At 42.0% G+C, this 72,089-nt stretch overlaps 2 protein-coding genes across 5 annotated transcripts; both read right to left on the reverse strand.

The window, feature by feature from the left end:
- Window positions 1-19,650: 19,650 nt before the first annotated feature.
- Window positions 19,651-23,221, reverse strand: LOC109238804 (probable flavin-containing monooxygenase 1). Its single transcript, XM_019405284.1, has 5 exons — window positions 22,657-23,221; window positions 21,698-21,935; window positions 21,422-21,597; window positions 20,291-20,649; window positions 19,651-20,173 (listed from the first exon to the last, which is right to left on the reverse strand). Exons 1-5 carry the CDS (start codon window positions 23,110-23,112, stop codon window positions 19,831-19,833), a joined length of 1,572 nt encoding a protein of 523 aa, XP_019260829.1. The 5' UTR covers window positions 23,113-23,221; the 3' UTR covers window positions 19,651-19,830.
- Window positions 23,222-23,386: 165 nt separating this feature from the next.
- On the reverse strand, window positions 23,387-27,704 carry LOC109238805 (isocitrate dehydrogenase [NAD] regulatory subunit 1, mitochondrial-like). 4 transcript variants are annotated; one of them, XM_019405286.1, is made up of 5 exons: window positions 27,098-27,704; window positions 26,867-27,030; window positions 26,080-26,319; window positions 25,446-25,524; window positions 23,387-25,230 (listed from the first exon to the last, which is right to left on the reverse strand). In XM_019405286.1, exons 3-5 carry the CDS (start codon window positions 26,215-26,217, stop codon window positions 25,139-25,141), a joined length of 309 nt encoding a protein of 102 aa, XP_019260831.1. In that variant the 5' UTR covers window positions 26,218-26,319; window positions 26,867-27,030; window positions 27,098-27,704; the 3' UTR covers window positions 23,387-25,138. The 4 variants fall into 4 exon arrangements, with proteins under 4 accessions (XP_019260831.1, XP_019260830.1, XP_019260832.1 ...); XM_019405285.1 differs by having other exon boundaries at window positions 26,867-27,704; XM_019405288.1 differs by having other exon boundaries at window positions 25,141-25,304; window positions 26,867-27,704.
- Window positions 27,705-72,089: the final 44,385 nt, after the last annotated feature.

Below are 72,089 nucleotides of genomic sequence, written 5' to 3' on the forward strand. Positions count from 1 at the left end.
GTCATTTGGCTAAAGATAGAAATTTGAAGGTTTTCGAGAAGTTTGACCGGAAGTGGACTTTTTGGATATCGGGGTCGGAATCCGATTTCGGAGGTTGTAGTAGGTCCGTAATGTCAAATATGACTTGTGTGCAAAATTTGGAGTCAATCGGACGTGATTTGATAGGTTTAAATATCGAGAGTAGAAGTTTGAAGTTCTAAAGTTCATAAAGCTTGGATTGGAGGTCGATTCATGGTTTTAGCGTTGTTTGATATGATTTGAGGCCTCGAGCAAGTCCGTAATGTGTTTTGGGATCGGTTGGTATGATTGGTTGGGGTCCCGGGGGCCTCGGGTGGATTCCGGGTGGTTAACAGATTGAAAATGGAATTTTTGGAAGGTTGAAGTTGCTGGTTGCTGTCATAACCGCACCTGCGAGAATTGGGCCGCAGAAGCGGCCAGAGGAGCCCCAGATGCGGTATTTGGCGGAAGAGAGCTGGACCGCAGATGCGGTCGTTTTGTCGCAGATGCGGGACCGCATCTGCGGAAGAGAGGGTGCAGAAGCGTAGAAGGGGAGCCTGGAGGAAACCGCAGAAGCGGTAGTGTGGCTCGCACCTGCGGAACCGCAGAAGCGGTCAAGGGACCGCAGGTGCGGAAAGTGCTGGGGGCAGAAGGGTGTTTTAAAAATCGGGTTTTGGCCATTTCTCTCATATTTTCTTGGCTTGGGCGATTTTTGGGAGAGCTTCAAGTGGGATTTTTCATCATCAACGATAAGGTAAGCTAATCGCATCCATCTTAAGTTAAATGCATCGATTATGTATAGATTTTGGCATATAAATTGGTAGAAATTTGGGGTTTTGGTAGAAAGACCTAGAAATTCATATTCTTGGAATTTGACCACGATTTTGGGTATGGAATTAAGAGGAAATTATATATTTGAGTTCGTGAGGCTATGGGTAAACTTATTCTTCGAAAATTTTGGAAATTCGGGCACGTGGGCCCGAGGGAATTTTTGTCAACCTTTCGATCGGGGTTAGGAATTGTTATAAATTGGATTAATATGAGTAGTTTATCGTATATTAACGAATTTGCATAATCATTGGCTAGTTTTGGGAGTATTTATCATCGATTCAAGTCTTCGGAAGGGCGTGGAATGCCGGTTATGGATCTTCGGAGCGAGGTGAGTCTCCTTTCTATCCTTGTAAGGGGGAATTGTCCCCATAGGTGAGTTAATTTGTTATGTGCTCCTATTTGTGGGGGCTATGTACGCACGAGGTGATGAGAGTCCGTGCGTAGCTACTATTATGTTATTGTCCGGGTAGTTAGGACCCAAAAGCATGCTGTACTTGGAATAATTGTAATGTGGGTTACAGTTGAATTGCTTAAATCCTGTCGAACTGGTAAATGAATATCTAAAAGGATTGAACTTCATTTTCTGAAATCGTTAAAAGAGAATTGGCTTTTATTTGGATAAATGTTCCTCGATAAATTCTTAATCTGCTGTTTGAGCATGTATTTCTATGTGTACCTGCGCCGCCTGTAAGGTTCGCGAGCAGGATGATTGCTTATTTAAATATGACCGCGTACATGTATGGTTCGCGAGCGGGGTAATAGATGCATCTATGGTTCGTGCCGTTCGACCCTCGGCAGTGCACACTTTAAATATTGTTGGATCGGGCCGTACGTCCTCGGCATGAGTTGCGCATGCTTGTATTGCTTGCTGTGAAAGTTGTAGATACTAATACCTGCTTTCCTCGACTTGAGATAATTGTCAATTAATGGATTATGAATCCAGAGATTTTAATTAAAAAGGATCTTTCACTTGTTTAGTGACTCATTTGAATTTTACTGTTGTTGCATTAATAATATTATTACTGGACCTTTAGTAAGTGTCGAAGTTGCCATCTCGTCTCTACTTCTTCGAGATTAGGCGGGATACTTACTGAGTACACGTTGTTTATGTACTCATACTACACTTCTGTGCATTTTTGTTGTACAGGCACTTGTAAGACTAGTGGCCTACTGGGCGTAGCAGCATGGATGATACTAGGACTAGGTGAGTTGCATTACTCGAGGCGGCCCGCAGCTAGTATAGTCTCTTCCAGTATATTGTATTTACTTTCTGTCCATTTGTATTCCGGACGGTTGTTGTATTGTATTGTTTCGTAGAAATAGATCATGCACTTGTGACACCGGGTTCTGGGGATGTCTGTGGGTTTATTCAGAAATGTAAATTTTTTAAATGTTTCATCATTTATTCAGTGGAATTTATCACGTATTGTTTAAAGAAGTGATTTCAGAAAATATTTAAACGAGAAGTTACTAGTTATTTGTTGTTAGCTTGCCTGACAGTGGAGTCCGGCGCCATCACGACCCTTAGTGGATTTGGGGTCGTGACACACGGTCAACGTATAAATAGGAATTTTTGAGACTATTCACACTTTACACATTCTAACCTCTCAAGCTAGAGTAAAGCACAATGCACTTTATTATTTTCAATCTCGTCCCATATTCATCAAGTGTTGATTCCTTACTACATTTCACTACTGGTATGTTGATTTCAATGAATTAATTTCACCTTTTTCTTTTCTTTTCTATTTGTTTTAGTTTTCTTTTTATATAGGGTTAGATTCATGCCAAAATGTCGGATTGATGCTTAATTCTTGCTTGAAAGCATGTGGGTAGTGTTTGAATGCATAATGGGGGCTGGGGTTAGTAGCTTTTATTGTTTAATTGCCACAGATCATTACTAATTAGTGAAAACCCTAGTATTAGTCGTACTTCAGTGCCGCTTTGATTTGAATTTCGCGGCCGCACACATTTTTGTGCGATCCACGTTAGGGTATGCGGCCGCATACAAAATTGTGCGGTCCGCGATGCCCTAGATTGAAGGCACTTTTGGTTGCTCAGATTGTGCGGCCGCACTCAATTTGTGCGGTCCGCGGTTGGTTTTCTCGGCCGCACTCAATTTTGTGCGCTCCACATAGTTGAACTTCAGATACCCTATAAAATGATTATGCGGCCACACTCAAAATTGTGAGGTCCGCGATGGGTGTTGCGCGACTACACTCAATTTCGTGCGGTCTGCGGTTGGGTAACTTCAGAGAACCAGTAGTCTGAACCTGGGATCCCCGCGACCGCACTCATAATTGTACGGTCTGTGATGGGCAGTCCGCGGTCGCACTCACTTTTGTGCGGTCCACGCTACCCTGTTCTGAGAAGCAGTTTCTTTCTTTTCAACTATAATTTAATAACGCATGTTGAACCCCAATTCTAACCGACTTTCACTACTTGTGTGTTACAAAAAATGGTATGTGCACGTGGTCGAGGTGATACTTCCAAAGGGAGGGCAGAACCCTCCTGAGGCCGAGTCGAGGCAAACCCAACCTACCATGGTCAGTTCAAAAGATCCTAAACAAGAAAGCCACAGCCAATAGGGCCCCCGAGTCCTCAGACACCAGTGAATATCTCCCATCCCGGGAGACTTCTGAGGGGGATTTTGTACAACCACAATCGGGGGCACAATCACAACAATTCCCCGATGGGCTCCGTTTAGTCAATTGTATATGGTAAAAATTAGAGGGCTCGATTTTGTGATCACTAGGGCGCCTAAAAAAACCACCCCCGGGAGGCTCGAAGTCTAGCTCGGAGTTCGCCCCCGAGGGTTCGTGATGATCGACCTCGAGGCAGTGCAAACCAACGGCTGCGACGCACCGGCGGGAAGTTCCCAAGGCATATGATCAAAACTGACAAAGCCTGCAAGGGAAACGCTAGTTTGTACCAGACTAGTAAGTAGCTGTTCCAGCTATGTTTCTTTGTAATAATTACTCATGTACTATGATGGGATTTCCCTCCTTATATAAAGGGGATCCTTGTCATTTTGTAAAGAGATCTGATACACAAGATAGAATACACTACATTCAATACAAGAACATTCTCTGCTCTCTAGCTTGAACATATTCTCTTGGTTTCATTATTTACATTTATTGCTTATATTCATTGTGTTCTATTAATTGTTCATCATTTGTTGCTCATTATTGATCATAGAGAGCCGCCATCGCAGCTCTCATAACTGTTAGTCCTTCATCGAATACCCTTAACCGGGTATCAGATTCAACCTCGAGGCCCCGTATATGCAAGCTCGAGTATTTGATTCCTAGCCGTTTCGGTTCGTTTATTAAGCTATCTACAAGCTATCATCTTAATTTCCAATCCTTCACTTAGCATCCATTGCCTAACAACTAGCATAAAAATAGATCACATTTTTTTAGAACCACTAAATCAAATCTAATTATTATTACCATTTTCAAGGTAAACAGTGTGGCGCCCACCGTGGGGCTAAAAATAATAGTGATTATTTTCTTGCTGGTTCACTACATAACGCAGGTTATCTTTCACACTTTTTCTTGTCCAAGATCTTTGATTTCAGGTCAAAATGTCTAGCTCAGTAAACGCATGCGGAAATAACGGTCTTGAGGAACATGGAGAAAATGGTGTGGTTGCTCCAGGTGTTGGTGTACCACCATGAAACCCTGAGAGGCACAAGAACCAATTCCCGTGGATGCGGTATCGCACGACGCTCAGCATGTCGAGACAAGTTCCCACACCAACATAAGTATACACTAAGAAAACCAAGAGGAGGCTCAAAAAACCCCGGCTGAGGAGGAACAAGGGGTTAGCCTTCATGCCATTTTCGAGATGTTACGAGCACAACAACTGGCAATTGCTCAGCTGCAAAGCCACCAGAAAACTCCAAGCATAGTAGCACCAGAAACGGCTTCCCAAGCCAAGTAGGTACCGGAAAGGTCGAGCAACAACAGGTCGACAACCGACCTCGCCATCATAAAGATGCTCGAGGACCTCACAAAGAGGATCGAGTTAGGAGAAAAGAAGATAGAAGCCAACGACAAGAAGGTAGAGACCTACAACTCGAGGGTCGATCAAATTCCGGGTGCACCCCCGATCCTGAAGGGTGTCAATTCCAAGAAGTTCGTGCAAAAGCCGTTCTCACAGGAAGCGTCTCCAAAACCCATCCCAAAGAAGTTTAGAATGCTTGACCTTCTGAAGTACAACGGAACCTCAGACCCCAACGAGCACGTCACTGCTTACACATGTGCAGTGAAAGGCAACGACCTAAGAGACGACGAGATCGAGTCCGTCCTACTAAAGAAGTTTAGAGAGACACTCTCAAAAGGGGCGATGATGTGGTATCACAACTTGGCTCCACAATCTATAGATTCGTTTGCCATGCTGGCAGACTCCTTTATAAAGGCACATGCTGGTGCCATCAAGGTAGCTACAAGAAAATTCGACGTCTTCAAAATCAAGCAAAGAGACAACGAGATGTTGCGGGAATTCGTATCTCGCTTCCAAATGGAACGAATGGAACTACCACCAGTGTCCGATGACTGGGCAATGCAGGCCTTCACTTAAGGCTTGAACGAGCGAAGCTCAATAAGTTCGAGGCAGCTAAAGGAGAACTTAGTCGAATATCCCGCCATAACTTGGTCGGATGTCCATAACCGATATCAATCAAAGATCATGGTCGAGGATGACCAACTAGGATCCCCCAGAGGTGTGCATTCATATCGGTTTATCGATAAATCGAATCGATTATTTGTTATCGGTTTATTGATATCGGTTTATCGATTTATCAATTTCGATTTCGATTTCAAAATTTTCCTTATCGAGTTATCGATTTCGATTTCGATTTTGTCCTCTTCGGTTTATCGTTTTATCGATAAACCGATAAGAAATACAAAAAAAAAATTAATTTTTTTTAATTTTTTTTTACCCTTATTCTTTAATATCCTTTCCTTTACCCTAAGTCCCTAACCCTATTATTTCATCTACCACATTTAAGGAATGATCATACTTAAAGCTCAAGGGTATGAAGTTCAANTTGACTGCATCTGCGGTCCCGCTTCTGCGGTCCAAGAACCGCAGATGCGGTTATGACAGAAGCAGCAAATCTCAAGCCTTCCCAAATTCTATTTTTGATCCGTTAACCACCCGGAATCCACCCGAGGCCCCCGGGACCCCGACCAATCATACCAACCAATCCCAAAACACATTACGGACTTGCTCGAGGCCTCAAATCACATCAAACAACGCTAAAATCATGAATCAACCGCCAATCCAAGCTTTATGAACTTTAGAACTTCCAACTTCTACTTTTGATGCTTAAACCTGTCAAATCACGTCCGATTGACCTCAAATTTTGCACGTAAGTCATATTTGACATTACGGACCTACTGCAACTTCCGGAATCGGATTCCGACCCCGATATCAAAAAGTCAACCTCCGGTCAAACTTCTCAAAAGCCTTCAAATTTCTATATTTAGCCAAATGGCTCCAAAATGACCTACCGACCTCCGAATTCACTTCCGATCGCGCTTCCAACTCCAGAATCACCATACGGAGCTATACGCAGTCTCGGAATCCCAAACGGACATTGATGACATTAAAATGCACTTCAAACCAAACATATGAAATTTCTTCTAAAATGCTAACTTCCACAATAGGCGCCAAAAAGCTCCCGGGTTATCCAAAACCTGAACCGGGCATATGCCCAAGCCCGGAATCATCATACGAACCTGCTGGAACCTTCAGATCCTGATTCCAAGGTCGTTTACTCAAAAATCCAATCCTAGTCCATTCTTTCAACTGCAAGCTTCCCAAATGACAATTCTCTTTCTAAATCAACTCTGAACTTCCCGGAACTTAATTCCGACCACGCGTACAAGTCATAATACTCGAAATGAAGCTGTTCATGGCCTCCGACTGCTGAACGGAGCGCTAGGACTCAAAACGACCGGTCGGGTCGTTACATTCTCTCCCACTTAAACGAACGTTCGCCCTCGAACGTGCTGAGAACTATGCTGGAGTAGTCTGAAATCACTGGTTAACTTCTCATGCACCTTCCCGTGCTACCACAACTCAGTTGAGCACATCAGCTCGATCAATTCTGAAGATATTCCCTCTTATCAAGGTAAATAAGCCTTAGGGCCTAATTCCAACATCCGGAATTCTATGCCTGGCCTGTTTCCAACATACGAACACCATATCAACCACCACACGTTGTACCCAATCATGATTGCACAACTTTGCTGAATTCACACTTTTTCATCATTTTACTCACCGGATCACGATAACATTTCCTGTTCCACTTAATTGGAATTCCACGAATCTGGTGCCCCCATTGCACCCCATAACATACATAGGTCTTACTCCAACTCTTACAACACGTTTTACCTAAGACACAGTATCTGGCAGAGTGTGCCTTTAATTGTTCTTCTCATTAGCGACAACGATGATGAGAAGGCAAGAACATGTATTTCAAATAGTTATGGTGTAGGTAGGAGTTTAACATTTCCTAAGTAGATAAAAGAAGAGGTAATAGAGGAATTCTATACTTCAATTTCCAAGAGGAAAAGGAGTTTAATTGGGAGTGACAAGGTTGATGGTGATGGAATGTTTTCGATTGGTCATGGCAGTTCCCATAAAACGGGGATCATAAGACTCTATGATGACAGAGATTGTAGGAAGTTTTGTTCTTAACTTTCTTCCAAGTCTGATCCGTACAATCTTAGTGGGATATTGGTGATATATTCTTTGGATTCAGAAGAATATATTACCAATATCCCATTAAGCTTGTACGGATAACACTTGGAAGAAAGTTGAGAACAAAACTTCCTATAATTTTTGTCATCATAGAGTCTTATGATCCCCGTTTTATGGGAACTGCCATGACCAACAGAAAACATTCCATCACCATCACCCTTGTCACTCTCAATTAAACTTCCTTTCTCCTTGGAAAATGAAGTAGAGAATTCCTCTATAATCTTTCTTTTATCTACTTAGGAAATGTTAAAATTCCTGCCTATACCATCTCTAGTTGAAACACATGTCATTGCAGTCTCAACATCATTGTCGCTAACGAGAACAACAATTGATCAAAAGACACACCCTGTCAGCTACTGTATCCAAGTTATTCTATGTATCCAAGTTCATCCCGAGTAATAGTACCATGAGGATAATCACCAAAGCCACCGGACAGCTTTATGATGCCAATGAAGCAAGATGAGCTATTCAATGTAACTCGTATTGTAAAGAAGAAGAAAGAGACTAATTCAGAAAGGTGGGTCGAGGGTCGAGCCTCGACTATACATGTAAGTTTTTTACTTATCATTAAGTATTTTGATTTACTTTTATATAAATTTTGAAATATTAATTCAATATAATTTTTCTTATAGGTTCGCTTCAGAGCTGATGTGGGGGAATTCATACGAAGTCAGCCACCTAACGAGTCGGCCGAGGCAATCCAACTTTCGAACGAGGATGCTAAAAGAACACTCCTTGAGTACTTTATATACTTTGAACTAGACAATAGAACTAGTTTTCGAATGAGCTTGTAATAAACGTTAACTTAGTTTTGTTAGCTTACTGTTTTAGTTCTATTGATCTTTATATTTTGTTGCGTTTTAGTGTTGTTGTTGTTGCTGGCATAAAATGCCTGTTTAGGATATTTGGTATAAGCTGCCAGGTGGTGTAGCAGCCAAAACAGGCAGTTTCTACCAAAAATATACCAAAAAAGCGACCAACTTTGGTGTCCAGTTGGTCGCTATTCACTTAAAAAAAAATCTGGTAATTTTGCGACCAAGGTTGGTCGCTTATAGGTTAAAAAAAATTAATTCTTTCCATTGGCGACCAATATTGGTTGCCCAATAAATAAAAAATTATAACATTTATTAATATAGCGACCAAAGTTGGTCGCTTAATATGATTAAAAATAAATAAAAACAAAACGTTATTTACATCTGGAGACCAACTTTGGTCGCCAAATATATAATATTAAAATATTTGAGCGACCAAAGTTGGTCGCTATATGCTTTACCCGGAAAATTTGGTCCTTTTACCTGGGAGACCAACGTCGGTCGCTATTTAGCGACCAACTTTGGTCCCTAAGGTAAAGGGACCAGCTTAATATCGACCAGGCGTGGTTGGTCGCTTTTTGGTCGCTTTTTGGCCGATAAGCGACCAACGTTGGTCGCTTTTGCTGGTTGCTTTTTTCCGGAATTCTAGTAGTGATATATATATACACGCTTTGGAAAGGAAAACTCAGAATCTTATATAATCATATCAACTTCAGATTACCTGTATTGGACGGTTGACCTGTTGAAGATTGATAATTGGCTTAAAGTATGTATATTTTGATATATATCGCCTCGTATTTTGCTCTTGTTTCGATGATTTGAGATGTTTAATATGATGATTTGTGCTAAATTATGGTGTTTCTATGTGTAGGAATCATTGGATGCAATTTGGGACGAAAGGGCGCGAATTGGAGCGAAATCGGAGCAAAAAGGCAAAAAGTCAATTTTGAGGGCCACAGCCAGCGTGGGGCGCTCGCTGTGGCCCAGTTTCTAGTAGTCAATTATTTTGAGCGCCAGGGCCAGTGCCCCACACTGCCCTGGATGCTCGGATCTCTAGAGTGTCCTATTCCGACTTGGACTCGGTTGTTTTCACCCCAAGACGCCTCCAATTGATATAAAAGCCATCCTAAAACCTATTTTAAGGGGGGAACGTGATTTTGGAGAGAAAACAAAGGCACAAAACACTTGGAAGCACGGATTTGAGCAATTCTTCCATCCCTTTTCTAGTACTCATTGATTTTATGCTTGAAAATATTATTTTTGATGATTGTATGAACATGAGTGGCTAAGAACCCTATTGCTCTAGGGTCATGGGTAAAACATGAATGTTGTTGTTCGTAGTTTAATTTGACGAAGTTGATTTTATCATATTGGGTTGTTTATCTAATTCTGTTTTTAGTTATTTTGCTGAGCAGCTAACAGTGAAAAACTATCCACGAATCTATAGTTGAACTCGAATGTGGGAACTCTAGATTGCATATATAATTAAATAGAGCAAGTTCTTGAACCTGGGCATCGGGGAACGGATTCGCAATTAGGATAGACATATACCTAATTGTCTTGCTTGGTAGAAATACAGGAATTATAAATGCATTCTTGTTAATCTTAATTCCATAGACATATAGGCATTAAGTTAACTTGAATAGGCGAGTAAGGACTCGACAGATTCTTAGGAGTAATATCAACCCTGTCAATCAACAATCTAGATAAATCAATTAGTTATTTTAAGCCAAGAACGCAACACGATTGTTATCTAGCCCGTGACCCTGGAATATTCTCTCCTACTGATTATTATTCGAAATTGCTATTTGTTTGGTTAATTATTCTAGTTATTTCATTAATTGATATTTTTAGGTAGTAAATTAGTGACGACTATATTTTGTGAAAAATCTCTTGGATCGATAAGTTAATTGAGTTTGAATCAGTCAATAGTTAATCACAAGTCTTCGTGGGAACGATACTCTACTCACTACTTTATTACTTGACGATCACGTGCACTTGCGTGAGTGTTTTTGGTCGCAGCAAGTTTTTTGCGCCGTTGCCGGGGACTTAGAAATTAGCTACTTGACTGATTTAAGCTTTTATTAGTTATTTGTTCAAGCTTTAATTTTTAGTTTACCTTGTTTGTGTTAACACAAGCTCTTCTCTTGAATGCGGAGGAGTAGAAGCGCAAACAATCTCCTTCCTCTTGATCCTGAAATTGAACGAACACTTCACAAAGTGAGGAGGGAAGTCGAAGTTAGAGAGAGTTGGACATCGTAGTTCAACCACAACCAATAGAGATGGTAGGTAATGAAGAGCGCGCGGTGATTGAAGCCGCAAGGCCCAGTCTTGCTAATATGACTCAGGATATTGTGAAGCCTGATATCACGGGGCATTTTAAACTCAAACAATACATGGTGCAGCTGATCCAGTCCACAGGGCAATATGTGAGTCTATCTCATGAAGACCCGCAGAGGCACATTCAAAATTTCTTGGAAATTACGGACACTTACAATTATCCGAACGTTTCCAAGGACTATGTCAGGCTGACACTTTTCCCCTTTTCACTACTCGGGGAAGCTAAGAAATGGTTGCAGAAGGAGCCCGCGAACTCAATCCGCACTTGGGATGATCTAGCAAGGAAATTCTTAATCAAGTTTTTCCCCACTAAGAAGACAAAGTCATTGAGGAGTCAGATTCTTGGGTTCGAACAACCGGATGACGAGACACTTCGTCAAGCATGGGAAAGATACAAGAGGCTACTTAGAGACTGTCCACATCATTGTCAGACTGATGAGGTATTGGGTCACACTTTTGTTGATGGGCTAGATGATGCATCAAAGATGAATCTTGATTCAGCTTGTGGGGTAGTTGCATGGCTAGACCGTATAGTGAAATCCAACTCTTGCTAAATAACTTCACTGCTAATTATCATAATTGGCAAAGTAATGGTGATTCACGAAGGTCAATTAAACAGAAAGCAGCCGGATTGATTGAGCTTGATGACTTTTCAGCCATGAGAGCCGATATAGCAAAATTGGCAAATCAGATGAATAGAATGACAATGCAGCAACCTCAACCGATGCAACATGTACAACAAATGTCTATTTGCTACAAATTATGTGGCGACAATCATACGAGTGACATGTGCCCCACGAATCCTGAATCCATATACTATGTGGGGCAACAGAGTAGAGGTCCAATGAATCAGCATGCACAATATGGGAACACTTACAATCCAAATTGGAAGAATCATACCAACTTCTCATGGGGTGGAAATCAGCCGAATCAGAATCATTATAGACCCCAAGGAAATTTCAATCAACCTAGAAGCCACCCCAACAAATGGAAGAGAGTACAAATGAATTGTTAAAGAAGTTGTTGCTTGACAATCAACAGCTCAGGACCGATTTCAGAAATCTTGAGAGGCAAATGGGGCAATTAGCAACAAATCAAAATACTAGACCTGCAGGCGCTCTCCCCAGTGATACAGAGAAGAACCCTCAAGTGAATGCAGTTACACTCAGAAACGGGAGGGAACTAGAGGAAGTGCCAAAGAAATAAAAAGACAAGCCCATACCTGAGGGGGAGTTGATTCCTAAGGTGACACACGAATCAAAGAATAAGGATGCAATTCCAAAGCCAGTGGAGGCTACAAGGCCAACACCACCTTTCCCCCAGAGATTGCACAAAAAGAATGATGATCGCATGTTCAGCAAATTTCTCTCTATGTTGAGCCAGATTCAATTAAATATTGCACTTGTTGATGTACTTCGTGAAATTCCAAAGTATGCTTAGTACATAGAATATATAGTGGCTCATAAAAGAAGATTGACTAAATTTGAGACGGTTGCACTTACTGAGGAGTGCACTTTAAGGGTCCAAAACAAGCTCCCTCAAAAGCTTAAGGATCCTGGTAGCTTCACCATCCCGGTGTGAATTGGTAATATTGATGTGGGTCGTGCTCTTTGTGATTTGGGGGCGAGCATAAATCTGATGCCCTTATCCTTGTTCAAGCAATTGGGTCTGGGAGCTCCAAGACCAACTACTGTGATGTTGCAGCTGGCTAATAGGTCGATAGCACACCTTGAGGGGGTGATTGAAGATGTGTTGCTGCAAATTGGGAAATTTATCTTCCCTGCAGACTTCATTATCCTAGATTATGAGGCTGATGAACTAGTTCCAATCATATTGGGGCGACCTTAGCTATTGGTGATGCAATTATTAAAGTGAGAGAGGGAAAAATGATTTTGAGGGTGGATGATGAGGAATCAGTCTTTAATGTCTATAAAGCAATCCAACTTCCCCGCCACTATGAGGAGCTCTCAATGATATCTGTTGTTGAGGCGGATGAGCAAATTCTTGACACGAGTGTATATCTAGATGATTCTCTAGAGAAAGCACTTATGTTGTTCGATAGCATGGGGATTGATGATGAGGTTGAGGAGATGATGCATATCCTAGATATATCTTGTGCTTACATGCAGGGGATACACCCCTTTGAGCCCCTGAATAGGCCAGATGGACCTCCTCCAAAGCCATCAATTGAGGAGGCTCCAAAATTGGAGCTTAAACCCCTGCCCCCTCACCTTCAATATGCTTATTTAGGTGATGCTGACACTTTACCTGTTATTGTTTCTTCTGACTTGTCTAAATTGCAGGAAGAGAAGCTGTTGAGAGTGTTACGTGAGCACAAGCGAGCACTTGGGTGGACAATGTCTGACATTAAGGGTATTAGTCCAGCTTTTTGCATGCATAAAATCCTCATGGAGGACGGACACAAGCCAAGTGTAGAGCAACAACGCCGACTAAATCCAATCATGAAAGAGGTGGTAAGAAAAGAAGTGATTAAGTGGCTTGATGCAGGTATTGTATTTCCAATCTCGGATAGCAAATGGGTAAGCCCCGTTCAATGTGTACCTAAGAAAGGGGGGGATGACTGTAGTGGTTAATGAAAATAATGACTTGATTCCCACAAGAACTATCACTGGGTGGAGGATTTGCATAGATTATAGAAAATTGAACAATGCCGCCCGAAAGGACCACTTCCTCCTCCCCTTTATTGACCAAATGCTTGATAGATTAGCTGGCCAGGAGTACTATTGTTTCTTAGATGGTTACTCGGGGTATAATCAGATTGCTATAGCCCTAGAGGACCAAGAGAAAACCACATTTACGTGTCTTTATGGCACGTATGCATTCAAGAGAATGCCCTTTGGTCTCTGTAATGCACCTGCGACTTTTCAAAGGTGTATGATGGCTATTTTTACTGACATGGTTGAAAGATTTGTAGAAGTTTTCATGGAAGATTTTTCCGTGTTTGGGTGCTCTTTTGATAACTGTTTAATGAATCTTGATAAAGTGCTTGCTAGATGTGAAGAGACGAACCTGCTGCTAAATTGGGAAAAGTGCCATTCATGGTACGTGAAGGTATAGTCTTGGGGCATAAGGTGTCCAAAAATGGTTTGCAGGTGGACAAAGCGAAGATGGAGGCGATTGAAAAATTGCCCCCTCCGACATCAGTCGAAGGCATTCGCAGTTTCTTGGGCCATGCAGGTTTTATCGACGTTTCATTAAAGATTTTTCGAAAATTTCTTCTCCTTTGTGCAGGCTTCTTGAGAAAGATGTCCCCTTCAAGTTTGATGATGCCTGTCTGAAAGCATTTGAGGAGCTGAAGGGAAGGTTAGTGACTGCACCAATTATCATTGCTCCGGATTGGGAGCAACCATTTGAGTTGAGGTGCGATGCGAGTGACATAGCTATTGGAGCTGTTTTGGGACAAAGGAGGAATAAAATCTTTCACTCCATCTACTATGCGAGCAAAACTCTGAATCCAACCCAGATGAAATACACAGTTACTGAAAAAGAGTTGCTTGCAGTGGTGTGGGCGTTTGACAAGTTCAGATCCTATCTAGTGGGGACCAAAGTCATCATCTACACAGATCATTCAGCTATCAGATATTTGTTTGAAAAGAAATATGCCAAGCCGAGGCTGATTCATTGGGTCCTCCTCCTGCAAGAGTTTGACTTAGAGATCCGAGATCGAAAAGGGACAGAAAATCAAGTGGCTGATCACTTGTCCAGATTAGAAAATCGGAGCCATATAGCTGAAGGGGGGTCAATCAAAGAAACATTTCCTGATGAGCAGTTATTGGCAATCACCTCAAGTGAAGCTCCATGGTATGCAGATTATGTGAACTTTATTGCAAGTGGGGTGACACCACCAGAATTGACACCCGATAATAGAAGAAGGTTCTTACATGATGTGAGGCTCTACATGTGGGATGAGCCGTTCTTATACAGGCTATGTGCAGATCAGTTGGTGCGAAGATGTGTTCCTGAGGAAGAGATGAATGTCGTACTGCATGACTGTCACGCTTCGCCATATGGAGGTCATCATGGTGGGGATAGAACCACCCAAAAAGTTCTACAATCAGGTTTCTATTGGCCAAATTTATTTAAGGATGCACATGCCTTTGTTAAAAAGTGTGACAGATGCCAAAGAACCGGAACAATCACAAAGAAGCACGAGATGCCGCTGCAAAATATTCTGGTTTTGGAGCTTTTTGATGTTTGGGGGATTGATTTCATGGGACCGTTCCCATACTCTAATGGTCATAGGTACATCTTGGTGGCGATCGACTATGTTTCTAAGTGGGTGGAGGCCATTGCTCTTCCCACTAATGATGCAAAGGTTGTGGTAACCTTTGTCAAGAAGCACATCTTCACACGCTTTGGAACTCCAAGAGTGTTGATAAGTGACGGAGGAACGCACTTCTGCAACAAATTGCTGAATAATGTCCTTGCAAAATATGGAGTTAAGCACAAGGTTTCCACGGCCTATCCCCCCCAAACGAGTGGTCAAGTGGAAGTTGCAAACAGAGAGGTAAAGCAGATTCTGGAGAAAACAGTCAGTGGAAATAGAAAGGACTGGGCCGGGAAGCTAGACGACGCATTATGGGCATATCAAACTGCATACAAGACTCCCATAGGTACTTCTCCGTATAAATTAGTTTATGAGAATGCGTGTCACTTGCCCGTCGAGCTTGAACACAAAGCCTATTGGGCAATTAAAAAGCTGAACATGGATATGGACTCAGCTGGAGAGAAGAGGTTGCTGCAACTCAACGAGCTTGATGAGTTTCGATTGCACGCATATGAAAATGCCAAATTGTATAAGGAAAAGACTAAGAGGTGGCATGACAAACTCATCCAACACCGAGAGTTTGAGCCGGGGCAAGAAGTTCTTTTGTTCAATTCGCGGTTGAAACTTTTCCCCGGAAAGCTTAAGTCTCGTTGGGCAGGTCCTTTTGTTGTGGTAAGTGTGAGGCCTCATGGAGCTGTGGTATTGCATGATACGAGCTCGAGTGGTACCTTCTTGGTTAATGGCCAGAGAATAAAATATTATTGGGGTGGTGACATTGCACGTCACAAGACCTCGGTGGACTTGGCCGATGCTTAAAAAGGTATTGAGTCGTGCCGCGACGTTAAATCAGGCGCTCGTTGGGAGGCAACCTAATTTTTACTGTTTTCGTAGCATAGTTTTTTTGTTTTCTCTTAGTTAAAGTAGACTAACATTTTTGTTTTGTTGTAGTTGTATAAAATATTAGGTGGGGATGGTGGAGTTTGTGTGAATTATGTATTGAGGGCTCGGGTAGTATGTCTATAAAAAAAAAATAGCAAACTGAGCGCCCAGCCCAGCGCCCCACGCTGGCTGGGGCGCAATTTACAGTAGCCAAAAAGTTTCATCGCCAGCCCCAGCGTGGGGCGCTGGGCTGGCCGGTCCAGGTGAGTATTAAATGTTTTTTTTCTTTTTCCTCCCTTATTTGATTAAATCCCAAACCCAATTAACCCAACCCAATTACCCATATACACTCACAACCTAACCCATACCCAATACCCAAATCCTTCTCCAAACTAAATTAAGACAACAAAAACTCAAAAATACATCACCTCTCTCAAACGACTCCCTCTGTTGAACTGCCCGTTTTCTCTCTCTCTCTCTCTCTCAATCAAATTCTTCAACCTTTCTTGCTCAACTTAATCTCAAGACTCAAAGGTATGTTCTTTTTATTCTCTTTTCTTGTATTTTGAATTTTTTTAGTGTAAGTTTAGTCTTCTTCCTCAAACAACCCCAAAATCTCATGGTTTGCATTGATATATCTTGTTGAATATGGTGGTCTTAAGATACACGAAAATTTGGTGCAAGAATTTGGTTGTGATTGTGCTTGAAGTAGTAAACTATAATTCCCTCTACTTCATGTAAATTTGGGAGGTCCACCTTGTTCCACCATTGTTGAAATAAGAGAGCAAAATTGATGCGTACAAGGTGTTTGCTAAAATGCCTAAAAGAGTAAATTTGAACACCGGTGAAGTCTAAGTAGCCGAGTGTAGTTGTACTTGAGTTTGGGCGAAGTGTGGGGTCTTTGGAGGTATTGTATGTTGTTGTAAACGTTTGTAAGTCATAGTTGGTGTATTAAATTGGTGTAGTAATTTAGATTTTAGTTCTCTTATGCCTGCACCATAGTTAAGTTACGGGCATATTAAACCACTTGAATTGTATGTCATAGGGAAGTCTTGAGTACCTATAGCCTTGTGATGACACATAGATGCATGTTGAGTCAATATTGTGATTCGATTATGCATAGCCTTCGGTTTTAAGTGTGAGGTCCTACTTGCCCCTCACAATGACCTTAGGCGAAAATTTCTTGATTCACTCTCATCTTTGTGTTTGTCTTGTGTAGGTTGCTATGGCTCGTGACAGTGCCTCTAAAGGAAAAGGGGTGGGGAAGTCCTCCACTACCGCTCCACCACCAAAGAAACCCAAGAAATGTGAAAGCTCTTCCCGACAAGCCAAGGGAAAGCAAGTGGCTAGCGGGTCTACTAAGCAATCACGACCTCGGTTGGAATTTTTACATGATGACGGCAAGAAATGGCATGATACTTTTGTTCTATACGGGAGATATGTGTCTGAGATGGGGATACCCTGATGTACTTGCTACATTGATCGACACGAAGATGGGTAAGTTCCTTGAATGTCTGGGTCCTCCGGCAAATCTCAGCATGGTCCAAGAACTATATGCAAACTGGAGCACGAGAGCTAATGAGTCGTGCGTCAGAGGAAAGACCATTCCAATGCATAGGGAGGCTTTGTGTCGTTTTTTGGGAGTTGATAACCCAAACCCGCGAAGGCTTATAAAGTTTGTCAAAAGCCCACGCTACCAAGCAATACGTCACACACTTTGTGGCGTTGATTCCAATGCCACATGGATGCGAACTAGGGGGGATATTCACCTTGAAATGCTCAGATTTGACTTCAACAAGACGGCTAAAGTTTGGCAGAACTTTGTGCAAGCTAGACTAATGCCTGTGGAGCATAATAGTGAGTGTATTCGAGCTCGAGTGTGCTTGATATACTTTTTGATCACCGGGCGCCCCATAAATGTAGGTGAGCTCATGCTTGGGGAGATGGCTCAAACCCATTTTGGAGGGAGGATCAAGAGGTTCTTCTATGGCAACATCCTAACACAGTACATGCTATCCTTTGAAGTACCGGAATACCCAGGTTATGATGAGGTGGTGGAGGCATCCACGACATTACTAGACATCACATCCTTGATAGAGTCCACATCCAAGCTCACCCAAGCCGCAAGGAATGAGAGGGACGAAAATTTTAACAGGTATCTCTACAAAACTGTCAATGTGATTATGAGCAGGCTAGGGGTGTCAGAGGAGGAGCGCACACAATTGCGCAATGAGCTCTCCAGTTCGTCCAAGGAGATGTTGGGCATAGCACCGGGTAGTCCTATTCATCCCTCTGAGGATGAAAACACTCAGATTAATTATCGGGTAACGGGACATTACCTAATTAATTAAGGATATATTTGGATAAGATTATACCCCCACCCCCGCCCCACGTAGCAGCAGATGAAGGAACACTTAAGTGACTTGTCTTTAGACAAGTCAACTAGTGGGCACATGGACAACAAATCTTAAGGAATTTTACACGTAAGAAGTGATTATCTTAGCTATCTTTATCTTGTCTTTCAAGACTATTCAATTCATTTTATAACAAGAAAATATAATGAAAGGAACAACAAGGAACAAAGGGAGGGAATTCATGAAGTTAATCTGACACTTTTCATTACATTTCTGACGGCAATTCTTGAATTTAAAACAAAATTCATACCAAGTTCATACAATCAGAACAATAGCCGTGAAATGACAATTACAAAGCACTACAAAGCAGAACGCCATTCTTCATGTTTTCAACAGAAATGTCTTGCAACAAAGTGATTCCATCGAAAGTTATTAGAACTTAGCAACGTAAAANGAGAATACTCTTTGAGCTGTAGTTGTATTATTTTTTTTAGTTAGTTCAAGATTAACATAGCTTAATTTAGCTAGATTATAAAAGGAAAAAAAATCAAAAAAAGCTTGGACTTTTCCCGACGATGGATCTGTTGGACAATTTTCTTGAGGGATTAAAGTCCGATTAAAAATACCAAAAAGATTTTCTTTTTTTTAGGTAGTTAGGTAGCATCCCTTGGTTTTTCTTTTGACACCGGTTCTTTTCCAAGGGTGTAGCTCGAACCAGGTATTCTAGTTTAGATTTTTTATTTTTTATTTTTTTATTTTTATTTTTTCTTTCTTAGGAGTAGGAAAAGGGAAATTGAGGTGCTTTGAGATACCTATTGACATGGTTGGTGTTGGCAATTTAAAGTTATGGCATGCGCTCTGTCTTTCTGCATATATTATTTAAATTGTAATGCCCAAGTAAAGTAAGTAGCCTACTCTTTGATGCCTTTTTCTCAGTTGATTGATTTGTATGCTACCTAGTGCATTGTTGCTTAAAAATTCTCAACTTGCTAGCTTGCTTGACTTGAGAGTTGCACAGAACCATCTTGAGTGAGTCAAGTGCCATGTGTGTGTAAGGATTTTTGATACTCTGTGCTATCCTGTGTAGTCTAGAACTTGCCCCGTGTGTTAATCAACGCGAAATCATTAAGTTATGCTAGTCTAGGAGATGATGTAGGTGTTTCTTACTTGACCATGAAGGTGCTTGTCACTTATAAATAAAATTTTCCCATTGCTAGCCCTTTGAGCCTATAGACCGTTTCCTTGGCACCCAAGGAAGCGCAAGATGAGAGAAAAAAATAAGGTAACGATGCGACCACCATACCAAATCGGTCGTTCCATAATGTGGTGTTTTTCGTTGTTATGTAACGACGGATTTAACGATACGATAGAAAAAAAATTAAGTAACAATCAAAACAAACATTGGATTTAAAGTAACAGTCTCATACAATAGAGCAGGTAACAACCATCCAAACAAGCTGTAAAGTACCCGACCATCAACACGAAAGAAAATAAGAAAAGTACAGCAGGATTTTAAAAACAAGCGAGACACAGATGAAAGAGACTCTTATACTATATGTTAGCCGGCGTAATCCATTGGTCCATAAGGATCGAACCACTCAGCCAAAAGACCCTTTTTCCTCTTAGGATTCCAGCCCATGTCCCTGCACAGTTGGTCATTGTACCAAATATGCAACGCAGCGATGCATGATCTCCTGTAGTTCTTCGAATATGAATATCTCTTCTTGTATTTATCCCATTCTGCTATGTCTTTCTCCATGACCTTGATATTAGGTAGCTTAAATTTTCCATCAAGAAGTTCTGCCAGCCATCGGCATCTTATTTCCGAGGTGTATAGATTTGCTACACTTTCTGAGAATCCAATTATTGCCAGTTGTGGAATTTGGGGATGAATGCATTCCCTGAAAATCATCCGGAATGACATTACTTTCACACAAGATGAGGTTATATACATTCGGATAAATCTGATAAACGTATGCAAAAGAATTCTCACCGCTACATAAGGATTTAATACTCACCTATAGAGAGGAACTGCATAATCATCTTTCCCTGCAATGAAGCCTTGGAATTTTGGTGATTCAAAAATGTGTTTGAGCTTATCAATTCCCTTGAAGCCAGTAGCGAGTATGACTAAGTCGGATTTTATTGGTTCAGCCTGACCCTCGAGCACGATGCCTTCTTTTGAGAATCCAAAGCTCTTTGTTTTCTTGAGCTTGATACTTCCTTCCTCAACTCTGTCATAAAAGCCCTCAGGCACTATAGAAATTAAACATGAACTCAATTCCTTTAAGAAACTATGATCTGGCACCATTCCATGTTTTGCAAGCCCGAGTTTGTGTTGTAAATAACTTTCTACAAATTTTGAGAAGGCCCACCTCTGTAAAATAGGAGTGAAATCAATTTAGTACTTCATGTTAGTTTTGTGAGAGAAAAAGTAGAAATCATATTGTTGTAACTTTGAACTTATGAGTAGTAACTTTAAGGCGACATCTAATAACTTGAGAAGGAAGAGTGGTAACTTTGTCGACACATGTTGCTGAGTTGTTTCAGCAGCAATTGTATTTATTTTTCTTGTTTCCTCACTTAACTTGTTGCATGTATATGTGTTACATATCAGTCATATAGTTTGATTCTTCTGACTTATATCGTTGACATGTAACCTTAATATTGTAACTATCCAGTTAAACTCCACTTTCTTAGTTCATTTATCCTTTTGGGTGCCTAGTGGTGTCATGTAAAGAATCTTTTCTTTGCTTTTTACATGCCATTAACCTCCCTATCAGTTATTATTTTTTGTGAGTTTGGACGATCAGTGGTTGGTTGCTTGTGCAACAAGTGAATTTTACGCGCTAGAGGAGTTCAATAACCTTCCTTTCCATATTCAAGGTCTTTCCAATTTAGAAAGCTACTCAGATTCTCAGTCCTTTGTTATTGAGCCAGAAATATGGCTACAGTCCACGGCCAGAAACGAACAGTACTTGTTTCTTAATATGTTCATCTCAGATCAAGAAACCTCTAGTCAATCTCATGGTGTATGGCTTTGTCTTCAGATGCATTATTAATGTGAACGAGAAAGCATGACTAATCGTTGCTGCACATATAAGTTGAGTCTTTATATGAGTTAAATTAGTCAAGAAGAAAATAATTACCAATGGTGAAAGAGTTGTGGCGAGGAGACTTAGAAGAAGGCCTTCGCCGGGTTTATGCACCATAAGTTCGGAGAATCGATTTAGGTAGAGATATGCCAAAGGGAATCCCCATGGAAAATAATCGGGAATGTTCCAATGTGGTGTCCTGGTTATTACTGTGCATGGACGTTCAATCCCTGCAAAAATAGTGCAACCAGAGTGAAGCTGATATTTATAAACAAACAATAAAGGGGTAGAGGGAATGAAAGTATATAGAAGATTATTAGCAGTAGTTACCATTAACTATGGAGCATTCCATGGCAATGTCCATTCCTGATTTCTGGGACCCAATGACGGCTACATGTTTTCCTTTGACGAAGTTGGTTGCAGTTGTGGAGTCCATTTTGGAATAATCCATTGAATGGATAACTTTACCCTCAAATACTTCGGGACCTTTATTTAGAGGAAATTCAGGGATGTTTGGAACTTGGCTGAATCTTCCCACGCAAACCACTACAAAATCAACTTGGTATACCTGCAGCCACGAGAGATATGGTCAAACCACAAACTAATATTTGCGTTGTATGAATCTTCTTTTTTTCCCCCAAACATATCTTCAGCTTAGTAAATTCTTATGGCTTAATTGTAACAACTTGTGATCTGCTTATCAAGAAAGCTTTAGTCATTGTAACTGATATACCAATAACATGGCTAGCCAGCACAGATTACAGTGTTATGGAGATACATATCAAGCAGGAGACAACTCGGATAATAAACCCAACAATAAACATTGAATTGAACTTGTAAAATAATTTGTGGAAGTTTTTGAAATGGCACTCTGTCGTACAGTTACAGAGAACCGCTATGCAGCTCTGCTTGGTTACAAACAATCATTATACACACTCCTCTTCTTTTTAAATGGAGCTTCTATAGGGACTAGTTGTCGGTCCTCGAAGAAGAGAAATTTCAATATTGCTTATGTTTGAATCACGAGTTTTGCATTAGATTATTAGCTATTCCAGTAATTACTGGGGAATTATATTAAAACAGTGTTAGTAATGTAATACTAGCTTGTCTGCTCCACTACTCTTACTAATGTATTCCACTACGTAAATACTACTGTACTAATTGACCCAAATTATATGGCAAACAAACTAAGGGAATAGGAGATAAAGAAAGAGTAACAGCCGGCGGCATAGCAATTTTTTTTTAATGGATTTGCTATATATATAAGGGGTGGTTAATTATCTAATTACCTGCGGGGAGGGGTTTTGAGTGTCCTGTACAGTGACATTCCACTTCCCTTTACTGCTTAAAGGCTCCCCGGCGCCGCCCCACAAATTCCATTGATCTCCGTCAGAGCCGCCACCAGATTCATAACTGAGGCTCAACACTTTGCTATTGAACTGAATGTGTCGGAGCAAGTCGAAGTGACGAGCATACGATTCAATGTACTCCATTACAGCTTGTTGGCCGGGGAACATATCGGTTACAGAATCAGGCCATGGAAAATCAGAGAACTGGTAAAAAGGTCTTGGTGTCTGCAACTTGGTACTCTCAATGGTCTTAGTCCACACACCCCCAATGCTGTCCTCGGATTCAAACACTATGGGATCGAAACCTTTTGAAAGGCTGTATTTGCAGGCCAAGAGACCACTTATTCCAGCTCCTATTATTGCTATCACCTGCTTCTTTCTGTGATTAGTTGCCATTGTTACTGCGATAGGATGAATAACTTGATTTCTGTACTTCACCAAGTCCACACAAACTTTGATAGTCCTATAAGTATTAATTTATTGGTAGTTGATCTACCTTTCCTCTTGTATGATTTATATAAAAATCTTAATTACCCTAGCATTATATCATTTAATTAATATCTAAACCATAAAAATATCTGAGTTATGCAATAGACAGCACGACAACAAGTATTATATTCCTAGTGAGCATAACTAACATTATTAAGAAATTGTTGGCGCCTAAAATGGTAATGTCGCTTTCCAGTATTACCAGATTTGGATGCTAATCAGGATTAGGTACTTAAACAGATTGCATTACTTGATCAGAACACGCAATCCTCTATCAGTGGCTTTTCCCAAGTCCCTCCCTGATTTTTTTACATCTCTTCGTCTCCACGTGATTGATTTTTTGTTGAAAATATCAGTGTCAATATCTTAATAGTGGCATCAAAGTTAGAAACGTTTGTAATATATAGTACTGATAGCTACATTTGTCTTGACAATCATATGTCCTAAGACGACATGGGCCATACAATTGAATAATGTTGCCCAATAATATGCAGGTCTTAATACCCATCTACACTGGGGCCCGCAATTGAGCTTCCAAATGCATCATCCTTTAGCCTATACATTTTGGCCAATTTTTTGGAGCTATCTTTGCCAAACTTAATATAAGGCTAAAAATTGCAAATGAGGATAATCTTTTTCCAAAAAATCAATATACTTTAAATAAAAGAAGAATCGTATTTGTTTTGTTATTACATCCACTAAAATGGATATTACTCGAGACATCTGCGAGTTCTCACTACAAACTGGACAATGTAAGGGTTTAAGACTTAAATTAGAATGATATTCATAGATCTCGTTGGGTTCGTTATGAATCTTCTTGACCTTTTCCTTCGTTGCTAGCATAGTAGCAACGAAGACGAAGGTTCATAAATTGCTTAAGCTACTTGTTTGAATGCAAGCTTCTTCAAGGAGTACTAAATGGACATCCAAATACAGTGTATTCATAACAGAAATGTTGATTCAACAAACACTTGGTAGGAGGATTAGCCAACAGCAAGGCCAAATGTGCTTAGCTTGCTTTAATAATTACACTTCTTTCATTCCATATCAACTGCTTTAGGTTGACTTGACATGACTATTCAGACGAGTTAAAAATGTGAATTGTTAGTACTTGTGCAGTGAACATTTGCGCATACATTGACTACTATTTTTAGAGAATAGAATAGTGAAAAAGTTGTACTGAGAAGAAAAGAGAGGATCAAGCATACCTTCTTGCTCCTGTATACATTGTATTGGAACTGTCTTAATATGGGGAAAAAACACTGCATAGATTAACCAAAAAGGGAAGGAAAAAATTCTTTTTGGAACGAAGAGTAGCGAACTTAAAATGCTAGCCTTATTGTTCAAGGTCCAAATAAATGAACTAGAATATAACGCCCAGCTTAGAAAATCCATCTGATATGCTTGTGCAAGTGAAACTAGTTTGTGGAGATTATACCTCAAAGACCTATCTCGAGAGCTTGCGGTGTGGGGTAATACTGGGATGTTGTTGTTGTTGTTACCTGTCTCGAGGGCTTCTAAACTTCACCGGTTGCTATAATCAAATTTTTAATTTTCCTCCTGAGACGAGAATCTTTGTGCTGCACAGAAACGAGTTATACGCAATATTTATTAAGCAGCTACTATAATTATGAAATTCCGATTCATATTGTGATATTTCTATCGAGGAACCGATCACTTTGACCAAATATGACATCTCTGAAGTTAACAGCGACACCAAAAGTACTGAACAACCAAAATCAGCACAAGAATAATGGTGTAGGAGAACATCTGGCGTGAATAAACACTTCATCTTGAACACACGGGGAGATCACTTTCGAAATTCAGTCCAGATTTGCTATTACGGCATCCACAACTTCTTGGGTGGTACTATCTCCGCCAACATCCTTGGTCCTGTATTTACCTTCTGCAATTACATGCTTCACTGCAGTCTCTAGTCAGGATTTGCCTTTTTTTGTTCCACTATCTTCTCATTTCCTGCTGAAGCACCTTGCTCAAAAACGGCATGGTCCGCCCCAACATTACCTGGCACACGAAGTCCAATCTTCATTCATGTAATAAACACATGAATCATCTTAGGCATACTCCAATCGTTAAAGCTGCTCGGAAGATGAATGGCACTTTAAATGACACAAACCAAATTAGCAAGGAGGGAGATGAAAGAGGATATATGCAGAAAACCAACTTTTGAAAAGTATCCAAGTTAACTAGGAAGAAAACTGGCTGCTAATTATACACACCTCCTGACATTACACCTGTGCCTCCAGCAATACCAGCTGCTGTATTTGCCACCAGATTTCCATAGAGATTAGGGGTGACCTGTGACATACAATTTCAAAGCAACATCCACACGGGAAGATAGAGTGACAATGAAATTCAGAAGAAGAATGAAAGGACACAGAGGTAAGCGCACACATGATATAACAGACACACATCATACATGCATATTATCATAACACATGTCGCATATAATATGCGTGCCTCTGTGTGTGTATTCATCTGACCAAACAAATAATTCACGAGTTATTGATTAGACACACCACTGTTACAAACTCCAACAAAATGAAAGCATCATCTCTATTTCTCATGTCAGCAACCTCAAGTTCAAACTTCATCTTTTCAGTTTACTTACCATCACCCATCACCTCTTCCCCACCCTCCATTGTTTGAAAAAGAGAATATAAAGTATTCCTAAAATGTAACCTCGGCAAACTATTACCGTAGCTCATTCAACTACTGTATAAGGAGAGAAAATGCTTCAAATGATGATGAAAGTGAACATAGAGTGAACATCATGCAGCAAGGTAATAATTTCCGTAACCAAAAAGTAATCGTTGATCAAAATTAACTAAGACTAGTGCACTAAATCTTTACCATAACGTCAAATTGCTCTGGCTTCGATACAAGTTGCATGCAGCAGTTATCCACAATGATCTCGTCGTACTTGATACCAGGGTACTTGCTAGCAATCTCGCGACAAGACTCCAGAAACAAACCATCAGCGAGTTTCATGATGTTTGCTTTGTGCACAGCGGTCACTTTCTTGCGATTGTTGAGGTACGCATATTCAAAGGCATATTTTGCAATGCGCTCAGAGCAAAACTTTGTGATCACCTAGCAGTTAGATTATAAAAATAACAATTATAAGACTCAGACTCCCTCCAGGAGAAGCCATTACAAAATTCTTGAAGTTGAAATGGAAGTGCTGAACAGAAAGTATAAAGCAACACGCGAAGCATTCATGCCTCCTAACCAGAGTGGACAAAATCCAAAAAGAAAATGGAACACGGACACATTTCCTAGGGCCAAAAGACCAAGGAAAACAGAACACAGAAGAAATTCCCCAAGCACACACAACAACAAGCACATAGGAATCATTATAAGCATACAAATCAATAAGTTTTTGACTTCCAAAAAATCGAAAATAACTAAAAAAAGACAGCAGGTTATCCCAGCATAGAAATTGCAAATCCAGCTAGAAATACAAGAATCTACAGAAAGAATGTGACATGCAGTCAAAGGATTGAAGATAAGTGTGACCTCAGAAAGCCGAAGAACAGGGCAACATCCAATACAGCGAGAATGCTACTCAAGCTAGAAAGATATATACAATCCACTTTAAAGAGATCTTTTTTCTCTTTCCCTTTCTTTCAAGTAATACCTTGAAGTCAAATTGAAAGGGTAAAAGTGAAGGCCAAACAAGGAATGCAAGTCTGATTCATCTCATCTGATTTTCATCAATATTGCTTCTTGAAACTTGTGGATGGTGTATAAATTCATAGATCTCGGCCCCTCAAACTAATTCCTGCCCAGATGTAGTGCTGACTGCAAATTTATCAGTATTTTGGCCATGTTTCTAATCTTTTAACACTTGAAATCATTTTTAGCTCACCTTTCTCACTTAACCAGCATCACACAGGAAGATGTTGAATATTAAAGCTAGATGCCATGAAGATGTATTAGTACGAGATTTGTCCTATGAATGTGCATACATCAAAGATCTGATAGAATTTCCATGAGAAATTATGAAGTGGAAATTATAAATCTACGGAGGTCCCTATAGATTAGGTCACAAATTACAACTTGCTGACATGTTCTTCCCCCAGTGTTCTTCTATAGGATGGATAAACAATAGTTTGCATAAGTTCTTTTTCTATTTGATTGGTATAGTCTGCACATGTTCTATCAACTATCAAGGTGCTATGTATGAGATGCTAAAACTTTGATGACTATGAAGGGAATCCTGCTAAAGATAAAGAAATAGTCACTAAAGGGCAAATTTCCAAGAACTAAAAAAAAAAATTATGACTACTCTTGCATATACACAACTTTTTTTATCACCTCATTCTTCAACCATGGGTTCAACGTGGCTAGCTGGTATATGTGATCTTCTTATTTTAGACTTATGTTCTTCCTAATAGAATTGGTTCATGAGAGCATCCCTCTTTCACAGTACACACCATCTTGCACCATCTTGTTTATGCGGTTGCTGAGCTATTGTTGCTCCCAAACACACACGCAAGTATACGTGGTCGACAAGTAATATAATGATAAGTTAAGTGTCGAACCCACAGAGACTTGCTTAAACTACTCACTAAATCACTAAAATTGTTATTCAGTCCAGCTAAAATCAAAGTCCGATAATATGATTATATGATACTACGATTCTAAATAATAACTAAATTATCAAGTAACGAGTTGATTGTTGTGTATTCAGTAGAGACAAGTATTCCAGGGTTGTGATCGATTCACCAATCATATTGTGTTCTAATTAACTCTCCCCTTCATATAATTCACTCATGGTTGCTAATTAATCGATAAATGCTCTCATAGCCTTCTCCCGAAGTACTACTCACCTATTCTCAATAAATTAACGCCTATATTCCTATGAAATTAATCTATTAAGAACGCATTAAGATCACGATATTTAATTAAGCACGGTAACTAGGTATATTCCTATGCTAACCACAAATCCGCTCCCCCTAAGGGTTAAGATCATGCTCTCTTCAATTCTTCTCTAATCTAAAGACGGCTTTCCCAAGCATAGCATAGATAGTAAATAGAACCTAACTGCTGGCCAGACAACTAAGCAATTAAACACAGAATTGAAGAAACAACCATATGTTGGTGAATTATAATCAAGGTTAAGTTTATATCAAACAACAATATTCATGGCTAAATCACAACCCCAGAACAATGGGTGTTTAGCCACTCATGATGTAATCAACACAATTGCATAATTGTTGAATCAATTGAAAATACTAGAAAAAGATGAAGAAACTGAGAATTCTCCGCTTCCTCACGATCCCGTGTGTGTTTTTACTCCAAAGTGGCGTCTCTCCCCTTAAAAAATAGGTTTAGTCTTGCTTTTATACGTGTTGGTAGGTCTAGGGCCGAAATACCTGTCCCAGGCGAAATAGGACACATTTCACGTCACCGGCGCCCAGCTCGGCGCCAGGCGCCCTCCATAGAGCCCAAATATTTGTGCATACTGTTTTTGGCGCCACAGGTGGCGCCAGGCGCTGCCTGTGGCGCCCAACTGGCCCTTTTTTCCCGGTTTCGTTCGTTTTGGCTCAAATCTTGCACGTTTCGCCCCGTTCCGTTTGGAATTTGGAAAAACGTAAAATATGAAAGTTGTATCCCTTTGAGTTAGCTTTCCAATTATATATTGTGGAGACCAAATGGAGTTCTGAGAAGAAGATTACATATTAGATTACAAATAGAAAAGAAGAAGATAATTCTAATGGCCCTCAACATTTAGTTGAGTTAAAGTAGTAGTTTATAATTCACCGGACTTGGCTTATCACCGCACCAAAAGTTTTAGATTTACATTTGAATGCTACTGCTTGACATTTAATACCAAAAACGGTAGTCAAAATTGACATATCAAACAAAAATAGATCAAGCCCAAGAATTCTCCTTCAGGATGAGTTGTATTCTTCTTTTTCTTTGGAACTTCTTCTAATGCTCTTCCATTTCTCAAGGTAACCGCATTGACTTGAGCTTTAGGATTGGGCTCAGTATCACTAGGAAGAGCCCCTACTGGTCTGGTATTTTGGGCTCTAGCAAGTTGGCCCACATGGTGCTCCAAATTTCTCAGTGCTGTGGCTTGAGCCTGCTGATCAGCCATTATTTTCTGTTTGAAAGTTTGTTGATCTGCTATTAATTTCTGATTGAAGACTTGCTGATTTGCTATTAATTTCTAATTGAGGGCTTGCTGGTCGGCCATCAATTTCTTCATCATCTCCTCAAGGCTAGCTTGTTGTTCATCCTGAGGTGGTCTGGATTGTTGTTGAGGTGCTTGAGGCCGGTATTGATTCTGATTGCCTTGGTTTCCACCCCAGGAGAAGTTTGGGTGATTCCTCCAGTTGGGGTTGTAAGTGTCCCCCTACTGATTTGTTTGGCCTCGATTTGCATTACCCACAAAATATACAAACTTTGGATTTGTTGGGCATAGATTGCTTATGTGACCCTCTCCACATACTTCACAAAATATTTGAACTTGTTGCACTGGTTGGGCTTGTTGCTTGTTAATGATCATGGTCATCTGATTGACTTGGTTGGTCAGCGTAGAGACCTGTGCTTACAATGCTGAGACAACATCTAATTCGAGAACCCCTGGTGATTTTTGTACCATGTTCCTACCTATCTCTCCTTGCCAATCCGGATTGCTTTTGGAGAATTTGTTCAATAGTGCATAAATTTCATCAAAGCTTTTCTCCAATACTTGACCTCCAGCTGCAGCATCTACTACAATTTTTGTTTGGGGATGGAGCCCTTCTATGAAAGTGTGAACTAACACTTCATTCGTCTGATTGTGATGAGGACAGTCTCTGAGTAGCCCCTTGAACCTTTCCCAAGCTGAGTATAACGGTTCTCCTGCTTTCTGTTTGAAGGCAACTATCTCACTTCTGATCTTTGCAGTTTTGCCTGAAGGAAAAAACCTTGCCAGAAATTTTCTTGCCAAATCATTCAATGATGTAATGGAATTAGCTGGTTCTGCCTTTAGCCATCGCTTAGCCTCGCCCAACAGAGAGAATGGAAAAAGTGTGAGCCTCACATAATCTGGAGTGACACCGTTAGTGATATAAGTATCACTAATCTCCAAGAAGTTCAAAATATGCTGCTGTGGATCCTCGTGTGGAAGACCCATAAGTTGCCCGTTTGCATGAAGTAACTGGATCATGCTCTGTTTCAGCTCAAGTGCTCAGTGATCCTGGGCTTCACTATACTGGAGGTGACATTAGCAATGCTGGGCATCGCCACCTCCTGAACAGCCATGGGTTGCTCCGCTGCCATGTCCACAGGAAATTGAACAAGTGCCTGAATATTATTCGTGTCCCTTGCTTCCCTCAACCTCCTGTGAAATGTTCTCTCAGGTTCAGGATCAAAGCCTTGAAGTCGGTCCTGGCTTCTGACCCTACGCATTCAATCAGAGTTCCTGAGATCTGAGCAACAATCAAGTAACGTTAGACTAGACGAAATAAACAATTAAAGCAAAAACTAGCAAGTAGTTAATCCCCGGCAACGACGCCAAAAAGTTGTTGTTCCCAAACGCACACGCAAATATACGTGGTCGACAAGTAATATAATGATAAGTTGAGTGTCGAACCCACAGAGACTTGTGTAAACTACTCACTAAATCACTAAAATTGTTATTCAATCCAGCTAAAATCAAAGTCCAATAATATGATTATATTATACTACGATTCTAAATACTAACTAAATTATCAAGTAACGAGTTGATTGTTGTGTATTTAGTAGAGACAAGTATTCCAGGGTTGTGATCGATTCACCATTCGTATTGTGTTCTAATTAACTCTCCCTTTCATATAATTCACTCATGATTGCTAATTAATCGATAAATGCTCTCATAGCCTTCTGCCGAAGTACTACTCACCTATTCTCAATAGATTAACGCCTATATTCCTATGAAATCAATCTATTAAGGACGCATTAAGATCACGATATTTAATTAAGCACGGTGACTAGGTATATTCCTATCCTAACCACAAATCCGCTCCCCATAAAGGTTAAGATCATGCTCTCTTCAATTCTCCTCTAATCTAAACACGACTTTCCCAAGCATAGCATAGATAGTAAATAGAACCTAACTGCTGGCCAGACAATTAAGCAATTAAACACAGAATTGAAGAAACAACCATATGTTGGTGAATTATAATCAAGGTTAAGTTAATATCAAACAACAATACTCATGGCTAAATCACAACCCCAGAACAATGGGTGTTTTAGCCACTCATGATGTAATCAAACAATTGTATAATTGTTGAATCAATTGAAAATACTAGAAAAAGATGAAGAAAACTGAGAATTCTCCGCTTCCTAATGATCCCGTGTGTATCTTTCCTCCAAAGTGGCGTCTCCCCTCAAAGTTGTGTTTTTAGGATGTATTTATATGACCTAGGGTTGATGAGGGGCAGAATTCTTCAATCCAACTTCGGATGGGAGAGCTGGAATCCGCGTCTGCCTTCGTGTCTAGACGCGGACCTTCGCGTCTAGACGCGGACTTTGATGCGGATCTAGCTTTTGAGATTGTTCCATTTCACGAAGCGCTCCGTGCCTTTGCTTCGCTTCGCTGTTTTGTGCCTTAAATTTTCTCCTTTTTTGCGTCCGACTTCGTGCCACGCACGAGAATAGACGAGCTCCCACTCCTTTAATTTCTTCTTTTTGTGTCGAATTGTCATCTTTTGATCATTTATCATCCAAAATCGTTCCTACACATAAGAAACACATAATGAGTATATTTCACTTCAAAAATCATGTAATCTCCCGCGACACACACAAGAATTAATATACAAATACATTCAAAAATATGCACTTTTCATCATTTATCAGGACATTTTAAGCTCTTACCATAACGAACTTGTTTTGTGAATTAGTCTTAAGCAGGCTTATTTCTGTTAACACATGCGCACCCTTTCCCTTTCCAGCTTTATTTGGATTTAATTGCTTATTTCTCAAGAATTTACGATTTCCTTTATTGCCCGAAACTGACTTATCTCCTTGTTTTCTTTTTTGTAACTGTCTTTCAATTATTTAAATACTGCATTTATCATTTTTAAACGTGCAAATACTTGACAACATGCTATTTATTGTTGCATAAAACATGTTCAACATCATTCCACTCATGCAAAATTAATCCTATAGCAATGCTTAATGAGTGTTTGCGCTCTTCCTATATATCACCCTTTTAAATTCGGGAAGGCGTATTTGCGGTAAAACTAGTCGATCAGCGGTGCATTCGACGGTTCCGTGCCTTTCCCCCTCAAGTTGTGCGCTTGAGGGTCCCAGTCTAGACCTCTATAGCAACCTTACTCTGATCAATTGTGCACGCATCATGGTCAAACCTAGCCGGGTTAATATGTTGTCCACATAATAACCCTTTAAGAGAAGCCTCGCCCAAAAGTCCATCGGGTTTTCCATAATCCCAACGACGCAACCATAATTGTGTGCATTAATTTTTGGAGAAATAAGTGCCAATATGCTAATCATTGTTGTATAAATAGACGAACCTGGAGGGGGAAAGGGCCTAACCTATATTTTGTTTTGCAGAAAATGAGGCACGAGGTCCCCAGGTTCGGCATGGTCGTTAACATACCCTCACTATTTCTAGATTGGTGGACAGATCTTCCCTCAAGTGACCAAAATCATATGAAATGAGTCTTAGGAAATTTGCCTTCTTTGTTGGATCTTCAGCCAAATAAAATGTTGATCGAGGCTGCCACCATGTTCTGGGACAAAGAAAGGGCTGTGTTCCGCTTTGGAAATATAGAAATGATCCCTCTCTTGGAAGAAATAGGGGGATTTGCTGAGCTACCTTGGGATAGCCCTGGTTTATTGGCACCTAAAAATCGCACCACTAGGGCATTTCTGAAGAAGATGGGGTTAAAGAAGAATGATGACTTGGAGTGCCTGAAAAACTCCTACATACCTTTCGACTTCCTCTATGAACGATACGGTCACAACAGCTCTTACCGTATTTTTGATGATGAATTCTCCATCACCTCCTTGGGTTGGATTCATCGTAGGGTCTTTGTGTTCATTGTGTGTTTCTTGGGCATGCTAGTGTTCACAATCCAAGGGGACAGAATCCACACCAGGCTGGCCATGGTGGCCAAAACTTTGATGGACGGGATCGAGGGGCAGACATATACCATTATCCCTATGATCATTGCAGATATGTACCGGGCCTTGGAACGCTGTCAGAAGGGGTTCAGATTTTTCGAGGGTTGCAATTTGCTGGTGCAAGTTTGGCTGCTAGAACATCTCCAAAAGGGTCAATACCGTCAGGAATTTCCATGAAGGTCGTGGAATGATCACATAGCCTTCCATCATCCCAAGAGAATGACCTATATTCTAGACATGTTTGCTAAACCAGAGGATGCTATAGGATGGGTGCAGTTTTTCAATAATTTGACTGAGGACCAGGTTCAATGGATGTTCGAGTGGTTCCTTACCGACGAGTTCATCATCAGATCCAGGGATGTTCCCCACTTGGTACTGATTAGGTTAAGGGGCATATACCCTTATACTTCCCTCAGGGTTATGAGACAGGCAGGCAGGAGACAGGTCATACTGCGAGTCGCTAAAATAAGTCACTTCATAGCCGATTTTCAGGGTGACGCCATCCCATATAAGAATGAAGCACAACACATGTGGCACTTGAAGATTATCGTGGAAAAGGATACCATCGAGCCGGATCGATATCATGCGGGTCATACATACTTCTACCCCTCATGGTTGGATGGTAACATAGCAGGGATCTTCGAGCCAAGGGTTGGTCCAGGAAACAGGGTCATAGACGAAGTTGCCGAAGCACAGGTGAAATATAACAAATTGCGCAAAAGAATTCGCGAGTCTGAAACTGAGCAAATGGAGTAGCATAAGGTCGACATGGAAATTATCAATGAGTGGAAAGAGAGGGCTATTAAATCCAGTGAAAGGCTGGAATATTTGGAGTACAGTCTGACGGAATTGGAAGGGAAAATAAGAAAGAGAGTCACCGATTGCCAGAACGCTGAGGGAAATGAAGGAGGACATTTGGCAAGGGCATTCTTACTGCTGAACCTGCACGAACTGGGGGAATTGATCGACAAGAGCATCCAGTCTGGAAAGGTTCCTTCTGGGACCAAATAGATTAGGTTTACTTGCTTTCTAAATGTAATAAGGCCAAGTGCCATTAGTGAAATTATCTTATTTAGAATCGTTTTGGGTTGTCTATTTATTTTTTACATTAATGAAATGAGACAATTATTGGCACTAAATTTCTCCAAATCTATTTGTCGCTAGGCCTACCTCGGGCACAACGGGGCTCCCAAATTAGGACGCGAATTTACAATCCCGCAATATGTGTTTAAATATTGCAAACTTTTCAGAATTGTTACTGACTTGGCTACCTTTTGTTTTTCTTTCTTTCTTTTGATTATTCCCATTCCTTAAAGGTTGGTTCGTGCATACTGGCATCATCAGCTTATCACACAAGATCCAGGGGCCCTCCACCTTATCCTCCTCCTAGTCCACCAAAAGGCAAGGAAAAAGCAAAAATGGAAGATTTGAACGGCACCAAAAAGGAAAACAGCACACAGGTTGGACATGCAGAAACTTCTGATGGTCGGGGTACTCAGGCCCCAAATGATGCAGTTTCACGGCTCGAACAGAAAATACTTGAACTCCAAGGTGAGCTTCATCATGTCCGGAATGTGGCAAACCTATCCTTCTCACTTAGCATCCCAGACATCAGTCATCCAAACACTCAGAACCCCGCACCACCTCAAAACACACCCAACAAGCTCCCACAAAATCCTCCCGTACCTCACCATTATACAACACAACAAAATCAAACTATCCCACCACAGTACCAGCCAAACACCTACCATACTCCACAAAATACTCCACCAGTCATTCCTGAACCTCAGAATTCCACCAATGATCACCACTATACTCAAACTCCAGGTCACTAAAACAACCCTATATATGTGGAGACCCTACCTTACTCCACTCAACCCATTTCCTTGATCACGCCCAACTATGCCTTATAAAAGACAAAGCGGTCGTTGTAAATATAATCTGATTTTTCAAGTCCGAGGTCGAATCGTCAGGGAACTAACCTATTTATTACAACTATTCGTGATACTAATACAAGTTCAACCAATTTCCAGATGCAAGATTTTTATCAATAAACATGGAGATTTATTTAACTAATATAAAAGTATATTAAAATTACAATATTCTAAATTAAAGATAAATCAATGGTAAAAAGATCTAGGGTATTGATTTCCCCAATTGCTAGCTTAATTCTTAACTCTTTTGCTATAATCTCGCCGTGATACTCTATGAGAATTATGAGCTATGGGTTACCGCAATTATCTCTCGATCAACTACGATAATTTAGTAGAGCATTCTCTCGAACTACTCTAGCTGATAATTTATGCAGCTCGAAATTATCCCACAAAAGTTTCGTTATCTCTAACCCCACTTTTAAATTCAAGTAATGAATCTCTTCAATTACCCAAAAGTGGTGTTGTTCAACAACAATCTAACCTATATTCTTTCTCAAGCAACACAAGGTACTTAGACACGATTAATCAAGAGCCCATTCAATTAATCACCATACAAAGCATAGCTGAACAATCATATAATAAACCCGGCTCGATTGCAACGAAATTGAGTCAAAACTTCATCTAACAATTGGTTCCATCAACCCTAGATTAAATGTTTAGCTACTCATAGTAAAGCAAGATAAAACCATAAAATTATTCATAATTCACAAATAATGATAACAAGAAGAAGATTGAAAAACTCTAATGGTGTCTTGATCTTCTCACACTTGTTCTTGCCTCCAATTTAGTCTAAAAACCAGCTTAACCTTGACTTGGGCGAGTTTGTTGAGTTTATATAGGGTTAGGATAAGTTTTCCACGATTTACACTTTGGCCCTTAAACTTCTTGGCTGTCTCCAGATCCACCGCGGTCGCGGCACGACCGCGGCATTTCGCAAACATTCTGTTTTTCACCTTCTTTCACCGCATTCCAGCCACGATCCCACGGCGGTCGTGGTGAGCTGTTGCCCTATTTTTTCTTCACCTTTTCTTGCTCGTTTTCATCCGGGCTCTTCTCGATTGGCCTTGTATCTACATATTTGACCCCAAAATACTCTATATTTTTCTCCTGACTCGAGGTAGTTCCTGCAAAGCATAAAAACCTCAATTAGACCATTTTGTTATCATTTAGCACTTAAAACATCAATAAAGTATGGTTACCTTAGGGCATAAATAGCATCTACACCATCTAATATAGGCTACTATCAACACCCCACACTTAAATCGTTGCTAGTCCTCTAGCAACAAAACCACACTCTATAGGCCTAATCGTCATTGGGTCACTTCCCTACTCCTTATACCAAGAATAATTCACATGGATAGACTACCTTAGTGTAACCTCCTAACCTCAAGAGTGGACTCTCTTTCTAGCCACGTAATGTCCCTAACCGGCTTTCATACATTCAGTCAAAGGTCCAGACTTACCTTTCCTTCATGAAGCATGTGCCTACTCACCACAAAAGAGACTTGTGTCATGTCATTATTATTCACACACTGAGGAATTCAAACACGTAAGATTTCACTCACCCTCAGAAATAAATTCTTATGACACAAACAACGCACCATAGGCTTGCCCGTAGTGTAATACTCGACTAATCGAGCCCATTTGCTCTAGAATCAAGTAGGACTTTATTTAATTGTAATGTTGGCTGCGGGACAGGTAGGATACATATGGGTATAGGGACTACACCTCCCTGCACTTCAATACACTTTCCACTTTTAAGCCCATACCTTATCAAACCTTCATTCCACCTTTACATCATTAAGCTAAACCCCCTACTTCTTTAAGCACACTTTCTCTTTTGAAGACCACCACCATTTTGAGACTTATTCTTGTAAAAATTATTCAGCTCAGTTTCTTCTTTCTCTTTTTTTTTTGGTGGTTTCTAATATTGTTTAACACACAGTGCACCCCTTTTGTTTTTAAGTCTTTTTGGTTCCACTCAAAAGCCCAACCAACCACCCCACACTTTAACTCTTCCATATTCATTACAATTCAAGTGCTTCTAAGAGGTGATAGGGTTCAAAGAGATTGGTACTTCAAAACTTGGTAAGGCTTGTAATGTGGTTGCCAAGGAAACAGGATTACAAGCTCAAAGGGGTTAACTAGGATATATACACTCCGGTGGGTAAAAACATATATAGATAGGTTCAACAAGGAAATGCCTATATCATTTTCTAGACCAATTAAGACTACCATTTCGCTTTGTACACAAACAGGGCGAGTTCTAGGCATTGAGTGTTAGCATAGAATACACAAAGCCTCACTCACACATGGCACATGACTCAATTCGGTTAGGACCATCCGACACTCTGCTCAAAGTGTTTAAGCCAACTCAAGAACACACAATTTAATGCTTTATTGCTAGAGTCAACTAATGAGCATACGTGTCACACTAAAGCAATCTCTATTCAAGGTGCCATGGAGTGAAGGGATCCTATTCTAATATTTTCTCGCCCAAAAGTTCCTAAACTACAAAAGAAAAACTAACTACACCCGGTTCAAATGGAAACCCTTGGAAAAGATCCATGGTTTAAAGAAAAACCAAGGGGGAGTTGATACACTACCTAACAGAAGAAAATCTTTTTTTTTGTTCGACTTAAGTCTCTCAAGAGACCCGTCGAGAGGTGTCCGTCTTCGGGCCACGTCGAATTTAATTAAAAACAACCAAAAACACCAAACAACAACAACACCAAACAAATATATACAATTGTACAATAACAACCATCTCCACACCCCACACATGAAGATTTGGCATGTCCCCATGTCAAAGAATTTAAAGCAGAGTAAGGTAAGGGGACTTCCCTGGTGCTCAATCCTGATCAGAGACGACGCCGGGATCGAGGTGACACGCTCGTCCTAGCGCCCTGAGCCAGCCCATGATCTTTTTCTCTGACTTAGCATTTTGAGTAGCCAAATTGTCAACTCTAGTACTCAAGTCAGTGACCGAAGTGCGTAAGCCAGCCATTTCTTGCTCCAGGTCTATCATGCGAGTAATCCGGTGGGCCTGTGATGGGCTTGCCTCATCAGCACTCTGCTCTGGTGGGGCGGCATCATGCATAGTTCCCTCATCATTATCATCGGTATCATCATCAGCATCAACCACCACAACCGGCTCTTTCCCAACTGTGATTTTGCTAGCCCTGAATGGGGCTTTCAATGGCAACTTCCCATCTACTATGGGATTTTCAGAAACCCGTGAAGCACGACACAGATTGGTGACCAGGGAGGGGAAGTAGAACCCTTAGAGTACTTCCGGGGAGCGAATGAACATCTCTTCTTGGATGAGCCAGGTCACATCAAAATCGTATTGGCTCATGAAAAAATAAATCGCTGCAGCTCTTGGCCCATTAACATCGGTGGTGTTGCTGGACGGCAGCAGACGGCTGTTGATGATCGTCAGCCAACACTTTGCTTCCCAATTGAGAGATTGAGAGTTCAGGGTAATTCTCCGCTTTATCCATATTGGATCCCGATTAGCCACACAGATTGTTTCAAGAATTGGTTGCCATCTGGCATATTGAGAGGGTTGACAACCTCGGTAATAATATGTCTTTCCAGTGAACACCGGCAACCTGTACACTCGATGGATGGCCTCAAGAGATGCATCCACCGGTGTCTAGCGTACCGTGACAACCCTCTCAACATGTTATGAGCAATTTGCATAGAATTCCCTTACCAGTAGCATATTGCCCTCCTCCGGTTCATCAAAGAAGATGTCCAGATGATGCCTCCTCAATTCTTCATAGATACGCGGGCATTCAATTTGCAAGGCATGCCTGTCAATGTGTACTTCTGGCAATAGCTTTTTGGACGCCTTTGCATTAAACTTATCTTGAGCTGCTTTGGAAACAAACCGAGAGCGGTCAAACTGGTCCGCACTAGCCTGACCCCGAGCTCTGGATGACCCTCCTGGTCCACTAGTGGAGGAACCTGTGGCACGTCTCTTCCTTGACTGGTGCATTGTACCTGACAAAACAGATGCTACTATTAGTGAGGGTTTGAGTTGTGTGAACCCTGGGTGGTTACTCAGACTTCACCACCACCATGGTCGCATTAGCCATTGCATCTCCATTGGGAAAATTTCACAAACACCTTGTGAGCATGGTCTATAATTGAACACACCTAACCCATAGAAGCATAAATTCACCCCCACATCAACCATTCTCACTTTACAATTCCACTCCACCACACTTAACTTTACACAACAATACCAAACTCGTCTCTACAACATATTTACACATTAACCACTAAAAAGAAGAAAAGAAAATCAAAAGGCTAACTTTAAATACTACAAGAATTAAAGCATTAACTTGCAAAATAGAAAAGTACAAGAACAGAGATGGAAAGCTTGACATACCTGATTCGTGTAGAAGGTGAGAGTAATGGAAGTTGGGGAAGAAAGAGTTGGAAGTGTATGGGTGTGTGGGGGAGAGAAGTGGTTGTTTGAGAGATGTGAAAAAGAAGAAGAAGTAAAGGGACGTGGGTTAGGGTTGGGGGAGGAAGACAAGAGATGTGAAAATAAGGGGGACGGGGGGGGGGGTTTTGTTTTAATTTTATAAGGGGGGGGGGGTTAAAAAAAATAAGAAAAAGTAAAACTTACTTGGGCCCGTCGCGTTTCACCACCGGTCCCACCGCGACCGCGGTGAAAGAGGGGAAGCGAAGCAGCTGCGGTGAATAGAGCGAATCAGAAACAGAATGTTTGCGTTTCACCGCGATCGCGGTGACGAGCTACCGATTTTTTTTTGTTCGACTTAATTCCCTCAAGAGACCCTTCGAGAGGTGTCCGTCTTTGGGCCAAGTCGAAGTTAATTAAGAACAACCAAAAACACCAAACAATAACAACACCAAACAAATATATACAATTGTACAATAACAACCATCGTGTGTGGGAGAGAAGTGGTTGTTTGAGAGATGTGAAGAAGAAGAAGAAGAAAAGGGGCGTGGGTTAGGGTTGGGGGAAGAAGACAAGAGATGTGAAAATAAGGGGGGGGGGTGTTTTGTTTAATTTTATTGGGGGGGGGGGGTGGGGGTAGAAAAAAAAGAAAATAAAAAAAATTTAAGTAAAACTTACCTAGGCCCGTCGCGTTTCACTGTGGTCGAGTGCGTTCCCACCGCGGCGTGGTGAAAGAGGGGGAACGAAACAGAATGATGGGTTTCACCGCGGTCGCGCCGCGGTCCCACCAGCCGCGGTGAATAGAGCGAATCAGAAACAGAATATTTGCGTCCCCCAGCCGCGGTGAATAGAGCGAATCAGAAACAGAATATTTGCGTTTCACCGCGGTCGCGGCGACGAGCTTCCAAATTTGTTTTTTTTAATATATAAGGGTGTTAGTCTCCTATACATCTGGTACAACATCAAACAAAAGACAAAGACGCAAAAGAAAACATGGGTTGCCTCCCACGCAACGCATGATTTAACGTCGCGGCACGACGCAGGCTCATATCATCACTCCTCATTTGTGTACTGTTGGTCTTCCAATGTTATCACCACGCTGTCCCCTTTTTCTTCAGTCATTCCAAGGTAATGTTTCAACCTCTGTCCATTCACTGTGAACTTGTACGTCCCAACTTCAGATTCGATCTCCACAGCTCCACTTGAGAAAATTTGCACTACTCTAAATGGTCCTGACCATTGGGACTTTAACTTACTCGGGAACAACCTCAATCTTGAGTTATATAGCAACACTAACTCTCAGGGTTTGAAGTTCCAATCCAAGATGTGCTTGTCATGCATCAGTTTCATCCTTTCTTTATATAGTGTAGCACTCTCGAATGCCTGGAACCGGAATTCCTCAAGCTCATGCAACCCATTAACTCTGTTGGTGCCCGCTATCTCCATGTTTAAGTTCAATTGCCGCAATGCCCACAGTGCTTTGTGTTCTAGCTCAACTGGAAGGTGGCATGCCTTTCCAAATACCAACTTGTATGGTGACATACCAATTGGAGTTTTGAAGGCTGTGCGGTATGCCCACAATGCATCATTCAGCTTCCTTGCCCAATCAGTTCTTGTTGCATTCACTGTTTTTTGAGAGGACACTTTTGATTTCTCTATTGGACACTTCTACATGCCCGCTTGTTTGTGGGTGGCAGGGTGAAGCTACCTTGTGGCGAACTCCATACTTCTTCAACAAGCGGGCAAACGCTCTATTGCTAAAATGAGAGCCACCATCACTGATTATGGCTCAGGGGTACCAAAACGTGTGAAGATGTTTTTCCTGAGGAAACTGGTCACCCCTTTCGCATCATTGGTTGGGAGAGCAACTGCTTCGACCCACTTAGAGACATATTCAACGGCAACCAGTATATACTTGTTACCGTACGAGCTGACAATTGGCCCCATGAAGTCGATCCTCCACATGTCAAACACTTCCACCTCTTGCATTGTGGTAATTGGCATCTCATGCCGACGGGATATGTTGCCCGTCCTTTGACATTCATCACAGATTTTGACCCAAGCACGGGCATTCTTGAACAATGTAGGCCAATACAGGCCTGATTCTAGCACCTTTGCTGTTGTCCGAATTCCTCCAAAGTGTCCACCATAAGGTGAAGCATGGCAAGCCTGCAAAATAGAGGGTTGATCTTGCTCGGGGATGCAGCGCCGGATCATGTTATCAACACATATTTTAAACAACAGGGGTTCATCCCAATAATATGGACGACAATCACGGAAAAATTTCTTCTTTTGAATTGAGGAGAGGTCATGAGGTACAATACCACATGCTAAATAATTAGCAATATCAGCATACCATGGTGCCTCCTCCATTGTCATCGCAAGTAATTGCTCATCCGGGAATGTCCCAATGATATCTTCAACCTCTGTTCTCTTTTATGCCCCTTCCAACCTCGAGAGGTGGTTTGCTACTTGATTGTCTGTCCCCTTTCGATCACGAATATCCAGGTCAAATTCTTGTAGCAACAGAACCCAGCGAAGCAAGCCGGGCTTTGACTCCTTCTTTGTTATCAAGTACCTAATGGCTGCATGGTCAGTATAAACAATAACTTTCGAACCAATAAGATATGACCTGAATTTGTCGAAGGCAAACACTACAGCGAGCATTTCCTTTTCTGTGACAGTGTAGTTCAGTTGTGCACCACTAAGCGTCCTGCTTGCATAGTAAATTGGGTGCATAATTTTCTCCTTGCGCTGCCCCAAAACCGCTCCTATAGCATAATCACTAGCATCGCACGTCAGTTTGAATGGTTGTTCCCAGTTGGGTGCAACAATGATGGGTACAGTCACCAATCTGTTCTTCAGCTCCTCAAATGCTAGCCTGCAATCATCAGAAAACACAAAATGCTGGTCTTTTTCAAGCAGCTTACATAAGGGGTTAGAAATTTTTGAAAAATCCTTGATGAACCGCCTGTAGAACCCGGCGTGCCCAAGGAAGCTTCTCACTGCTTTCACTGAAGTGGGTGCTGGGAGCTTCTCAATCACCTCAACTTTTGCATGGTCTACTTCAATTCCCTTTTTGGACACTCTATGCCCCAACACTATGCCTTCTTGTACCATAAAATGGCACTTCTCCCAGTTCAGCACCAAATTTGTTTCCACACATCGTTCGAGCACTCTCTTAAGGTTGTGAAGACAATCTTCGAATGAATCCCCTACCACGGAGAAATCATCCATAAGCACCTCCATAATGTCTTCGACCATGTCAGTGAAGATAGCTAGCATACACCGCTGGAATGTGGCCGGTGCGTTGCAAAGTCCAAAGGGCATTCTCCGAAAGGCAAGATGCCATACGGACATGTGAAGGACGTTTTCTCTCTATCATCGGGGGCTATTGAGATCTGATTGTACCCCGAGTATCCGTCCAAGAAGCAAAAATGGGATCGCCCAGCTACCCTGTCCAACATCTAGTCAATGCAGGGTAAGGGGAAATGGTCCTTTCGAGTAGCTGCGTTTAATTTCCTGTAGTCCATGCAAATCCGCCACCCTGTGACTGTACGAGTTGAGATCAACTCGTTCTTCTCATTTTGCACAACTGTCATTCCACTCTTTTTCAGTACACACTGGACGGGGCTTACCCAATTGCTGTCAGAGATGGGAAAGATAATGCCCGCGTCCAGCCACTTGATTACCTCCTTTTTCACTACCTCCTTCATATTCGGGCTCAGCCTTTGCTGATGTTCCCCGGAAGGTTTGCGCCCTTCTTCCAGACGAATCTTGTGCATGCAGAAGGCCGGGCTGATACCCTTTATGTCTGCCATGGTCCAACCAATGGTAGTTTTGCATTCCTACAACACCTGCAGTAATTGTTCTACCTACACAGCTAACAAACCAGATGATATAATAACATGCAATGTAGAATTGGGACCCAAGAAAGCATACCTGAGGTGGGCCGGAAGCGGCTTCAGCTCCAGCTGTGGTGGTTCCTCTATTGATGGTTTTGCAGGTGGTGTATTTCTCTTTTCTAACTCAAGGGACTCGAACTGAGGTTCCCTCTTCCAGAATCCTTGGCCTTCGAGTGCCATTACCCACTCTGCCAACCCTTCACCATCCATCTCCTCTAAATTTGTCAAGCAAGCTCCCAATGGATCTTTAGCATTCAGGATCTCATCATCTTCATGCAGGATCACATCCACATCTTCCACTAATAAGCAATTTGCATATTCACTGGGTCTCCTCATGGATTGTTGAACGTTGAATATAACTTCTTCATTGTTCAACCTCATTTTAACTCCCCAGTTTCAAATCAATCAATGCTCTCCCAGTGGCTAAGAATGGCCTCCTCAGAATAATGGGTATCTCTTCATCTACCTGGCAGTCCAGAATAACAAAGTCTGCAGGGAATACAAACTTTCCCACTTGTACCAGCACATCATCAAGAATCCCCGTCGGCCTTTTAACCGTGCGGTCAGCCAGCTGCCACAGCATCGAAGTCGGTCTAGCTTTGCCAATGTACCAGTTTTGTGTATATTGCCATAGGCATCAAGTTTATGCTGGCTTCTAAGTCACACAATGCTCTTGCAAAATCATAACTCCTAATAGTACATGGAATAGTGAAGCTACCTGGATCAGACATCTTTGGAGCCATGGGTCTTGTTACTACTGCACTGCAGGTCTGTGTCAGAGTTACTGTGGATAGGTCCTGAAAATCAAATTTTCGTGACATCAGGTCCTTCATCATCTTTGCATAGCCTGGCATTTCCCTCAAAGCATCCATCAGAGGAATATTCAATTGAATTTGACGAAGCATCTCCATGAACTTCCTGTATTGATCTTCCTTCTTTTGTTTTGCTAATCTCTGAGGGAATGGTGCAGGTATCACCCTTTGTTCACTGCTTGCTAGCTTCTCTTTGTTGGGGTTTTGTGGCACAAGAGGTACCACCTGTTCTGCAGCTTGTTCACTCTCTTGAGCCTTGCCCTTATCAACCTGAACATGTTCAACCACCACTTCAGTAAGATCTGCCGATTCATCTATCTCTACTGGAACTGGAGTGGCTGGTGTAGTTTCTCTTTTGGATTGAGCACCTTCTTGCTCCTTGTCTAAATCTCTCCCATTCTGGAGGCTTAGTGCCATCAGCTGATTCGGGTTTTGCTCTTTGGGGTTAATGTTTGTGTCAGCTAGCAATGTTCCCTGGGGGTGGTTATTCAAGGACATAGACAGCTGCCCCAGTTGAGTTTTAATACCTTTAATTGATGAGTCATACACTACCAACTTTTCCTGCATCTTACCATTTGTTCCAATGAGCTGTTGCAGCATACCCCTGATTTCTACCATGTTGCTGTCCTGTTGCTGATGAGGTGGTTGATATGCCAATTGTTGTTGGTTCTGCTGTTGATAGCCCTGTTGTCTCTGATATGGTACCATTTGGCCTTGGGACTGCATAACTCCAGCTTGTGGCATGTTCGGTCTGTACTGCTGATTGGGTGCTGGTCTCCATTGTTGTCCTCCTTGTCTCTGACCCCCAAAATTGTTGACATAATTCATATCCTCTCTTCACCCTTGGTTGTCACCTTATCCACTCGATGAACACACATAAGACTGATTAATGCAAGGTGTACACAGTCCTCCATTTGTCGTATCAACGATGTGCACTTGTTTTGTACCCATCTCATCAATTTTCTTTGTCAATATACTCATCTGAGTCATGAGTGTTGCGATGTCTCTGTATGTGAATTATTTGGGTCAAGGGGAACTGAATGCACTATTGGTGCCAAGGTTGTACCTCTCGTCATCCACCCTGAATTCTGAGCCATCTTGTCAAGAAGGATTTTACACTCTATGAATGTCTTGCTCAGGAATGCACCCCCAGCTGAAGCATCTACATTGGCCTTTAAATTGTCTGCTAATCCCATGTAGAATCTCTGGCCGAGCATCTGATCTGGAATACCATGGTGGGGACATTTCACTAGCATCCCTTTGAATCTTTCCCAAGTTTCCTGCAAGGTCTCAGTGGGCTGCTGCTTGAACTGCAATATCTCATCAATCTGTCTTGCAGTCTTGTTGGGCGGGTAAAACTTGTTTAAGAACTGTTTGACTAATTCCTCCCAAGTGGCAATGGAGTTTATTGGGAGCGAGTTTAGCCAAGTCTGAGCTTCCCCAGTCACAGAGAACGGGAACAGTAACAGCTTGATGGCTTCTGGGGTCACATTTGGCTGCCTTTGGGTCACACAAATTGACAGAAATTTTTTCAGATGTTGTTGAGGGTCTTCAATGTGTGACCCGGAGAACAATCCCTTATTCTGCAAAAGATGCAGCATATTGTTGGTGATCTGGAATGTCTCCGCTTGTATTTGGGGCACAGCAATGGCGGTGGCCAGGTTGTCAGCTATTGGTTGTGCCCAATCATAAAGTGCAGCTTCTGGCGCAAGAGGTGCTACCACTGCGTCGTTTGGCACATTGACGTTTTCCCTGTTGTTGTTGTCCATTTCAGTGATGAGTTGGTGTGTTTGTTGTGATTGTTTGTTCTTCTTGTTGGCACGGTTTAATGCCTTGAATGTTTTCTCGGGGGTCTGAGAGTCCTTCAAGTAGTTCACCAGTCCTCGAAGAATTTCTAGGCATACACCTAAATCATACAAGAGTTCAAATGTGAGAATTTCAATGAAAAGTTATTTAACACCGTAGAAAATTGATCTAAACTAATAATTCTAGCTCCTTCTAAGTTGCAATAAATAACACCGTTAGTTCCCCGGCAACGGCGCCAAAATTTGATCACGCCCAACTATGCCTTATAAAAGACAAAGCGATCGTTGCAAATATAATCCGGTTTTTCAAGTCCGGAGTCGAATCCTCAGGGAACTAACCTATCGATTACAACTATTTGTGATGCTAATACAAGTTCAACCAATTTTCAGATGCAAGATTTTTATCAATAAATAGGGAGATTTATTTAACTAATATAAAAGGATATTAAAACTACAATATTCTAAATTAAAGATAAATCGATGGTAAAAAGATCTAGGGTATTGATTTCCCCAATTGCTAGCTTAATTCTTAACTCATTTGCTATAATCTCGCCGTGATACTCTATGAGGATTATGAGCTATGGGTTACCGTAATTATCTCTCGATCAACTACGATAATTTACTAGAGCATTCTCTCGAACTACTCTAGCTCATAATTTATGCAGCTCAGAATTATCCCACCAAAGTTTCGTTATCTCTAACCCCACTTTTAAATTCAAGTAATGAATCTCTTCAATTACCCAAAAGTGGTGTTGTTCAACAATAATCTAACCTAGTATTCTTTCTCAAGCAACACAAGGCACTTAGACATGGTTAATCAAGGGCCCAACAATTAATCACCATACAAAGCATAGTTGAACAATCATATAATAAACCTGGCTCGATTGCAACAAAATTGAGTCAAAACTTTATCTAACAATTGGTTCCATCAATCCTAGATTAAATGTTTAGCTACTCATAGTAAAGCAAGATAAAACCATAAAATTATTCATAATTCGCAAATAATGATAACAAGAAGAAGATTGAAAAACTCTAATTGTGTCTTGATCTTCTCACACTTGTTCTTGCCTCCAATTTAGTCTAAAAACCAGCTTAACCTTGACTTGGGCGAGTTTGTTGAGTTTATATAGGGTTAGGATAAGTTTCCCACGATTTACACTTTTGCCCTTAAACTTATTGGCTGTCTCCAGATCCACCACGGTCGCGGCACGATCGCGGCATTTCGCAAACATTCTGTTTCTCGCCTTCTTTCACGGCGTTCCAGCCGCGGTCCCACCGCGGTCGCGGTGAGCTGTTGCCCCGTTTTTTCTTCACCTTTTCTAGCTCGTTTTCATCCGGGCTCTTCTCGATTGGCCTTGTATCTACATATTTGACCCCAAAACACTCTATATTTTTCTCCTAACTCGAGGTAGTTCCTGCAAAGCATAAAAACCTCAATTAGAGCATTTTTTTATCATTTAGCACTTAAAACATCAATAAAGTATGGTTAACTTAGGGCATAAATAGCATCTACACCATCTAATATAGGCTACTATCACTCCTATGCACCGGAATCTGTTGAGAAGGACATGCTCATTAAGAACCTGGCCGAGGAGCTCAAGAAGTTGACCAGCCGAGTTCAAGGCGTAGAAGGAGGCAATGGGCTAGAAGGTTTGAACTATGAAGACCTATGCATACAACTGGATGTAGAACTGCCAGAGGGTTACAAACCTCCAAAGTTCAAGATATTTGATGGTACAAGTGATCCCAGGGTTCATCTAAGGACCTATTGTGACAAGCTTGTCGGGGTCGAAAAAGATGAAAAGATCCGGATGAAGCTTTTTATGAGGAGTCTTACGCGAGATGCCTTGTCCTGGTACATCAGCCAAGATCCTAAGAAATGGTCCAACTGGGTGGGTATGGCATCTAATTTCATGGACCGATTCAGGTTCAACACAGAGAATGCACCAGATGTCTTCTACATTCCGAACCTCTAGAAGAAGCCCACTGAGACTTTCCGCGAGTATGCTACTCGTTGGAGGTCAAAAGTGGCCAAAGTCAGGCCAGCATTGGACGAGGAACAGATGAACAAGTTCTTTGTCAGAGCACAGGATCCGTAATTCTATGAAAGGTTGATGGTTATTGAAAACCATAAGTTCTCTGATATCATCAAACTTGGTGAAATGATCGAAGAAGGCATCAAGAGCGGGATGGTAAAAAACTTTGAGGCATTCCAGGCCACTAATAAAGTATTGCAGTCAGGGGGTATATCTAAGAAGAAGGACGTGGGAGCAGTAATGGTCGCCCAAGGACCCAAAACTCCATTCGTATACCGAACCTCCCCACTTGCATATCAAGAACCTCCACCCACATATCAAGCACCTCCACCCACATATCAACCGTCACCTCTACCTACATATCAACCCTCATCCCCCAGATATTCTCAACCAGCCACTACCTATCACACCTATAATTCCCAACTATCTCATTTTCAGTCACCTCCAACTCGTCAAAACTACCCAAGACCGCGACCTAATTTTGACCGCCGACCACCCAAACAATACACTGCCATTGTTGAACCCATCGACCAGCTATAGGAAAGGTTAAAGGCTGCTGGTTACGTCACTCCCATCCCTACTGTGGCCACGAAGAACTCATCCCAATGGGTAAACCCAAATAAGACTTGTGCATACTATTCGGGCATGAAAGGGCACACCATCGACGAGTGCCGCACATTGAAGGACAAAATCCAGACTTTGATTGACAACAAGATCATCCAGTCAAAGGAGGCTACACCTAATGTCCACAACAACCCCCTCCCAGATCACATGGGTGACAGTGTCAATGTGATAGAGATGGATGAAGAATGGGATCCGGAGGGATCAATCGGACTTATCAAAGAGGGTGATGACCCCAAGAAGCCCGCAGTCACACTCAATCCCATTAAAGTGCAGATGCAGCCGCCAGTGGAGGTCGAGGTAAAAACATCAGTCCTGAGGTAGCACCCCCTGCAGTTGCACCTATTCCATTTGAGGTGAAAGTAGCCACACCATTTATAGTGACAGTATCAACCACACCGCCTTTCAGCACCAAGGCTGTACCATGGGATTATGCGGCTGAAGCTAGAAGAAAAGGGAAAACCAAAATGGAAGAATCTGGTGTTGCACAAGGGATGATTAGGATTGGAAGGGTCTATACACCCGAGCATTTGGGAGAGCCCAGCAAACAGGCCTCTAACAGATCTCCCGTTATGGAAACAGGTCCAGATGACCTCTGGAGGAAAGTACAAGCAAGGGAGTATTCAGTCATCGATCATCTGAACAAGACTCCTGCTCAGATATCTATCTTGTCGCTACTGCAGAATTCAGAAACACACAAGAATGCTCTGATGAAAGTATTGGACGAAGCATATGTGCCCAATAACATCACAAGCGGAGAAATGGCTAACATGGTGGGACAGGTACTGGAAAGTCACAAAATCACTTTCTACGAGGATAAGTTGCCGCCTGAGGGTTTAAGTCACAATAAGGCACTGCATATCACAGTGCAATACGAAGACTACTTCATTACCAGGGTCCTGATCGATGGAGGATCCAGTCTCACTATTTGCCCATTGACAACACTGAAGAGGTTGGGCAAAGGCCTATACGAGATATGAGAAGGGACCATGAACGTGAAGGCATTTGATAGGTCTAAAAGAGCTACCATCGGGGAAATTAGTCTCTGTCTGCAGATGGGGCCTACGTGGTTTGATGTCGAGTTTCAGGTGCTGGACATATCTGCATCCTACAATATGTTGTTGGGACGACCATGGATACACGCCGCTGGGGCTGTGGCATCAACTTTGCATCAAGCAGTGAAGTTTGAGTGTAACCATCAAAAGGTGATTATCCATGGAGATAGGAGCAACCCCATTTACAACCGTCAGACTATCCCAGTGGTTGAGAATAGAAGAAGGCTCGGTGGAGAAACTTATCATCATATCGAGCGGGTCAATGCAATCGAAAAAGATAACTGGTGGGATAGCAAGATAGCAAGCATGATGAACTGGAGAGGGCATGAGCCTGGCAAAGGTCTTGGCAAAAATCTTCAGGGCATTTCCAAGCCAATACAGCCGAAGCGTCATGGCACTACTTTTGGCCTGGGATACCGATACACTTGGCAAGAGTACAGAAACTGGTCACCACCATGGCGTGGTCCGTACTATCCATTGGAGCAGCCTATACCGCACTTGAGTTAGACCTTCCAACAGGCAGACATTATATGGGGATCAGAGGAGGAATCAACACTGGCAGCCTTAAGGAACCTGTTTTTGGAGGATGAGGATATGGACTGTTGTGTAATTGTTGAGGAGGAGGAGGAGGAAGGCCCTACCATCCGGGCTGTGGAGAAAGGATCATTCCTCAAGAATTGGACTGTCAGACCATCCAGGGCCCGACGAGTCCCGGGGTAGCAAGGCTGAACAGCATTGTTTTATTTATTTTCTAAGAAAAATGATTTCCCCTTTTGGCATTTTGTTTTAAATAATATTTCCAATGTTCCGAAACGTTGTTTAAATTATTGAAAATCACTTTTATGCTTCAATGAATCAATATTTATTATTACCATTTTTGCTCTCATATCTTTATCTATACAGCATTACCATTTCCTATCTCGATGAACCAACAACTGTAATATGTAATGAGACGACGCAACAAAAGGATAGTGATTCGGAAGAAGAAGATGTCATACACGAGGAAATTGTCAAAGTAGAAGACTTTGAGAACAAGCCTAAGTCCAATCTAGACAAAACATAAATAATCAACTTGGGAGACTCTGAAACTGTCAAGGAAACCCGCATCAGCATCCACTTGTCGCCATCAGAAAAAGAAGAGTACACACAGTTCTTGAAAGGGTATGAGGACATCTTTGCATGGTCATACGATGATATGACCGGGTTAAGTACATCCATTGTGGCTCTCAAGTTGCCCACAAACCCAACGTGTCCACCAGTGAAGCAGAAACTCAGGAAATTCAAGCCTGACATGAGTCTGAAAATCAAGGAGGAGGTTACTAAGCAAATCAAGGCCAAGGTCCTCAGGGTGGTTGAATACCTAACTTGGCTAGCCAACATCGTGCCAGTTCCAAAGAAGGATGGGAAGGTCAGGGTCTGTGTTGATTATCGGGATCTCAACAGGGCTAGCCCAAAGGATGATTTCCCACTTCCAAACATACACATCCTAATCGACAATTGTGCCAAGCATGAACTCCAGTCGTTTGTGGATTGTTTTGCCGGTTACCATCAGATATGGATGGACGAAGAGGACGCTGAGAAAACGGCTTTCATTACACCATGGGGAGTATACTGTTATAAGATGATGCCATTCGGTCAAAAGAATGCTGGGGCCACCTACATGAGGGCTATGACTACCATTTTCCATGACATGATACATAAGGAGATCGAGGTATATGTGGACGACGTCATTATCAAATCCAAGAAAGCCACATATCATATAGCCGATTTGAGGAAGTTTTTTGACAGACTGCGGAGATACAACCTGAAACTAAACCCCGCAAAATGTGCATTCGGGGTTCCTGCCGGAAAGTTACTTGGGTTCATTGTCAGCCGCCGAGGGATAGAATTGGATCCGTCAAAAGTCAAAGCCATCCAGGAGCTGCCACCGCCGAGGAGTAAGAAGATGTAATGAGTTTTCTAGGACGGCTAAACTACATCAGCCGATTCATAGCCTAGTCCACAGTTATATGTGAGCCAATTTTCAAGATGTTGAAGAAAGATGCTGCAACTAGTTGGACCGAAGATTGTCAAAAGGCTTTCGACAAGATCAAGGAGTACTTGTCAACACCACCAGTCTTGGTCCCGCCAGAGCCAGGTAGACCCTTGCTACTCTACCTTGCAGTGCTAGATGGAGCCTTCGGCTGCGTTTTGGGGCAGCACGACGAGACAGGGAGAAAGGAACAAGCTATCTATTACCTGAGTAAGAAGTTCACTCCATATGAAGCGCGGTACTCTCTATTGGAACGTACCTGCTGCGCTCTGACTTGGATAGCTCAGAAGCTGAGGCATTACTTCTGTGCCTACACAACATACCTCATATCAAGGATGGATCCCTTGAAATATATCTTTCAGAAACCCATGCCCACTGGCAAGCTGGCTAAGTGGCAAATCTTGTTGAGCGAGTTCGACATTGTTTATGTGACTCAGAAAGCAGTCAAGGGACAGGCACTGGCAGATCATCTTGCTGAGAACCCTGTGGAAGGAGAATACGAACCCCTGAAAACGTATTTTCCTGATGAAGAGGTGCTATTCATAGGAGAAGATATTGCTGAGTCCTACGACGGTTGGAGAATGTTCTTTGACGGAGCGGCAAATTTCAAGGGAGTCAGCATTGGAGCCGTTTTGGCATCAGAAACTGGCCAACATTAACCGGTATCTGCTAAACTCAGATTTCCCTACACCTACAACATGGCAGAGTATGAATCCTGCATACTAGGGCTCAACATGGTCATCGACATGAATGTTCAGGAGCTGCTGGTAATCGGTGACTCAGATTTGCTTGTGCACCAGGTACAAGGAGAATGGGCCACCAAAAATTCCAAGATTGCCATATTTGCACCATGTGCAGGAATTGAGAAAGAGGTTCATGAAGATAGAGTTTCGGCATGTTCCCAGGATTCAGAACAAGTTTGCCGATGCATTGGCCACCTTGTCATCCATGATACAGCATCCCAACAAGAAGTTCATCGATCCCATCCCAGTAAGGATCCACAGTCAACCGGCGTATTGTGCCCATGTTGAATAAGAAACAGACAGGAAGCCTTGGTTTCACGATATCAAAGAATATTTGGCAAAAGGAGAATATCCGGAGCATGCAAGTCATACTCAGAAACGTACGCTTCAGAGGTTGTCCAATAATTTCTTCCATAGAGGAGGAACCTTGTACAGAAGAACTCCTGATTTGGGATTGCTAAGGTGTGTCAACGCAAAAGAAGTTTTCAAGCTAATTGAGGAGATACATGCTGGAACCTGCGGCCCGCATACGACTGGCTTTGTCTTGGCCAAGAAGATACTTAGAGCCGGTTATTTCTGGATGACCATGGAGACAGATTGCGTCCAGTATGCCAAAAATGCTACCAATGTCAAGTACATGCCGATAAGATAAAAGTGTCGCCAAATGAGCTCAATGAAACAAGCTCGCCTTGGCCATTCATCGCTTGGGGAATGGATGTCATTGGTCCAATCGAGCCCACCGCCTCAAATGGGCATCGGTTCATCTTGGTAGCTATCGATTACTTCACCAAATGGGTCGAAGCAACATCCTACAAGGCAGTAACTAAGAAGGCCATAGCATATTTTTTCCGCGATCGGATTGTTTGCCGGTTTGGAGTTCCAGAATCAATCATCACTGACAATGCCTCCAATCTCAACAGTGATCTGATGAAGACCATGTGTGAGACTTTCAAAATCAAGCACAAGAATTCCTCACCCTATAGACCTCAGATGAACTGAGCTGTAGAAGCTGCTAATAAGAATATCAAGAAGATACTGAGAAAGATGGTATAAAAGCACAAACAATGACACGAGAAGCTGCCATTTGCGTTATTGAGATATCGTACCACAGTCCGCAGATCAACTGGGGCAAATCTCTACTTAATGGTTTATGGTACTGAAGCTGTTATTCCCACTGAAGTGGAGATCCCTTCTCTGAGAATCATACAAGAAGCTGAGCTCAGCGACGCGGAATGGATAATGAGCCGTTATGAGCAGCTAGCCCTCATAGACGGAAAAAGGATGAATGCAGTGGGTCATAGGCAACTCTATCAAAACAGAATGTAGAGCTTTGAACAAACGAGTCAAGCAGAGACAGTTCACACCAGGGCAGCTGTTGTTGAAGAAGATCTTTCCGCATCAGGACGAAGCAAAAGGGAAATTCTCTCCCAACTGGCAAGGCGCTTACATGGTTCATAGAGTATTGACAGGAGGAGCCCTCATACTTGCAGAAATGGACGGAGAAGTCTAGCCAAAACCGATCAACTCAGATGTAGTCAAGCGATACTATGTGTAACTATTTATGTTTTCACAAAATTATGTAAATTGAACTACGCTCGACTTGATTCCCGTTTAAGAGGGGATACGTAGGCAGCCTTGTGGGTTCGGTCACAATTCAGTAAAAATCCTATTTTTCCCCACAACCAGAAACTAGGGCAGAGTTTTGAGGAGGACCCTCAAAATTCTAAAGTAATTTCAGCCGATGGCAGCATGTGTAGCAGTCAGACGTGCCTATCTAACTGGGGCAGAATTTTGAGGAGGACCCTCAAAATTCTATAGCTTGAGAGGTTGCCATGTCTCGGATCGTGTCACAGTCACTGGTTCATCTAACCAATTTCTGAAATAATATATTTCGATAACGTCTTTGAAACTATGCATGCTTACTTGTAAAATGACTCCGTTTAGACACCGCTACCCCCAAATATTTGAGCAGGACATGCGGACGCAAAGCAAGCCAAGCAAATAGATGGAGGCACAAACCGACCTCCCCCCTTTATAGAACTCACGATTTTTCTTTGGATGCAGGAGCGAAGAATATACATGCCTCGAAGTCACAATCTCTATAACAACCGTGATGCTGAAATCTATTACCTGCTAAGAAAACCCTGCTATCACCTGCTATTTATTCTCTTTTGCATGGGACTAAGCCCTGTCCCAAATCATGCATGAGGCTAAGCCCTGCCTCCATATCTGCATAAGGCTGAGCACTGCCTTCCATTTGCATGGGACTAAGCCCTTTCCCGAATCTTGCGTGAGACTAAGCTCTATCTCCCTCTGCATGAGGCTAAGCCCTGCCTACATATCTGCATAAGGCTAAGCCCTACCTCTGTTTTTTGCATAAGGCTTAGCACTGCCTTCCATTTGCATGGGACTAAGCCCTGTCCCGAATCTTGCATGAGACTAAGCTCTGTCTCCATCTACATGAGGCTAAGCCTTGCCTCCATATCTGCATAAGGCTAAGCTCTTCCTTCCATTTGCATGGGACTAAGCCCTGTCCCGAATCCTGCATGAGGCTAAGCCCTGCCTCCATTTTGCATAAGGCTAAGCATTGCCTCCCATTTGCATGGGACTAAGCCCTGTCCCGAATCTTGCATGAGACTAAGCTTTGTCTCCATCTGCATAAGGCTAAGCCCTGCCTCCATATCTGCATGAGGCTAAGCCCTGCCTCCATATCTGCATAAGGCTAAGCTCTGCCTTCCATTTGCATGGGACTAAGCCATGTCCCGAATCCTGCATGAGGCTAAGCCCTGCCTCGATATCTGCATAAGGCTAAGCTCTGCCTTTCATCTGCATGGGACTAAGCCCTGTCTCGAATCTTGCATGAGGCTAAGCTCTGCCTCCTATTTGCATAAGGCCAATCATCGTCTTTATTTGCCGAGACTAAGAACTGTCTCTCCAGCACTATCTATTTGCTCCTCTTTCGGGCTAAGCTCTGCCCTCAACCTCACAAGACTAAGCCTTGTCTTGTTGATTTTAGCATCATATTATTGCATCTCATGGGCTGAAATATCGCCAACTTGTCTAAAGGCATCATCATCATAGCCAGAAGACACCATGCCATGGCCTGAGGATCTCTCAAATTTGCATATCATTATTCAAAGGCGTCATGGTTCGGAGGCACCATTTTCATGGCCCGAGAACATCATTTCATGGCCTACGAATCCCCCACCGAACAATTCATGGCCCAAGACATCATGGTCTAAGGACGTCATCCTCAACCGTCCAAAGACAATCTTTCATGGTCTAAAGGGAATTTGTATCATCTATATACTCGCATGCATTGTGTTTTAAGTTTTGCAGGTAATCCAGGAGGTAACCGTTCTTCGAACAGGAGCAGCCTTCGCTTCGGTTTCCGCTCATACCATTTTTACTTTGCCAATATAACCGATTCCGATCAATTACCCACCTTACTCTGTGATATCCAGCTATCTGCCCTATTATAGATCCGTTACACTCCAGACTCACAACCATAACTCCGTCCGACATTACCCTTCGCAAAAGAATTTTGCTGAAACTGGCTACCATTCCTATAACAATTCCATCCGTTTCATTCACCGTTGGGTCCAGAACTACACATGGACTGATTCCTGTAAAACCAGGGATATGTAGGCAGCTCAAAGACCAGGGTTCGACCTCCATTTTTCAAAACATCCCATTCGGTCAAAATTAGTCATCATTTCTTTACCCGAAAACTCTTTCATCCTTCCCGGGTAAAGAGGGGCAGCTGTTGATACCCAATTTTTCCCTATAATTTTTTTCAAAATACATATATACCTCCAAAACTATGCATTAGCATCAATTAATATTTTTCCATAATTTCTGCATTTTTAAGGGTTTTAATTAATTTATCCCAGTATTTTTATTTATATAAACAATTACTAATTGCATCACAAATAGTTTTATAATAATTTTGTGGCTTAATTTTATCATTTACATTTGTACTAAGTTTCAATTATTTCACAAATAGCCATATTTGCATTTTTGGGGTTATAATTGCGATAACTTTGCAACTATAGCCCATGCATGTATTATTACATTATTTTACCAGAAAATAGCTTTTTGTATTTTTTAAATACTAAGTAATTGTTTTAAAACATTTCTAGGCATGAAAATCATTTTTATAATCTGTTAATTATTTTTTAAATTTTTTTTTCAATTAAATGGGTATTTAACAAATAGCCCTTTTTATTTTTTCGAACCTAGCCTATTAAACCAGCCCAATTTCAATTCCCCAATCCCAATCCAATTAGAACCAGGCCCAAATCCACCCCAACCCAAACCTAAAGACTCTACCCGGCCCCAAACCCCTTTGATCTTGGCCGTTGATCACAGAGATCAACGGCCACCGTTCCCCCTTTCCCTTTTTAGTCCAAAAGACCCTTAAACCCTAATCACTTCTCCCGTTTAGCCGCCCTAAAATCCTCTCCTCTCCGTTCTCTCTAAGACCCAACCCTAACCCTAATCGCCGCCACCTAAACCTAGCCCTAATCCCTCGATACCTACCTATTCTATGAGGTTCCATGATTGTTTCAGACCTCCATTGGTCTCCTACTTCTTCTGGTTGTTCGATTTTGCTATTCCATGAAAGAAATCCCAAAAGATCTAGCCCAGATCTTATTCAAGACTCTTTAACAGTCCGCCTACGGTCACCTCCGTTTTTGAATGCTACTATCTCGATGTTTATGGTTCAAATCTCTCGTTCAAAACCAGATTCTCTTTACCCCTCCCCTTTTTCCTCAAAACCCTAATCTTTGGACATGAATCCGTCCAGATCTTTGTAGATCTGGAATGATTCTGAGTTTGTCAATGACTTTTCTTTAAAGATCTCCTGTTTCATACTGTTAATCGATTTTGGTACTATGTTATATTAGGGTTTTGGTTTCCTTGATTATTGGTTGGTCAAATCACTGTGTTTGAAGTGGTTTCAAGTTTCCATGACCTTTTCTTTAAGAGTCTTCTGATTCCCCCACTATTAATCGATCTAAGCATTTTCAAAATTAGGGTTTCTACTTCGTCGGTTCTTGCAAAAGGCTTTTCCAAATTTTTTTATGTTTTCGTTTAATCTTTTGGTTATGACTATGTTCCAGGCTTGATTGTTTGACTGTTCCTTGTTCGCTTCAACATTTTGTCCGTTATTATTTTGAATAATTGACTAACTGACTCAATTATCTAGGGTTTCATTTTTGCTGAAATGATTTACTGAATTTCTGCTTACTTTCCTTAATCCTGAGATTCCTAATTAACGTCTCATGCCTATTTAGGGGGCTGTTTGACCCCAGAATGGTCCCTAATTGCTCAGGTTACCTTATTTGTGTGATTGATTGCTTGATTTATGGGTTCTAACCTTAATTGGCTGTTAGACTCGCTTCTTGTCATATTTGAAACTCAATTCGAGTTATTTATGGGAATTCCCTGATTGTCTGCCCTGTCAAGCTTAATTGATTATTTGACTGCTTTCCTTACCTTATTTGCAATATTAAGCTACCTTGCCTTATTTACTTTACACTACTCGACTCCTATAAGTACAGGACTCTGTTTTAAACACACACACACACACAGACCTAAGGAAAAACACTTAAAAATTCTTGCTCTCTCTCTCTCTCTCTATTGCAACCTAATGCTACTTGTCTATTGCACTATCTAGTTGGCTGGAAGCCAGGACTAGATCTTGGATCCTATTTACTTCACTCTCCTACTGCAAATTTCCAACTGGTATGCCTCTATTACTGCTATTCAATTAAACTATGTGTTTCCTGTTATCAGTATGACTATTTTTAGATCTATATGCTCTATGTTTACTATGTTTATGGCTATGCAATTAGACTATATGTTTCCTGCTATTCAATTAAACTTAGGTGTTCCCTTGTAGTCAGCATGTCTACTTCTATTCAATCTATGTGTTTACTAGCATGTCTACTTCTGTTCAATCTATATGTTTACCAACATGTATACTTCTGTCCAATTCATGTGTTTACTGCAATAGCATGTCTACTTCTATTTGATTAAACCTATGTGTGTCTTGCTTTCAGCCTGTTTACTTCTGTTTTAATTAGAACTATGTGCTTCTGCTTTCAGTAGGTCTGCATGCCTGCTCATATCTAAATTAGATCTATGTTTGTCTACTTCCCCTCTGGCATGTTCCTTCTGTCCTGTTCTAAATGCTCACCTCTCACAGACTCCTGACCAACATTGCTCCCAATCCCTGCTACCCCTTTTGTATGTGATTGTAAGGCCCCGTGAAATTTGTACTCAAGGCATAACACTTCGTCGAGTCAAAATTTCCGTATATGTGTTGAGAATATGTAATATTTTACTGATTTTGCACCTAAAAACCAAGAGTCAAAATTTTCCAGAAAAATTGCCATTATGCGGTCCAGAATGCGGTCGCAGATCAGTTATGCGGACCGCATTTCTGCCGCAGAGTGAAACAGAAGAATTGTCAAAATTGATGTTGAAGATGCGATCCATTATGCGATCACATAACCAATATGCGGACCGCATAATCGTCGCATAAATTCCTCAAGGATTTGTGGAGGTCACTTCTGCGGTACAAAATGCGACCGCATAACAGGAATGCGGACCGCATTCCTGTCGCAGACCCTTCAGAGTTTTGGGGGCACTTCTGCGGTCCAATTTGCGGACCGCATTTCGATTCTGCGATCGCAGAATGCGACCGCAGATCTTTCTCGGGCTTCTATTTTTCAAAATTTTAAAACCCGACCCCTTTGTAATAAAACACCCCAACCCCTCATTTTTAACATTCTTCTGAACAAAAATAAGAGAGAGGAAGAGAGGGTTCTTGAGAGAGAAAGCGATTTCCATCAATTTTGTTCTTCAAAACTATCCGGGCCGGGAAAATTCAAAGTAATTGTCCTCATCCCTATCCTTACAGGTAAAATCCCTAACCTTTTTCCTTGATTTTCCGGTTTAAACTAGGGGGGAGTCTCATGCATTAATTCTTGAAAGTTATGGTTGAAATTGGAATTGTGCATGCATGTCTATTAAAACCTATAATCTAGTAGGAGTAATTGGGTGGGAGCAAAGACTTGTGCAAAGAAGGGGTTAATAACCTAAATATGTTCGGGTAGTGATTTTGAACCTTGAATTCTAAGTTATGTGTATTAATTTGTGCACTATATTGACGTTGCTAGATTATTTGGTTAATTGGAAGTAGAGATTAAAAAGGAATTCAGCTCCAGGTATGTATGGCTAACCTTGACCTCATAAAATCGCCTTGTTGGTGTTCAAATGTTTGGTATGTGGCATCTACGTGGGTAAATTGTGAAATTCGTGTTATTGGCATGATTGCGAATATGATATGTGGTATTAGCTGAGAAACAAATGACGGAAGGAAATTGTAAGTGATGCAACTGGAATAATTGTGATAGTAACATCTATGGCTTATCGTGGACAAGTATTGTTGTAACGTAAAACACTTGTAAATTGTTGAATATGACGGAAATAGTATTAACGGTTATGGAGATACTTGTAAATTATTGTTGCTACTTCTTAAGAAGTGTTGTTGTGATCTTTGTGAATTGTTCATTGTTATTGTTGTGATTGTTTGTAAAATGAAACTGTACGGTGGGATCGGGTTGCGCGCCGCAACACGAAGTAATAAGGTGTGGGTTGTGGTGATAAGGGTGGCCGAGGTAATAAGGGTGGAAAGTGATCGAAATCACTGTTGAAATGAAAATATGAGCAAAAATGCAAAATTTATTGATGTGGAAGTGTGGAAGGGGAAATAGGAGAGTTTGTAAAACTTGTTTGGCTTGATTGTTCCTTCTTATGGATTTGATTGTTGTTTCTATTACTGTTACTTACTTGTCTATGGCTTGATGTTTACTTGGCGCAAAGTTTGTTCATACATACCAGTACAATTCCAGTGTACTGACGCCCCTTTTGCCGGGGGCGCTACATTCGTGTTATGATTGTAGGTGGATCCATAGCAGGTACTCCAGTCCACCGACCGTAGCTCCTCATCACTTTCCATCTGCTGAATTGGTGATCCCCTTTCCTTTCGAGGCCCTGTGTGGCTCATGCCGCCTTCGTTTTGGGATCTTGTCTTGATATTTGTATAAGGTATAGCCGGAGCCTTGTTACCGGCAAGTACTGTATCATCCTTTTTCAATGTTAGAGGCTCCGTAGACAGAAAATGTGGGTCATGAACTAAAGTGATATGTATCTTGTATGTTGGGCTATGTAAAATGTAAACCACGCTAAGAAATCATGTACCATGTGTATGCTTTGTAATAAAAAGGTGTTTTTAATTGTAAATGGTTATTTCTTTTGGCCAATAAGTAATGAAAGAATGCGGGGTAACATGTGGGGTAGGAAAGGCACCCAGGTCCGCTTGACTGGGGCTACCCGGTCGAGCGCCGGTCATGTCCCTCGAATTTGGGGCGTGACAAACTTGGTATCAGAGCGTAAGGTTTTAAAGGAGTCCTAGGGTGTCTCGGAGCCGTGTCTGGTAGAGCCCTACTTATCGGTGTGAAGTCGACCACATCTATAAGTGGGGGGCTTCATGGACATTTAGGAAATTTCCCACTTCTTTGTCAGCTGTATCGTGCGGTGAAGTGAAATGTGAAAGTATCTATGTCTAACTCGTGCTTTGTTCCGAAATCTTTTCAGTAATGGCACCTAAGAAGAGAGCTAGACTCGGCCTTGGGGCCAATGCCACCCCGAGTGAGGCTATGAATCATGTACCTGATGCCGTGGGTGAGAGTGACTCCCCGGCCTTGAATCTGCCCGGTCCATCTATTCCAGATCCAAGCATTCCTGTTCCGGCTGCGGCAGAGGGTGCCACCATCCCTCCCGCCGATATTCCTGATTCTGATGCAGTTCCAGCTTCCGGTCCCGGGGTTTCTGATGGGGACCTTAGAGGAGCCATCCGTATGTTGACCCAGCTAGTGGCCGCCGAGGCCCAGAGATCTCATGATGCCCCTGTGTCCTCCAGCGGACAGGGAGATTCTGCCAGCTCCAGAGTCCACCAGTTTCTACGATTGGCCCCTCCAGAATTCTCAGGCACAGACCCAGAGGCCGATCCGCAGGATTTCCTTGATGAGATGTATAAGACCCTTCGAGTGATGAAGGCTACAGAGATAGAGGGGGTTGAGTTGGCTTCATACAGGTTGATGGGAGCAGCGCGTTCGTGGTTTGAGATGTGGGAGGATTCCCGTGAGGAGGGAAGACCTCCGGCTAGATGGGACGAGTTTGTAGATGCCTTTATGGACCATTTTTTGCCTACCGAGACAATGGCAACCCGTGCCACTGAGTTCGAGGTTCTCAAACAGGGCAGCATGAGTGTTTGGGAGTACCACATGGAGTTCGTGAGGTTGTTCAAGTATGCTCCTCAGTTAGTGTCGACCATGGATGCTCGACTTCGGTGCTTCGTTCAGGGTCTTAGTCCTTTGGTGGTGAATGAGGCTGCTACAGCGGCCTTGCACTCAGATATGAATTATGGAAAGATTGTAGGATTCGCTCAGGCCACAGAAGCTAGAAAGTTGAAGATTCGGGCAGAAAGGGAGAGTAGCAGCAGGGCCCAGTCAATGGGCCACTTAGGGAGACCAGTTCCGGGAAGAGGGTCATCAGGGCCATCCTAGTCATATGCTCAGTACTCAGTGAGTGCACCGCCATCTGTGCACAGTTATCAGCAGGGCAGTCATTCGAGACCACGTTCAGACAGTAGGAGGTCCCGTCAGTCCGGTCGTCCAGGAGTGGGGTCTCAGCAGCGGGGGGGAACTACATGCCCCAAATGTGGGAGATTCCATACAGAGACTTGCTATTTGGATATCCCGGTATGTTATAGGTGCGGGGTGAGAGGTCACATCCAGCGGAACTGCCGTGCGCCCTGTCAGGGTATGGGTAGGGGATTTGCCCAGTCATCCAGTTCTTCAGTTGCTACATCATCAGTGCGTCCTCCAGCTCCAGCAGGGCGCGGTGCAGCTTGGGGTGGAGCCCGTGGTAGGGGTGGACCTAGCCGGTTCTGTGCTTTGAGTGGTCGTCAGAGTGCTGAGGCTTCTCCAGATGTTGTTACAGGTATCTTGTCCGTTCAGGCTATTAATTGCTATGCTCTTATTGATCCGAGGTCCTCTTTATCTTATGTCACCCCATTCATTGCTTCAAGTTTTGGGACAGAACCCGAATAGCTTCATGAGCCGTTCTCTGCATCGACTCCGGTTGGTGATTCTATTACAGCCTCGTGAGTTTATAGGATTTGTGTTGTTACAGTGTGTGGTCGTGTTACCACGGCCGATCTTATTGAGCTTGGAATGGTAGATTTTGATGTAATCATGGGGATGGACTGGCTTTATTCGTGCTTTGCCAAACTTGACTGCCGGACGAGAGTCATGAGACTCGAGTTCCCTAACGAGCCGGTTATCGAGTGGAAAGGAAATGGTGTGGTGCCAAAGGGTAGGTTTATTTCTTACCTTAAGGCTTCGAAGATGATAAAGAAGGGGTGTATCTATCACTTGGTCTGGGTGGCGGACACCACCTCAGGAGTGTCTACCCTCGAGTCCGTGCCAGTTGTGAATGAGTTTCTTGAAGTGTTTCCGGATGAGCTTCCAGGGATTCCGCCAGATAGGGAGATTGATTTCGGGATTGATGTATTGCCAGATACTCAGCCAATATCCATTCCACCATACAGAATGGCGCCAGCAGAGTTAAGGGAGTTAAAGGAGCAGCTGAAGGATTTATTGAAGAAGGGGTTCATACGACCGAGTGTGTCGCTGTGGGGTGCTCCGGTTCTTTTTGTCAGAAAGAAGGATGGGTCGCTTTGGATGTGCAATGATTATCTGCAGCTTAACAAAGTCACCATCAAGAATAAATATCCTTTGCCTCGGATAGATGATTTGTTCGACCAATTGCAAGGTGCAAAGTTCTTCTCCAAAATTGATCTGCGGTCCGGGTATCACCAATTGAAGATCAGAGAGCAGGATATTCCTAAGACCGCCTTCAGAACTCGCTATGGTCACTTTGAATTCTTGGTCATGTCTTTTGGGCTAACCAACGCCCCGGCAGCTTTCATGGATCTTATGAATCGGGTTTTCAAGCCATTTCTAGACTCCTTTGTGATTGTTTTCATTGACGACATCCTCGTTTATTCGCGGAGCAGGGAGGATCATAACCTTCACCTCAGAGCAGTATTGCAGACTCCTCATCAGCACCAGTTGTACGCTAAGTTTTCAAAATGTGAATTTTGGTTGGAGTCCGTCACTTTTCTGGGTCATGTTGTTTCCAGTAAGGGGATTCAGGTGGATCCCCAGAAGATTGCAGCAGTGAAGGATTGGCCTAGGCCCATGACCCCGACGGATGTTCGTAGCTTCTTAGGTTTAGCCGGGTACTACCGGAGGTTTGTGGAGGGATTCTCTACCCTCGCCTCCCCATTGACTAAATTGACGCAGAAAGCAGTTAAGTTCCAGTGGTCCGAAGCTTGTGAGAAAAGTTTTCAGGAATTGAAGTCAAGGTTGACCTCGGCACCAGTATTGGCTTTTCCAGAAGGCACGGAAGGATTTGTGGTTTATTGTGATGCCTCCAGGGTTGGTTTGGGGTGTGTATTGATGTAGCATGGGAAGGTTATAGCGCATGCTTCAAGGCAACTCAAGAATCACGAGAAGAATTACCCGACGCACGATTTGGAGCTTGCAGCCGTTGTATTTGCCTTGAAGATATGGCGGCATTATCTTTATGGGGTCCATGTGGATGTGTTCTCGGACCACAAGAGTCTCCAATATTTATTCAAACAGAAAGAGTTAAATTTGAGGCAGCGGCGGTGGTTAGAATTGCTTAAAGATTATGATATGAACATCTTGTACCATCCAGGAAAGGCGAATATAGTGGCCGACGCCCTCAGTCGGAAATCCATGGGTAGTTTGGCTCACTTGGGAGCGGATCAGAGGCTACTGGCCCCGGAGGTTTATCAGTTGGCTAGTCTTGGGGTTTGCATTTCGACCCCGAATGAGGAGGAAATCATGGTGCATAACAGAGCAAAATCATCGCTTGTAGCAGAAGTCAAGGAAAAGCAGTTCATTGACCCAGCATTGGCACAGATAAAGGAGGCAATTCTGAACAACAAAACTTCAGCATTTTCACTGGGCGGCAATGATGGTGTGTTACGATGTCAAGGTAGGCTATGTGTCCCAGATGTGGATGACCTTCGGGAGAGGATAATGGCAGAGGCTCATCATTCCAGGTATTCGGTGCACCCAGGTTCCACAAAGATGTATCACGATCTCAAGGAGATTTATTGGTGGAGCAGTATGAAGAGGGGTGTGGCGGACTTTGTGTCTAAATGTCCAAATTGTCAGCAAGTAAAAGCTGAGCATCAGTGGCCCGGTGGGTTAACCCAGCTTATGGAAATACAAATGTGGAAATGGGAGATTATCAACATGGATTTCGTGGTAGGATTACCTCGCACTCAGCGCAAGTTCGACTCAATTTGGGTGATAGTGGATCGACTCACCAAATCAGCTCACTTCTTGCCAGTCAAGTCTACCGATACCGCAGAATAGTATGCTCAGTTGTACATCAAGGAAATAGTGAGGCTTCATGGTACTCCACTCCCTATTATTTTGGATCGAGGGGCTCAGTTCACAGCTAATTTTTGGAAGAAATTTCAGCAAGGTTTGGGTACTCAGGTGAATCTCAGCACGGCTTTCCATCCGCAGACCGATGGCCAAGCAGAGCGGACTATTCAGATGCTTGAAGACATGTTGCGGTCTTGTGTCTTGGATTTCAAAGGTAATTGGGATGATCACTTGCCCCTTATAGAATTTGCTTACAATAACAGCTTTCATGCTAGAATCCAAATGGCCCCATTTGAGGCATTGTACGGAAGGAGATGCAGATCTCCGATCGGATGGTTCGAAGCAGGTGAAGTAGAATTGATAGGGCCGGATCTCGTGCATCAGGCTATGGAAAAAGTTAAAGTCATTCAGGAAAGGATGAAGACTACTCAGAGTCGCCAGAAATCCTATGCGGACGTTCGTCCAAGGGAATTGGAGTTCCAAGTAGATGATTGGGTATTCTTGAGGGTGTCTCCTATAAAGGGAGTCATGCGATTTGGGAAGAAAGGGAAGCTGAGTCCTAGATATGTTGGGCCTTATCAGATCATTCAAAGGATCGGGCAAGTTGCTTATAGGCTGGAGTTGCCCCCTGAAATGTTCTTAGTGCACCCGGTGTTCCATGTGTCTATGTTAAGGAAAGTTGTCGGAGATCCGTCCTCCATTGTGCCAGTTGAAGACATCAAGGTTACTGAAGAGTTATTGTATGAAGAAATTCCGGTTGCTATTCTTGATAGGCAAGTCCGTAAATTGCGAAATAAGGAAATTGCTTCACTTAAATTGTTGTGGCGAAATCAACAAGTCAAGGAAGCCACGTGGGAAGCGGGAGATGAGATGAAAGAAAAATATCCCCATTTGTTTGAGCAAGTCTAGTAGTGATCGTGCGAATTCTTGTCCCTAAGCGAAATGGTATTGTGTCCTGTTTGGTGCAAAGGCACCCCGTTTCTCCCCTAGATGCATTACTATTGTAGTTCTTCAAGTTGTGCCAAAATTATATGTGTTGTGCTTGTTTGAATCATATGCCAACCTTTCTCGGTGAAATTTTGTAAGAACTCTTGTGATAAGTAATTGGCATGTGGTGGTATAGATTGGTAATAAGTGATTTGCAAGTGTGTAGTGAATCGAAATGGTTAAACTATGTAGGACTCATTGGAGTAATCAAACTATGTGCAAAAGTGTGTCAAATGATTGGATATGTGTAAGTAGAGGGGCGATAAATAGTGTACCAGCTATAAGGATAATAGGAAATGTGTAATGGTGCATAAAAATGTGTTTTGGGGGCTCTCTGACAGGTAGATAGGTCCAAATTACAAAGGAAACTCTAGCAAATTTTTTCAAAAATATGGGAGTTAGTGGAAAATTTGAAAACTTGCATATCGCGTTTTTCAAACCAACTGATTTTCAAAAACCCTCATTCGAGGACGAATGATTTTAAGTGGGGGAGGATGTAAGGCCCCGTGAAATTTGTACTCAAGGCATAACACTTCGTCGAGTCAAAATTTCCGTATATGTGTTGAGAATATGTAATATTTTACTGATTTTGCACATAAAAACCAAGAGTCAAAATTTTCCAGAAAAATTGCCATTATGCGGTCCAGAATGCGGTCGCAGATCAGTTATGCGGACCGCATTTCTGCCGCAGAGTGAAACTGAAGAATTGTCAAAATTGATGTTGAAGATGCGGTCCATTATGCGATCGCATAAACAATATGCGGACCGCATAATCGTCGCATAAATTCCTCAAGGATTTGTGGAGGTCAGTTCTGCGGTGCAAAATGCGACCTCCGCATTCCTGTCGCAGACCCAAATAGACCCTTCAGAGTTTTGGGGGCACTTCTGCGGTCCAATTTGCGGACCGCATTTCGATTCTGCGATCGCAGAATGCGACCGCAGATCTTGCTCGGGCTTCTATTTTTCTAAATTTTAAAACCCGACCCCTTTGTAATAAAACACCCAACCCCTCATTTTTAACATTCTTCTGAACAAAAATAAGAGAGAGGAAGAGAGGATTATTGAGAGAGAAAGCGATTTCCATCAATTTGGTTCTTCAAAACTATCCGGGCCGGGAAAATTCAAAGTAATTGTCCTCAGCCTTATCCGTACAGGTAAAATCCCTAACCTTTTTCCTTGATTTTCAGGTTTAAACTAGGGGGGAGTGTCATGCATTAATTCTTGAAAATTATGGTTGAAATTGTGCATGCTTGTCTATTAAAACCTAAAATCTAGTAGGAGTAATTGGGTGGGAGCAAAGACTTGTGCAAAGAAGGGGTTAATAACCTAAATACGTTCGGGTAGTGATTTTGAACCTTGAATTCTAAGTTATGTGTATTAATTTGTGCACTATATTGACGTTGCTAGATTATTTGGTGAATTAGAAGTAGAAATTAAAAAGGAATTCAGATCCAGGTATGTATGGCGAACCTTGACCTTGTAAAATTGCCTTGTTGGTGTTCAAATGTTTGGTATGTGGCATCTACGTGGGTAAATTTTGAAATTCGTGTGATTGGCATGGTTGCGAATATGATATGTGGTATTAGCTGAGAAACAAATGACGGAAGGAAATTGTAAGTGATGCAACTGGAATAATTGTGATAGTAACATCTATGGCTTATCGTGGACAAGTATTGTTGTAACGTAAAACACTTGTAAATTATTGTTGCTACTTCTTAAGAAGTGTTGTTGTGATCCTTGTGAATTGTTCATTGTTATAGTTGTGATTGTTTGTGAAATGAAACTGTACGGTGGGATCAGGTTGCGCGCCGCAACACGAAGTAATAAGGTGTGGGTTGTGGTGATAAGGGTGGCCGAGGTAATAAGGGTGGCCGAGGTAATAAGGGTGGAAAGTGATCGAAATCACTGTTGAAATGAAAATATGAGCAAAAATGCGAAATTTATTGATGTGGAAATGTGGAAATGTGGAAGGGGAAACAGGAGAATTTGTAAAACTTGTTTGGCTTGATTGTTCCTTCTTATGGATTTGATTGTTGTTTCTATTACTGTTACTTACTTGTCTATGGCTTGATGTTTACTTGGCGCAAAGTTTGTTTATACATACCAGTACAATTCCAGTGTACTGACGCCCCTTTTACCGGGGGCGCTACATTCATGTTATGATTGTAGGTGGATCTATAGCAGGTACTCCAGTCCACCGACCGTAGCTCCTCATCACTTTCCATCTGCTGAATTGGTGATCCCCTTTCCTTTCGAGGCCCTGTGTGGCTCATGCCACCTTCGTTTTGGGATCTTGCCTTGATATTTGTATAAGGTATAGCCGGAGCCTTCTTACCGGCAAGTACTGTATCATCCTTTTTCAATGTTAGAGGCTCCGTAGACAGAAAATGTGGGTCATGAAATAAAGTGATATGTATCTTGTATGTTGGGCTATGTAAAATGTAAACCACGCTAAGAAATCACGTACCGTGTGTATGCTTTGTAATAAAAAGGTGTTTTTAATTGTAAATGGTTATTTCTTTTGGCCAATTAGTAATGAAAGAATGCGGGGTAGCATGTGGGGTAGGAAAGGCACCCAGGTCCGCTTGACTGGGGCTACCCGGTCGAGCGCCGGTCATGTCCCTCGAATTTGGGGCGTGACATCAAATTCAAGGATAATAGGCTATGAAGAACACCAAGATACTGCCATACTTGTACCATGTGCAGTACTTAATGAAGAGATTCACAAAGATAGAATTCAAACATGTGCCCAGAAATCAAAATGAGTTCGCAGACGCACTGACCACTATATCATCAATGATACAACAGCCAGACAAGAATTTCATCGATCCCATCATGGTGAAAATCCATAACCAGCCAACTTACTTGGCTCATGTTGAAGAAGAAACGGATGGAAAACCTCGGTTCCAAGACATCAAAGAATATTTGGCGAGACGAGAATACCCAGAGCAGGCAGACTATACTAAAAATTACACTCTGCGAAGGCTATCCAATAACTTCTTTGTACGTGGTAAAATCAGAGGGCTTGATTTCCTACCATCAAGCCATCTCGGGGAGGTACCACGAGACCCCGAGAACATGAAGCCACCTCGGGAAGATAGCTCAAGACCCTGATGATATGAAGTCACAACATAGTCCACTCCTTCGAGGCTTGTCGAGGTCCGATTCGAGGCCGAGATAAAGATAAAAGGGTGAAGCCCCCAAGACACGCGGTTGAGTCTGACAGGAGCAGCCTATCCTAGCCTATGCTGGGGTGTCGAGTCAAACCACGACATCTCCATATTTCATAAATTAAATATACATGTATTCCAAGTTTCCTATCCTATATAAAGGGGACTCGCCCTACCTTGTAAGGGACTGATGTTGCTCCCACAATTCTACAAAGTGCAATAATATCTCTCTCTCTCTCTCTCTCTCTCTCTCTCTCTCTCTCTCTCTCTCTCTCTCTCTCTCTCTCTCTCTCTCTCTCTTCTTAAAAAAGCTCATTGGTTCTCACTGATACTGAGGATACCTCGATATCTTTTACCTCTATACGTGTTCTTCATTTTATATTTTTTCTTCATCGTACAAACTCAATTTCGGTTGTAAATAGCTTCGTTCGATTATATTTCTAGTTATTAGATTACTCCCGAGTATCCCCGACAACCCGAGCTCGACCCCGAGGTCGACCTTGAAGTCCCAATCGACCAAGCTTATGCCCGGGTAGCAGACCCTTTTGTCCGCTCGTTACCTCGTTTATCTCCCCCCCCCCCCCATCGTTAAAATTCATAATACTAGCACCATTTGCTCTAACAAATTAGCTTGGGAATAGATCACATATTTTTAGAGTCCCATTTAATAAATTTAATTGTTGTTACCATTTTTACGGTAATCGAGAGAGGCATAACTTGTGTTATCTTTGTATTATATTCTTGGTTGAGTTCATTAATTCTTCTTAGTAATCGAAAGATGCTAGTTGAATCATTTATTAAACTTAGTTAGGAGGATAATCGAGAGATGTGTCCTAAAGACCAATCCACAATGCATTCTTGCAAATCTTCGCCGAGCCTAAATTGGTTCATCTAGTCAGGTTTAGACTTAATCGATAGAGTAGTTTCTACTAAACAAGTGAACTAATAATTAAGTGAACTGGAGAGACTCACTCGAACATTAGACATGAATTATCTATAGTTAAATCCCAAACAATTATCTTGCACCTATCCTATCAAAACCCTATCTTCTCCCATTGATATCTTCCTTTGCTTATTCATTGCTTCGATTGTCATCAGTCAATTAGCTTTAGATTCTTAGTTAATTTTAGTATTCATCACAAAACTCTCAATTGTTGATCATCTTGGATAGCAATCTAGCTACAAACTATGATAATATTGTTTAACTCCAATCCCTGTGGATACGATATTATATTATACTATATTCAACTAGCGAGCATATTTAAGGCTACGCGGGAGGAGGAGACAAAGCGAAGGGAGGAAGAAGATAGGCGGAGGGAGGAAGAGGAGAGGCGGAGGGATGAAGAAATGAGGCGAAAGGATGCTGCATTTACTCGTGTCACTGGTGACGTTGAAAGCCTCAAGGCGTTGAAAGCCTCAAGGTCCAGCTAAACAACCTCTTAGCATCTGGTGGAATTCCTGTGCCACGTTCTCCATCACGCTCTAACAAAACTAAAGAGTAGTTTCTTTTATTAATATGATTTTGGGTAGGACTATGATGTTGGATGGTATGTATCAATTGGATAAGATTGAATGCTGAATTTCTTATATGAATGTTAAGTTGCATTATTGGTTTCTAGTATTTTCAGTTTTGGTTGGTTGTTAATTAACGAAATGGATCGGAATATGCTGATCTTCGTGTGTGAATGTTTAATTGTATTTAGGTTGTTGGTGGTTGTATTTTTTTGTTTGGCAGGTGGTGTAGTATACTTACAGCAATGTGCACAAAAGTAATATCCAGATTTCCCACGGAATTGCCACTGATTCCGTGGGAAGGTTCTTCATTTTAGTTGCAGAACTTGCATATTTTCCACATATATCGGTGGGAAAGTTCATACTTTTTTTTTCATAATTTGCATTTATCCCACTGATATCGGTGGGAAAGTTCATAATTTTATTTTTATAATTAACACATTTCACACGGATGTCGGTGGGAATGTTCATATTTTATTTTTCAGAACTTGCATCTTTCCCAAGGTTATCAGTGGGAAAGTTCATACTTTATTTCCAGCTCCACATGCATTTTCCCATCACTTCCGTGGCTAATGATTAAAATTAATAAAAATTACTAATGATAGTTCCCACTGATTGTTACTGGGAAATTTCATTATTTTTCCTAGTAAAGGTTCTGTGGGAAAACCGTGGGAAATTTCCCACCGCTTCTCTGGGAAGATATTTCCCACCAGGCGTTTTCCCGGTGACTCGTTTCGGTGGGAATGCGGTGTGAAAAGTCGATTTTTCCACCGATTTCCCACTGGTTTCGCCGTGGGAAATCCATGTATTTCTAGTAGTGTATCCCCTAACCTACAACCCTAATGCTCGACCTCCACACCTCCCTATCCAGGGCCATGTCCTCGGAAATCTGAAGTTGCGCCATGTCCTGCCTGATCACCTCGCCCCAATACTTCTTAGGCCTCCCTCTACCTCTCCTCCTATCTGTCAAAGCCAACCGTTAACACCTCCTAACCGGGGCATCTAGGCTTCTCCTCTGCACATGCCCAAACCATCTAAGTCTTGCTTCCCGCATCTTGTCATCCATGGGAGCCACGTCCACCTTCTCTCGAATAACTTTATTCCTAATTGTATGTGGTAAAATCA

Source organism: Nicotiana attenuata, unplaced genomic scaffold (assembly GCF_001879085.1).
Source record: "Nicotiana attenuata strain UT unplaced genomic scaffold, NIATTr2, whole genome shotgun sequence".
NCBI lineage: Eukaryota > Viridiplantae > Streptophyta > Magnoliopsida > Solanales > Solanaceae > Nicotiana > Nicotiana attenuata.

Bases quoted from the DNA above. Each gene is read 5' to 3' on its own strand.
- LOC109238804 (XM_019405284.1), bottom strand. From the start codon at position 23,112: ATGGCAACTAATCACAGAAAGAAGCAGGTGATAGCAATAATAGGAGCT. The intron at 21,598-21,697 runs GTAACTACTGCT...CTATTTTTGCAG, and splicing joins GGAATGCTCCATAGTTAATG to GGATTGAACGTCCATGCACA. The intron at 20,650-21,421 runs GTAATTATTTTC...CCTATTTTACAG, and splicing joins CCACAACTCTTTCACCATTG to AGGTGGGCCTTCTCAAAATT.
- LOC109238805 (XM_019405286.1), bottom strand. From the start codon at position 26,217: ATGAAACTCGCTGATGGTTTGTTTCTGGAGTCTTGTCGCGAGATTGCT. The intron at 25,525-26,079 runs GTAAAGATTTAG...TGTATGTCACAG, and splicing joins CAGAGCAATTTGACGTTATG to GTCACCCCTAATCTCTATGG. The intron at 25,231-25,445 runs GTGTGTATAATT...TTCGTGTGCCAG, and splicing joins CACAGGTGTAATGTCAGGAG to GTAATGTTGGGGCGGACCAT.